Source organism: Nicotiana tabacum, chromosome 14 (assembly GCF_000715075.1).
Source record: "Nicotiana tabacum cultivar K326 chromosome 14, ASM71507v2, whole genome shotgun sequence".
NCBI lineage: Eukaryota > Viridiplantae > Streptophyta > Magnoliopsida > Solanales > Solanaceae > Nicotiana > Nicotiana tabacum.
In genome coordinates, this window is record NC_134093.1 from 7,690,584 (window position 1) to 7,762,672 (window position 72,089).

Here is a 72,089-nt window from a genome sequence, read left to right on the forward strand (position 1 = left end):
GCCCTTACATTTTTCTCAATCGAGACCTTATGTGCCATGAATTTGATATGGAGAAACTTACTTGTGCCGAACTTGATTTATTCGCTTGGTAGCCCCCCAGTATTCGAGGTTGATTATGAAGGAGCCTCGGATACTATTGATTTGTCCCCGGGTAGCACATAGTTGTTGCCTCGTTAAAAACCTTATCGGAAAAAACCAATTTGGGATAAAAGCCGAGCTTGAGGGGAAAAGAGTAAAACGCGTGCTTTGAAACCAGAGGTCTTGATGTTTTTTGTCGAATTCCTGCAATGAGTTAGTGTCGAATGTACGTATATAGACGATAGGGAAAAGAATCATACCTTAACAGTAATATCATTTAGAAGCGATATGTTCCAATTGTTTGGTAACGGTTTTCCATCAATTGCTCCAAGTTTATAAGACCCTTTTCCTAACTATATCGAGGACTTGATAGGGTCCTTCCCAATTTGGGTCGAGCTTTCCTTCATTAGGATCTCGAGTGTTAACGGTGACCTTCCTTAGGACCAAGTCCCCGACCTTGAAATGGCGGATGTTGGTTCTTCTGTTGTAATACCTTTCGATTCGTTGTTTTTGTGCAGCCATTCGAACCAGTGCTACCTCTCATTTTTCATCTAATAATTCGAGGCTAGTATTTATTACCTCGTAGTTTGATTCTTCCGATGTATGTCGGAACCTTGCGCTTGGTTCCCCGACTTCGACCAGAATTAAAGCTTCGGATCCATACACTAGGGAAAATGGGGTTGCTCATGTACTGGATTTAGATATTGTCCGATATGCCCAAAGGACTTCGGGCAAAATTTCTCTCCACTTTCCTTAAGCTTCGTTCAATATTTTCTTTATGTTTTGGATGATAATCTTGTTCGTTGATTCGGCATGTCCGTTCCCGCTAGGATGATATAGTGTAGACAGTATTCTTTTTATTTTATGGTCTTCGAGGAATTTCGTCACTTTACCGCCGATAAACTGTCTACCATTTTCGCATGTTATTTCCGTTGGTATCCCAAATCGACACACGATGTGGTCCCAGATGAAATATATAACCTCTTTTTCTCTTACCTTTTCGAACGCCTGTACTTCAACCCATTTAGAGAAATAGTCAGTCATAAACATAATGAATTTAGCTTTACCTGGGTCGATAGTAGAGGGCCGACGATATCCATTCTCCATTTCATGAATGGACATGGAGAAATAACCGAATGAAGTTGTTCTCCGGGTTGGTGGATCATCGGTGCAAACCTTTGACATTTATCATATTTTCAAACGAACTCCTTAGTGTCCTTCTCCATGCTATCCCAGTAGTACCCTACTTTGATGATTTTGCGAATTAATGGTTCGGCGCCGGAGTGGTTTCCACAAGTGCCTTCATGAACCTCTCGTAAAACATAATCGGTGTCTCATGGTCCCAAACATACCGCCAATGGTCCGTTGAACGTCCTTCTATATAATGTTCTATCTTCAACCTGCGTGAATCGAGCAGCCTTGGTTCGTAGAACCCTCGATTCTTTAGGGTTCGGTGGGAGTTTTCCGTTCTTTAAATATTCAATATACTTATTCTTCCAATCCCAAGTTAAGATCGTGGAACTTATTTCGGCATTTCCATCATCGATTACAGATCTCGAGAGTTTAACGACAGTCCCCGAGTCGATCTTATCTTCCTTAACCGACGACCCCAAATTTGCGAGTGCGTCGGCCTCATAGTTTTGTTCTCGAGGCACATGTTGTAGGGTCCATTCTTTGAAACGGTGTAGAGTTACCTGTAATTTGTCCAAATACCTTTGTATCATATCTTCTCGAATCTCAAAAGTTTTGTTTACTTGGTTCACCACTAGTAAAGAGTCACATTTGGCTTCAATGACTTTTGCTCCCAGGCTTTTAGCTAGCTCGAGACCTGCAATCATGGCTTCGTACTCGGCCTCATTGTTAGTTAATCTAGTGGTTTTGATGGATTGTCTAATAATGCCACATGTGGGAGGTTTCAGTACGATGCCAAGCCCAGACCCCTTCACATTTGAAGCACCATCTGTGTAGAGAGTCCAAACCCCCGACGGCGTACCCAATTTTAACAAAAGTTCTTTTTCAACTTCGGGTACGAGGGTCGGCGTAAAATCGGCCACGAAGTTCGCTAAAATTTGGGACTTGATGGTCGTGCGGGGTTGATTCGATATCGTACCCACTGAGTTCGACGGCCCATTTGGCTAGTCGACCCGATAGTTCGGGCTTGTGCAAAATATTGCGAAGTGGGTAAGTGGTCAAAACGCATATGGGGTGACATTGAAAGTATGGTCTTAACTTTCAAGAGGCGCTTATTAGTGCAAGTGTTAATTTCTCTAAGTGAGGGTATCTAGCCTCTGCTTCCCCTAAGGTCCGACTTACATAATAAACAGAAAATTGTGTACCTTGCTCTTCTCGAATTAGGACGCCACTTAGCGCGATTTCCGATACCGCCAAGTATGAGTAAAACTTCTCATCTGTCCTCGGAGTGTGAAGTAGTGGTGGGCTCGATAGGTACCGCTTCAATTGTTTTTATGCCTGTTGGCATTCCGGGGTCCAGGCAAAATCGTTCTTCCTTTTGAGTAGGGAGAAGAATTTGTGGCTTCGATCTGATAATGTCACGACCCAAAATACTAACCTGTCGTGATGGCGCCTATCTCAATACTAAGCAAGCCGACAACATCAATAACCTATGATTTCCTTTCAATTTCAAAACGTAACGTTTAATACAATATCAAAATCTAGCAAAATCTGATACAACACTCCCAAAACCTGGTGTCACTGAATACATGAGCATCTAATTATGAATACAAGTCTGGAAAATATAGTCTATAATAGTCTGAGACCAAATACAATGAACAAAGAGATAGAGAAGGATAGACAAGGTCTGCGGAACACGACAGCTACCTCAAAATCTCCAGAAAATCAGTTGTACGAAAGAATCAACACCCGCTATGTCCGGAAACACCTAGATCTGCACACGAAGTGCAGGGTGTAGTATGAGTACAACCAACTCAGCAAGTAACAATAACAAATAAGGAACTGAAGATAGTAACGAGCTACACAGTTATGGTTCATTTCCAGTAATTCCAGCAAAAGAATAGACATGCTATCAAATCTGGCAGTTTAATGTCAAATCAATTTTTATACAGTTCCTGTTCATGTAATCTGTATATCAACAATCTTTCAGAGATTTCACAACAATGACAGATAGCAACTAAGTGCAACAACTAATGAAAATCAAGTACAATTTCTTAGGACAACAATCACTCACTGGGCTCCCAACCCTCATCACTCACTGGGCTCCCAGCCCTCATCACTCACTCTCAATGGGTACCCCCGCTCACTGGGGGTGTACAGACTCATGAGGGGCTCATACAGCCCAAGAGCTATAAGCACAAACAACTCACGTGCTGCACGGACAACTCACGTTCCATAATATAAATATCTGGATCCACACAGCCAACTCACGTGCTATACGGCCAACTCACGTGCAATAATAATATAAGGATCCGCACGACCAACTCACGCGCTGCACGGCCAACTCTGTCATAAATCTTTCCAGTTTCTTGGGCTCTCAATAATCATGAAATTAGCCCAAACAACAATGATATGATGTATCAATAATAATAACAGAGACTGAGATAAAATGTGTAAGTAAAAACTGAGACTGAGTAAATATAGTATTCAGCAGGAAATTCAACAAGTACACGACCTCTGTGGGTCCCAACAGTACTATCACATAGCCTAAGCATGATTTCTAATATGATTTACAGTCAAATTTTATCAACACATAGAGGGCATATATCTAACAACAAATTATTCAACTTTACAGTTTTTCGGGACGGACCAAGTCACAATACTCTCGGTGCACGCCCACACGCTCGTCACCTAGCATGTGCGTCACCTCCAAAATAATCACATGATACCAAAATCTGGGGTTTAATACCCTCAGGACCAGATTTAAAAATGTTACTTACCTCATCCCCGTGTATTTATTTATTCCGATATGCCCTTGCCACGAGAATTGGTCTCTGAAAGCCTCGTATCTAGACACCATTAGTTTGAATCAGTCAATACAAATTATTGTAATTAATTCCATAAGGAAAATACTAATTTTCCCAATAAAATCTGAAATTAACTCAAATATCGGCCATAGGGCCCACGTCTCGGAACCCGACAAAAGTTACAAAATATGAACGCCCATCCAACCACGAGTCCAACCATATAAATTTCACCAAAATCCGACATCAACTCGACCCTCAAATCTTCAATTAAAGTCTATGAAGATTTCTACCATTTTCAACCCAATCCTTACCTATTTGAACTTAACAATCCTTCCACAACCTTATTGGTATGTATACTTAATACTCTTAAACCCAAGAATCGTACTATAAATCACTCATTTTTACTCTAAACCCAAAATTGAAGGATTGAGGAAATAAATTTTTATCTCTTTGAAGCCCTAGCAAGATCCTTATGAAATCTTCAAACCTTGAACAAGAATTGATGGATAAATGACTAAGTCTTCACTTTCTCTCTCTAAAATGCTCTCACCTCTCTCTAAAATATCATATTTTGGCACAAAAATATGATAACCCAAAAGGTCATCTTATGTTTTAGAACTCGAATCCGCGCTCCTAAGCCTTAAAAATCTCATTTTACCATCCTCGATTTATGTGCACAGTCCGTACAGGTTTCCGGAAATCTTTTATGTTGAAAACTAATGAAAATAAGAAATTTTACCTTAAAAGTTGATTTTAGTTGACTTCGGTCAACATTTTTGGTAAACGGGCCCAGATCCATGCTTTGATGGTCACGGTAGGTCCGTATCGAATTATGGGACCTCGGCGTATGCCCGGATTCGAATTTGGAGGTCCCTAACTTGAGTTATGAATTTTTGATGAAAATTAAAAGTTTGAAAATTATTTGTTTTTGAGAATTGATTGATATTTGGCATTTTTAGTATCGGGTCCGTATTTTAGTTTCAGAGCCCGATACAGGTTCATTATGATATTTAAGACATGTCTGTGAATTTTTGTGAGAAATGGAGTTTATTTGACGTGATTCGGATGTCCAGTTGAGAAATTAGAAGTTTTAAAGTGTTCTTGAGAATTTCATTTGAATTGGTGCTAAATTTAGAGTTCTAGGTGTTATTTGGCGATTTGATCGCGCGAGCAAGTTCGTATGATTTTTTAGACTTGTGTGCATGTTTGGTTTGGAGCCCCGAGGGCTCGGGTGAGTTTCGGATAGGCCACAGGATGTTTTGGACTTTGAAAATCTGGTTTTCCTGCAGAATATGTGTTTTGGCATGTCCTTCTTCGTGTTCGCAAAGGTACTCTCGCGAATGCGAAGAGTAAAATGGGCAGCTAAGGATTTCTTCTTCGCGAACGCGAAGCGATGTGGGCGTTACCCTCCGCGAACGCGTAGCGTTAGGCACTAGGGAGGGGGAGTTAGCATTTTCTTCATCGCGAACGCGAGCAATGTCTCGCGAACGCGAAGACCTGGGAATGGTAGCCTACGTGAACGCGAGCACTGCCTCGCGAACGCGATGAACACTATCGCCCGGCACTTAACAGAATTCAAAATGAGATTTTTGCCAAAAAACTCATTTTTCTCAAAAAACCAAACGGCGATGGGCGATTTTTCAAGAGTCATTCCTTCCCCAAATTGTTGGTAAGTGATTCTAAACTATTTTCATTCAATTACCCATTACATTTCTTGAATTTGCAATCTAAAATCTAGAGTTTTCATGGTAGAATTAGGGGTTAGGGTAGAAAATAGGGATTTCGGGAATTTGGGGATTTAGACCTCAATTTGAGGTCGGATTCCAAAACTAATTACATATTCGGGCTCGGGGGTGCAATATAATTGATTCCTTTAGCAATATTTAATATTATTGAGTCAAATTTGAATAGATATGAGTGGTTTGGAGGTGTATTTTAAAGAAAAAGTTGTGATTGAGAATTAAGTGGCCTTCAGAGCGAGGTAAGTGTTGTGTCTAACCCTGCCTTGAGGGAATTAGGAACCTTAGATTATTTGCTAAGTGAAATTAATGTGAGCGGCATATATGTGAAGTGACGAGTACCTATGCGCCGCCAATTTACCTGTTTTTCCATGTTTCTCTGTTTTTCTGATATTGTCTCATTCCTATGCCAAATTGCTACGTGTTATACTAGTGTTGTTCAAATTATCATTCTTATCATTTTTACGGAATTTTCTGGTGATAATTGAGTTTTTATTTCAAAGTTAAGATTGATATTATGGAACCAAATGTTGAAGTAAGGTTTGTACTTGTTATTCTATCTCCCTGTTGTTATTTATGCATTGCATTATGGTAAGGGAGAGTGTTAATGCACGAAAGGTGATGCCGTGCCATATTGTGAGTGTTAATGAACGAAGGGTGATGTCGTGCCATTTATATTAATTTTATGGTGAGATTGAGAGTAAAAGTATGAAGGGTGATGTCGTGCATTTTTCTTTACTGTATTCACTATTCATGTTGATTCATGGTATATTGACTGCTCCGGTGATCATTTTGTTGTAGTTCTTTATCTTGTATTCCCCTTAGTATGTCTTTACTCCTGACATTTCCTGTTTAGTTCTTCATTCTTGTTATTTGCGTATACATTGTTAAATTGTACATGTTGATTGTAGGTGCCTTGCGTTAGCCTCGTCACTACTTCGTCGAGGTTAGGCTCGACACTTACCAGTATATGGGGTTGGTTGTACTGATACCGCACTCTGCACTTTCTGTGCAAATTTTGATACCGGCTCAGGTTGATCGAGATTTGCTATTGGTCCCCTGTCCGGAGACTCAAGGTAGATCTGTCGGCGTTCACAGACCTTGAAGTCCCAGTCTATCTTTTATTTCCTACTGTTTTCTTTCATTCAGACAGTTGTATTTCTTTCAGACTATTACTTGTAGTAAATTCTAAAATGTTCGTGAATTGTGACTCCAGATCCGGGTGGTAGTAATTAATATCGTTTTATGATATTCCACACTTATTATATTTCAATTGAGTTAATTATTGATATTTACTAAATCTAAATAAGGAAATGGTTTAATGATTCTCTAACGTTGGCTTGCCTGCCAAGTGAAATGTTAGGCGCCATCACGATCCCGTCGGTGAGAAATTTTGGGTCATGACAGTTGGTATCAGAGCACTAGGTTTCCTATGTCTCACGATTCACGAGCAATGTTAGAAGAGTCTGGACGATCGGTACGGAGACGTCTGTGCTTATCTTCGAGTGGGTTTGAAGTTTAGGAATAAGTTTCACTTATATTCTTATATGTCGTGTGATTTTGCTTTCTCAATACTGATTGAACTCTTCTACTCTTATTCTCTCACAGATTGCGAGAACACGTACCGCTTCCTCAGTTGAGCAGCATCCAGAGCCTCCAGTGATAGCTCCTACGCGGGGCAGAGGTAGAGGCTATGCCAGAGGCCGAGGCAGGGGCAGGGCTCAACCTAGGGTCCGAGAAGCAGCCCCACAGTGGAGCCTCAGATAGAGATTGGTGAGGAGGTTCCAGCCTAGACTGTTCCTGTCGGACCAGCTCAGGTTTCGGAGGGGTTCATTGCTACCCAGTACTTCAGGACGCTTTGTTCCGTTTGGTGGGCCTTATGGAGAGTGTGGCCCAGACTTGCGCATTTCCCATGGCACCAGCAGTATCTCAGGCTGGAGGAGGAGCCCAGACTCCTACCACTCCCGCTCCGGAGCAGATAGCTCCCCAGTATCAGGCTCTAGCAGCTCAGCCAATCGGATTAGATCAACCGGTTATTGCGGCACAGGTCGGAGATGGGCCAGCTCTGTCTTCTGAGGCTTTATGGAGATTGGACAGGTTTACGAAGCTATTTCTTGTTCACTTCAGTGGTGCTCCTTCAGAGGACCCCCAGGAGTACCATGAGAGCTGCCACGGGGTTCTACTGAACATGGGTATAGTGGAGACCAATGTGGTCTATTTTGCTGCATTTCAGATGACTGGTTCCGCCAAAAAATGATGGAGAGATTACTTGTTGACCAGACCAGCTGGGTCGCCTGCTTTTACTTGGGACCAGTTCTCTCAGCTCTTCATAGAGAAGTTTCTGCTTATCACATTTAGAGAGGAGCATCACCGTCAGTTTGAGCGTCTCCAGTAGGGCAGTATGACTGTTACTCATTATGAGACCCGTTTTGTGGATTTGGCCCGTCATGCCATTCTTCTGCTTCCCACCGAGAGAGAGAGAGAGAGAGAGAGAGAGAGAGAGAGAGAGAGAGAGAGAGAGAGAGAGAGAGAGAGAGAGAGAGAGAGAGAGAGAGAGAGAGAGGTTTATTGATGGACTTGCTCAGCCTATCAAATTATAGATGGCTAAGGAGACTGGGAGTGCGATTTCTTTTCATGCGACTGCTAATGTCGCCAGACGAGTCGAGATGGTTCTTACTCAGGGAGGTCAGGGGTCTGACAAGAGTCATTTTGGTAAACGGGCCCGGATCCATGCTTTGATGGTCCCGATAGGTCCGTATCGAATTATGGCACCTAGGCGTATGTCCGGAATCGAATTTAAAGGTCCCTAGCTTGAGTTATGAATTATTGATGAAAATTAAAAGTTTGGAAATTATTTATTTTTTAGAATTGATTGATATTTGGCATTGTTAGTATCGCATACCGGCCGCATAATTTGGCCTCCAATGCTGGGCGTTACTGACCCGGTCTGCGGTCATTATGCGGTCCGCATACTTGTTCTGCGGTCGCATAATGCACCACAAAACAAGTTTGCGGTCGCATAGTGCACCGCAGATTTTTCTCAAATCTTGCCCCTCACCTCATCCACTTTGCGACCATTATGCGGTCCGCATAGTAATTCTGCGACCGCATAGTGATCGCAGAAATGACTCTTTTCCGACAAAATAGTGATCTACCTCGGCACCACCAAACCTTAATTTCCTTAGCAAAATTTCTCCGGGTCACTACACATACGTCAACATCTGGTCAACCTTTTCAACTAAATTTTCAACATGTAAATTCATTCTTCCAAGCTAACTCCGAATTACCTTAAAAATTAAAAGCGATAATTCACCCAAGTCATAATACCTCGTAGGAAGCTATTCAAGACTTAAATAGTTGAAAGGAGCGTGAATGCTCAAAACGACCGGTCGAGTCGTTACAATATCCCCCACTTAAACATACGTTCGTCCTCGAACGTTCCAAGAGTTGTTCCTAGGCCTTTAAATCACTATTCCATCTTACCACGCTCGTACCTGGGGGTGATCCCATGTCGCCCTATTCCACATAGGCCTGCCAACACAATACAACTGAAAATTTCTTTTCAAGACACTAATCTTATATTTACACACTGTATGAGTCTGAACAAGCTACATCGAGCTATAACTATAATCACAGATATAATCACCCAGCATATTACACAACTTGCCACCTCATAGCACCATTCCTGATCACAGTAACTACTCCAAAGTAACCCGGTAATAGTATTAAACCCCATGTCAAACAAAATCTCGTTCTAAAACTTCCGTACAATGCTGATAATGAAAGAAACACGCATAAATCTCAAGACCCCTTATCAGATCAAAAAGTAGTGGAGCTCTCGCGCCCCAACCATAACCATAATCACTTTCTAAGCCGAATTTCAATATTATCCTCCCGAAAATACCGTTTCAAACCTGATAGTGCTCATTCTAGGTTTAATGACCTTATATTATTAAATGCAACTATCCCACAGACACGCCACATCAATATAACTCCCTCCACCACTGCGCAATCCGTGTATCCAAATATGGGAGATGTCTCCAGGAAGAGAACCATATTGCAAGTTCAACAAGCACCACCACAACCACAATGTTACAACTAACTCCTCAAATTTCATGAAGAGGATAACCATAGGTGTATGTACATAATTCCTCAAATACGCTGCTCATGTAATTTTTTTATATCGTAGAGGAAGGAAAGCAATGAAATCCAATAAATTATAAAAGAAATAAAATTCCCACACACGGCACGGACAACTCACGTGCCAGTAATATGAATCGCCCGACATGGTCACATGCCTATAGTCCCAGCATATCATACATGAGCAATTAAACAAGTACACTTGTATATGATAATGAAATAAGATTCTCATGCTCCTGGACTAGTATAAATAGCATGCATAGTGTAAGCATGTGCAAAGTCTGCTATCACACTCCAAATCGGCAAGTTAACGCGGAAATAGTAACTACCCCGTTTATTTAGGGATTCATCTTCTTTGTAACCTCAAATATAGCCCAGATAGTTTTTTACAAAGGTACGAATACGGGAAACGTTATAACTTTACACTTAGCAGCCCACTCTAGGCATATTATAGCCTAAGCATTCTTCTGAGTATGAATACTTACTCTAATGCCCGCACATTGGCTCAAACCTCACATATATGTGCACTCATAGCGCATAGCTATCACAAATAGTTAACGCAACTAGCGCCTCCACTGAGTTAAAATAAAATACTCACCTCAAACAGGCCGCAACCCAAAACAATATACTTCTGAGAACTCCCAGTTTCCAAATTCATCAAACACATGAAACACCGTAATTGATCCCAATTTCAACACTAGAATGACTAACACATCTTCCATTCACGATCTTCTCATAAGGAATACTTTCATAATTCTTCCGTGCCACATAGCTATAATTGGATATCAGCAGTCTATCAACCATGTGAGTACTGCAATACCAATGAACATCTGTAAGTCAAAACACAATGTGCCTTTTGAAATGCGCACCCTTCTCAGGGATTACCGAGCAATTATAACATTCATCTAATTATTTGAAATTGACCATTCTGTCCAAAATTTGTGATCTTCCTTTCAAGAATGAATTGCTACCTTGAACATGTAAATCTTAGTACCGTGGCACACACCACATCTATCCTGCCATCATATGACAAGCACGAGAATCTCATTATCAACTTTGGGTAACCAACAAATACATACCCCGGTCATTCCGTAGCCTTCATCTTGCTTCCTTCCAGGAGGAGTTCATAATACACAACAGATTTCCCACACCAATAGAAAATATCCGGTTCAAACCATGGTAGAAATAATCACGAACACTTTGAAATCTGTTTGCACATAACCAATCTATCAAGACTGAATTTCTCTAACTCGACCAAGCCACGTGGGTTACCAAACCCAAAAATATTGCTACCAAAACATCTGTAGAGTCTCACTACATCATAATTACCCCAAAAGAGCCGGACATGCCATTACCATACTGGTCTCGCCTATTACCCAACGGTCCTGTTTACTTGAGTTTCTTTTGAATTATCCTCAAGTTGATATTTCTCCTTATCAGAACTCCACGATCCTTACCCAAAGCTCACTACCATACGTCCTAACATAAAATTGCTTTGCCCTAATGCCCATAAGTTCTTATATTCTTCTTAAGCACCTCCATAAATACCCCAACCGTAACATTCACTCTGAAAATACCTTATGCGAATTTAAAATTGTTCCTCTTTCATTTCTTATACTGAAATATAGAATCCATAGTCAAACAGAATTACCGCACGTCCTAATACCATCCAACGTAAGTAACTGATTCTAGTGATATACAAATTCGAAAAAAATTCAATTTCCACATATACATTTTGAATCCATTAGAGCCCTCTCGAGAGTCATCCTCGATCTCCATTTCTGCAAGTCATCACTGATCCACAAGTATGACTCCGACCAAAACTAAAATTTAACACATAATCCTGAAATAAAAGTGTCAACAGCAGGCTCCCCCACTTAGCTTTAAGCTGCAATTATATAAACTTAAAACCAGCAAGGATTCCTCCTTCTCAATTACCATGATCTCGCACCGTTAACCCGCCAGACTTCTCGAAGTCTTTTGTTAAGCTTTTCATGAACGTTCTGAATCACCAGCCACGGTCACACACTCAACCTCTTACCGGATAGTAAGTAATATTCCTCGCAGAAGCTTCATCAACATCACGCCACCACTAACTGCTCACGAGAAATAACCCACCTGTGGAATTCCTTACCAACATATTCCAACGACACTGCACTGGGTGCAACGACCACGTAATCGGTAAATTTTCCTAAGCTTATGCTCTCCCACCATTTGTATAAGTCCGCACTTTCCCATTTGACATCAACTGAAAGTTCAACAATACCTTCTGAACTCAAGTCATATTGTGCCTGAAACAAAAATCAGATCTTCGTATCCATCTTCATTTCAAAACAAACTCCTTTCTGCCATATTCAATCTTTCGTAGTATAGTAACCATCACTCCAAATAAAGCCCGTAGGCCAAATCACATTCTATCATGATTCCAAACCATTCTACATTTTCTCAAGACACGCGACTACCATACCACAGAATCCATAAACTAATCTACCACTCTTACTTCGGTTAAACTATCTCCTTTAAGCAACTTCTCAACCTCTACTTCTCCTACTTGACCTGCTAGTACTTCAGCCACCGCGAAACACTTTCCATCATGTCTTCCCTCATACTTTGTTGCCCAACTGTTGCATCAAATCGAAATGCATCTCTGCCATACCTGAACCAATAAAATGTTACCGACTCTAAGCCTCTTCGAAGATCATCTTTCTCGAACCATCAACATTAAAAATACCCATTCACAACCAATTACTACAAAATCATTTACTCTTCTTGAGTCCAAACTCATTTACAAGTCATGAGAATTTAATTTGTCCCAAAATTTAGCAACACGAAAGATCCTTCAAAACATTCACACTCGAGATCGTACGTCGCATCCAAAATGAAAATCAAGCACTCAATGGCCTTCCCCTACATTTTAAGGAAACACTTCTCGTCGCATTCAAATCATCTTAACACGTCCCGCAGTTACATCATACTCCTCACAAAGCCATTCCACCGTTCATCGAGACACAAAATTCTACTCGTAGGGACATTACCGGACATATGAGTCCAAATGTACAGGTTACAACTGAAGCTACCGAGCCTAAGCTGCGGTCTAAACCTGGTCACAAGTCCTCTAGACTGGCCCATCACCAAAACACGGAATACACATCTCAAACATCATTCATGGAATCACAAGCCGGCGATGCACAACCGATACCGAGCGCTCATATGCGTATACGAATGTGTGAAAAGAATTCAAAGAGTTATGTTTCAAGCTGAATCAATTCCGCACGATAGAATACAAGAAAGTGAAATTTTCCTAAGGTTTCAATAGACTCTCAAAGATAAGTACAAACGTCTCCGTACCGATCCGCAAGACTCTACTAAACCTGCTCATGACTCATGAGACCAATGTAACCTAGGGCTCTGATACCAGCTTGTCACGACCCAAAATCCTAACATGTCGTGATGGCGCCTATCTCAGTACTAGGCAAGCCGACAACATCAATAACCCACGATTTCCTTTCAATTTAAAAACGTAACGTTTAACACAATACCAAAATCTAGCAAAATCCGATACAACACTCCCAAAACCTGTTGTCACTGAATACATGAGCATCTAATTATAAATACAAGTCTGGAAAATATAGTCTATAATAGTCTGAGACCAAATACAATGAACAAAGAGATAGAGAAGGATAGACAAGGTCTGCGGTACACGATAACTACCTCAAAATCTCCTGAAAATCAACCGCATGAAAGGATCAACACCCGTTATGTCCGGGAACACCTAGATCTGCACACAAAGTGCAGGGTGTAGTATAAGTACAACCAACTCAGCAAGTAACAATAACAAATAAGGAACTAAAGATAGTAACGAGCTACACAATTATGGTTCATTTCCAGTTATTTTTAGCAAAAGAATAGACATGCTATCAAATCTGGCAGTTTAATATCAAATCAATTTTTATACAGTTCATGTTCATATAATCCGTATATCAACAATCTTTCAGAGATTCCACAACAATGACAGATAGCAACTAAGTGCAACAACAAATAAAAATCAAGTAAAACCTCTTAGGACAACAATCACTCACTGGGCTCCCAACCCTCATCACTCACTGGGCTCTCAGCCCTTATCACTCACTCTCAATGGGTACCCCCGCTCACTGGGGGTATACAGACTCATGAGGGGCTCCTACAACCCAAGCGCTATAAGCATATGAGGGTGTACCTCATGAGGGTGTACAACTCACATGCTGCACGGACAACTCACGTGCTGCACGGACAACTCACGTGCCATAATATAAATTTCTGGATCCACACGACCAACTCACGTGTTGCACGGCCAACTCACGTGCTGCACAGCCAACTCACGTGATGCACGTCTAACTCATGTGCAATGATAATATAAGGATCCGCACAGCCAACTCACGTGCTGCACGTCCAACTCACGTGCTGCATGACCAACTCACGTACAATAATAAGCCAATAAGGCCTGCTGTAGACGGGCAACCCCGATCCATAAAATATCCTCACAATCAGGCCCTCGACCTCCTTCAGTCATATATTTTTCTAGGCTCTTGGGCTCTCAATAATCATGAAATTAGCCCAAACAACAATGATATGATGTATCAATAATAATAACAGAGACTGAGATAAAATGTGTAAGTAAAAACTGAGATTGAGTAAATATAGCATTCAGCAGGAAATTCAACAAGTACACGACCTCTGTGGGTCCCAACAGTACTATCACATAGCCTAAGCATGATTTCTAACATGATTTACAGTCAAATTTTATCAACACATAGAGGGCATATAGCTAACAATAAATTATTCAACTTTACAGTTTTCCGGGACAGACCAAGTCACAATCCCCTTGGTGCACGCCCACACGCTCGTCACCTAGCATGTGCGTCACCTCCAAAATAATCATATGATACCAAAATCCGAGGTTTAATACCCTCAGGACCAGATTTAAAACTGTTACTTACCTCAACCCGTATATTTATTTATTCCGCTATACCCTTGTCATAAGAATTGGTCTCTGAAAGCCTTGTATCTAGCCACAATTAATTCGAAACAGTCAATACAAATTATTGTAATTAATTTCATAAGGAAAATACTAATTTTCCCAATAAAATCCGAAATTAACTCAAAAATTACCCGTAGGGACCACGTCTCGGAACCCGACAAAAGATACAAAATATGAACACTCATCCAACCATGAGTCCAACCATATAAATTTCACCAAAATCCGAGATCAACTCGACCCTCAAATCTTCAATTAAAATTTATGAAGATTTCTACAATTTTCAACCCAATCCTTACCCATTTGAACTTAACAATCCTTCCACAACCTTATTGGTATGTATACTTAATACTCTTACACCCAAGAATCATACAATAAATCACCCATTTTTACTCTAAACTCGAAATTGAAGGATTGAGGAAAGAAATTCTTACCTCTTTGAAGCCCTAGCAAGATTCTTGTGAAATATTCAAACCTTGAACAAGAATTGATGGATAAATGACTAAGTCTTCACTTTTTCTCTCTAAAATGCTCTCACCTCTCTCTAAAATATCAGATTTTGGCTAAAAAATGAGCTTTAAGGGCTATAAATCGAAGTTGGGTCGGGTCAAAAATTAGAAAGAATGGAAGCTCTGACGCAGTTATGCGATCGCATAATAGGTATGTGGTCCGCATAATTTGACCTCCAAAGTTGGGCGTTACTGACCCGGTCTGTGGTCATTATGCGGTCTACATATTTATTCTGCGGTCGCATAATGCACCCAAAACAGGTTTGCGGTCGCATAGTGCACCGTAAATTTTCCTCAAATCTTTGCCCTCACCTAATCCACTTTGCGACCATTATGCGGTCCGCATAGTGATTATGCGACCGCATAGTGGTCGCAGAAATTACCCTTTTTCGACAAAATTTTCCTTTACAGATCGGTGCAAGCTCGTCGCGAGAAATTTCTATAATCTTTGTGCTAATTGATCTACCTTTAGCAAAATTTCTCCGGGTCACTACACATACGTCAACATCCGGTCAACCTTTTTAACTAAATTTCCAACATGAAAATTCATTCTTCCAAGCTAACTCTAAATTACCTTAAAAATTAAAACCGACAATTCACCCAAGTCATAATACCTCGTAGGAAATTATTCAAGACTTAAATAGTTGAAAAGAGCGTGAATGCTCAAAACGACCGGTCGGGTCGTTACAGATGACCTCGAAATGAATCGGGCTAAGGCAACTATCCGCCCGGTCAACCTTTGTACTGCTTTTACACTATCCACGACGGTGATGTCTTCGATGGCCTTAATTTTGTCGGGGTTGATATCGATTCCCTGATTCAATACCATGAAACCAAGGAATTTGCCCGATCCAACCCCGAAAGCACTTTTCTCGGGGTTGAGCTTCATGTTATATTTCCTTAAGATCTTGGACGTTTCCTGCAAATGAGTCAAATGGTCCTCTAAGCGCAGGGACCTAACTAGCATGTCATCAATGTAAACTTCCATCGACTTACCTATTTGTTCTTCGAATATTTTATTCACTAGGCGCTGGTAAATAACTCTTGCATTTTTTTTAGCCCGAATGGCATTACATTATAGCAATAGGTTCCGTACTTGGTGATAAATGAAGTCTTTTCCTGGTCCTACAGGTTCATTCGAATTTGATTGTACCCGGAGTAGGCATCGAGAAAAGTAAGGATCTCGTGGCTGGATGTGGCATCGATCATGCGATCAATGCTAGGCAGTGGAAAAGAATCTTTGGGGCATGCTTTTTTTAGATCTTTATAATCTATGCACATTATAAGTTTGTTCCCATTTTTAGGGACTACAACTACGTTGACTAACCACTCGGGATATTTTACCTCCCGAATTGATCCTATTTTGAGAAGTTTAGTTACCTCATCCTTTACAAATGCGTGTTTTACCTCATACTGAGGTCTTCTTTTTTGCTTCACCGGTTTGAACCTAGGGTCCAAGCTCAGTTGGTGCATTTTTATTAATGGTGGGATCTATGCCATGTCTAAATGGGACCAAGCAAAACAGTCTATATTATCAATAAGAAATTGAATAAGTTTTTCCCTGAGTTCGGGGGTCAATCCCGTTCCCAAGTATACCTTTTTCTCGGGTAGATATTTGATTAATATAACCTGCTCCAGTTCTTCGATCGTATATTTGGTGGCGTCGGAGTCGTCGGGGATGATGAAAGCTCGAGGTATCACAAACTCTTCCTCGTCATCCTTTATTTCATATTCCACCGGTTCGGTCGAGACTTGTGGTTATGATTGCTATTTGGTTTCTCGTCTATCTTTAGTGCTTGATCTTTCCGAGACCTATAGCATTGGCATCAGGATTACCTCATCGACAACAAATATTTCCTTCACAGCATGTTGCTCCCCGTGTACTGTTTTTATGCCATCCGATGTAGGAAGTTGCATTACTTGGTGGAGGGTCGAAGGCACCGCCTTCATATTGTGGATCCAAGGTCTTCCGAGTAGGGCATTGTACCTCATATTCCCTTCGATTACGTGGAATTTGGTATTTTGGATGGTTCAAGCTACATTCACTAGTAGAGTAATCTCCCCTTTAGTCATTTCACTGGCCATATAGAAACCGTTCAAGACCCGAGCTGCGGGCACGACTTGATTCTGCAAACCGAGCTGCTCCACTACCCAAGATTGGATGATATTCGCAGAGCTACCTGGATCCACTAAAACACGCTTAACTTGAGCTTTATTTAATAGGATAGAAATTACCAGAGCATCGTTGTGAGGTTGAGAGATGCCCTCGGCTTCTTCACTTCCGAATGATAAAGTGCCCTCGGGTACATAACTTCGAGTTCGTTTTTCCCCTGTGGCCGGTATCTTGCCGTACTTGAGCACGGGCCCCTGCGGAGTATCGACTCCACCGATGATCATATGAATGATATGCAGAGGTTCCTCTTATTTATCCTTTTTGCTGGCGTCCCTTTCTCTGAAGTGATTCCTGGCTCGGTCGCTGAGGAACTCTCGAAGGTGGCCCTCATCTAATAGGCGGGCTACCTCTCTCTTAATTGTCTGCAATCCTCGGTCATGTGGCCATGCGTGCCATGATACTTGCACATCGAATTCGGGTTTCTTTGGGAAGGGTTGGTTTGCATGGGTCTGGGCCACCTAGTATCTTTGATTCTTCCGATTGCCGATACAATGCCCTATGCGTCGACACTGAAATTGTACTCTGATAGCCGAGGTGCCTCTATAGGATCGCCATATTTATCGAAGCCACTCTTGCTCATAAGCCCTCGAGAATTTTGTCCTCGATCACTCATTCGATTGTTCCGAGCGGAATTGTGCGTTGAGCCATTGTTCAATCGATCTGCGATGTACGGTTGATATCGGTCTTTGTTCGACCTTTGTTATCTTTCGATATCCCTCTGGTTTTTAATAGCTGCCCTGTTCTGGTGCATGGATCCGGAAGGAGCTCTTAACTGGTCGTCTTCGACCCTGATTTTTGACTGATATCAGTTATGTACATCCGCCAAAGTCATTGCTGGATACTCGATCAAATTTTGCTTCAGCCGACATGATGTTATTGAACTTTGCTCGTTCAACCCTTGGGTGAAAGATTGGACGGCCCAGTCGTCTGTGACCGGTGGCAATTCCGTGCGTTATATTTGAAATCGGGACACGAACTCCCTCAACATTTCATTACCTATTTGCTTTACTTTGAAAAGGTACGATTTCCTTGTTGCAACCTTTATGGCACCAGTATGTGCCTTTACAAACGAATCTGCTAACATGGCAAAAGAATCGATGGAATTTGGGGGTAAATTATGATTCCAAATCATCGCTCCCTTCGAGAGGGTATCTCCGAATTTCTCCAGTAACATGGATTCGATCTCGTCGTCTTCCAAATCGTTACCCTTGATGGCACACGTGTAATAGGTGACGTGTTAGTTGGGATCGATCGTACCGTTATATTTGGGAATTTCGGGCATACAGATTTTTTTGGGGATTGGTTTTGGGGCTGCACTCGAGGGAAAAGGCTTTTGGATGAATTTCTTCGAATCCAGCCCTTTTATCATTGGTGGAGCTCCCGGGATCTGATCGACCCTGGAATTATATGTTTCTACTTTTTTATCGTTGGCTTCGACTCGTTTTGTGAGTTCCTCAAGTAATTTGGTAAATTCGGGAGTAGTCCCGGATTCTTGCTCGTTTGACTTCACTATGGCTGGCTCCGTTCTGTGGGTGATTTTCCGAAGCGAATCAGGATCCGGTCTGCTTTGTACCTGAGTTTGGCTCTGCAACTGAGCTATCGCTATTTGCTGGGCTTGTAACATCTCGAAGATCATCCGTAAGCTGACTCTGATCTCCTCAATGTTATGGGCATCTCGAGATACGTATCGAGTACCACCCTAAATGCTCTTTTCCGGTTCGGAACATTGGTTCGCCTCAAGAGCCACTTGTGAATTGACATCTAATAGTACTCCGACTCGAATTTCAGGTACTCCGACTCGAGCTTCAGTGACATCGTTTAGTGGCCTTCCGACCCTGGGTATCAAGTTGTTAGTTTCATCCTGAATGCCGGCTTCGTGGTCGATAGGTAAAGCCATGAATCGAGGGTTTGCCATTGCTGATTCAGAGTTGTAAACTGGTGCGTATTGCAGATTTGTATCAAACAACCATTGTTATCCTTAGTCCCACGGTGGGTACCAAACTATTTACCCGAAAAATCGGATATACTTGAATTTATATGTAGTTATAAGGATATGTGATATAGCCTGACATAAATCGTACGTAGAAGTGGAAATGTTTGGATTCTTGGCTATAGAAATGAGATATAAATTATTGAACTAGAAGAATGAGTATGTTGAGTAAAACAAGTTTAAGAGATTTATTCTTCAATAAATAGAACTACTCTTTTCTTACAATGTGTCCCCCCTTGTGCTTACAAGGATTCCCATTTATAGTAGATGAATCTTACTTTATTTATAATAAAATATATATAGTGGAAAACCCATGATGAATTGTCTCTTCCTCGATTCCTGCCAAGATTCTCTCCCCTAGTGCGGTTGCAACGACTCCTGTCTGCGAGCTCGATACGGGCTCGAGCTCTATATTGGATCGAGCCCTCGGCCTTGAGTTCGAGTTCAACATTCGAGGAGGGGGGGGGTGTCAATCGGTTTGTGCATCTCCGACAACCTTCTCTTTGCCCTGCGATTCAATTTAGTCATGGGCTTGATAATGAACTCGAGCCGATTCCTCGTTCGATCTTGGAGCTCGAGGCTTGTATGTACTATCCTCGGAACTCGTTTCGAGCTCTCACTTCGATCGCTTACTATTCGAAAACGTACGGAGGCCGAAATCTATTTCGACCGTATACAGATAGTTCTTGTATATTTATGAAATAAATAAAAATACATGGCATAATATTCATTATATATTTATGAACAATGAAAGAGCCATTATGGTCCAGTTGAAAAAGTTAAAGATGTAAGATGAGAGGGGTGAGAGAGAATGGAGTGGTCTGTATGAAGGTAAGAGAGAGAAAGGGAGAGAGAGATATTAGGTTTTGAGGGGGATAAATTAATGAGAATAAATTAGTAATACACCCTTAATTAGTGATTCCTTAATTAATGAATCTTTTAAAACATAAATGCAAATAAACATATGAGTTTTTTAAAACATGCCATAATTGTAAATCATTTTGCTGTTTTTGAAATAAAGAAAAAGTAATACCATTTATATTATTAAATCTTTAAAAAAGATCTATCACATAAAAATCTCTATTTATTAAAACCCAACAAAATCGACCGAATCGTACCGCACCGAACCGATTTTTAGGTTTCTTTTAATAAAACCGTAGGTTTTTATATAAATCTACAATCGTACCGTAATTAGGGTATATTTTTTTATTTTATGTAAATAAACCAAAAAAATACCTAATCGTACCAAATAAATTTACATATGGAAAATATATTTATATATTAAGTTAAAAATAATAAATTACTAAATTTTTCCTTGGGTCTTGAAATTATGAAAATAGTTACAAGCCAATAAGTAATTAAGATCAAAATCCTAATTCCCAAACCTATTATGCTACTCCTACTGAAACTAAGTTATTTCCAGCATATTCACTAGCAAGACACAAAGTATTCTAACGATTATGAGTAACAAACTGCAATGTATTGAATATCTTTCCTTTCTTATGATTTAGATTTTTTTTTTGAATATTTAATCTTCTATAGACTTTATATTCTTGAATCCTAACCTGGTTAATATCTTTCTACTTGTGTGATTTATCTTTTTTTTTTTTTTAATTTTTTTTGTCTTTGCGTAGTTTCTTTTACGCAACGGTAGATCAGTTGATGGATCTATACTCTGGCTATCTTTCATGTTTTCATAACTCATCACCATTTAAACAGTAAAATCGAGAACCTAAACAAAAATGCAGAAGTGAGTGTACCCTAAGGCTCTCCTCTCTCCCCATTATTTAGCCAACACCATTAACCCCATTTTTCACTGGGTCAAAGCTTAAGATATGATGAATAGAAGGAAAAGAGATCAGAAAAATACTGTCTAGAGAGTTTTGCTAAGTTCTATAAAAGTATGTACGTTATTGCATTCTACTTTTACTAATGATTTTTACATGACATTTAAAAAATACCGAAAATTAACCGAACTGTACCGATATCGCAGATAAACCGACATGATTGAGACAGTTTTAAAAAGTATAATTTTGGTTATATATAATAGAATAACCGAAAATTTGGTATGATACAAATTTTATAAAATAACCGGCCGAACCAAACCATGGACATACATACAAATTATGAAATATTTCAAATATTTATTGGACTTTAAAGAGGAAATCTAGCCGAAACCAACTACGTACGTTAGGATTATTAGGAGTATTAATAGGAACTAAACTCTAGAGGATTACTACGTATATATCTACTATGTATAAAAACAAGAGGAATATATATATAAAGGATACGTACATCACTTGTAAGACGAGCATATGACCTTACAATATTATCTATTCAATAGATTTTCATTAAATAATCAAACCAAAACTACAACTTATCATGGGGTCAATTTTCATTTTTATATCTTTTAAAATTGTTAAGTACTTTTCTCGATCGTTTTATCTACCGTTGTTTGATGATAAACGTAATTTTAAAATAAACAATTTGTGTTTGCTTATTATATATATTATTTCCAGTGAAAGAATCCGTACTCCTTTGTATATATTCCTCTTATTTTAAATACAAGAGTCCTAATCTACATGATTTAGCATATACGAGTCCTAATAATCCTAAAGTAGTTGGTTTTGGACTTTTGGCTATATTTTTTAGCGCTATAGTCCTATAAAATTATTGTTTTATCAATTTATATCATCAAGAATTTCAGTTTGTGAAGGGTAACAAACACATCAACTAAGAAGAATTTAATAGAATCGAATATTTTTGTCTTCAACAGGTAAATCTTTTTCTTTTTTCGTTCTAGTCATTATGTAATTAGGGTTTTATGCCTATATGATACTAAATAGAACTTTAAAAGAAGAACAAAAATATGTAATATTTTCCAGCAATATTTAAAAAAGGAAAGAACTCTACTTGTATAGTTCTTGCCTAATAAATTCTTGCTAAATTTCATTAAATGCATGTTGATGTAAGTATCTTTTGCTTTGGTGTGCCTTGTTATTTTGTTTATGTTATGGTCTATTGCTACTGCTTCTTTTTACATCTTTCCTTGTGCCGGGGTATATCAGAAACAATCTCTTTATCTTCTCAAGGTAGGGGTAAAGTCTGCGTACACACTACCCTTCTCAGACCTCACTCGTAAGATTACACTTAATTTGTTGTTATTGTTGTTGCATGCTGATGTAAGAAAATATTTTTGACAGTAATGGAAGAAAAAAATGTGGATGCAATAGTGGATTACATATCCAAATTGCCAGAGCCAATTTTGGAAAAGACTATGTCTTTCCTTCTTGTTAAAGATGCTGCACAACTGAGTACACTGTCAAATACTTTGTATGGTGCTTGGAGCTCCCTCTCCTACTTAAATTTTGGTGATGAGTTTTTCTATTACAAAGATTTTAGCATAAACATACCAAAGATTGCAAAAATTGTAGATCAAACTCTAGCAAATCGGCAGAAGCAGAAGGTTTATTCAAAATTTCTGGCTAAAATTACCATCTCGTCGTCTAATTTGGAGCTCTTATATTCATAATTGGATTATGACACTCGTAGCATGTAATATCAAAGAGTTGATTTTAAGTGTAGGGTCACTTGGTGATCGTAATTACAATACTTTGCCCGAAGAAATCTTTGTTGCCAAAGAACTAAATGTTCTTGAGTTACGTGGATTTAAGTACATCATTGTTGTGTACTTGTTTTTAGTCTTCTTTTTTTCAACTAATTTTACGTTTTGAATAAATTTGCTAAACCTATGTTATTTATGTATGATGGCTAGTTGAGTGGTCTTTGATTTTACGAACTAAACCAAATTAATTATACGTAATCTTACCATCATTCTCATTTTAATAGTCGAGCTAAACTAATTTGAAATTTAGGCGTCGTTGATTGATTGAACGAAATTTTTGGTACAAGCATTTAAAAAAATCTCTTTGACATACCAGGACTAATTAAATGGCTTATTTCAGACCAAGAACTATTATTCTCCTGAATTTTCAGTTGGTATAATTCCATAATGGGACCCGTCCAAGATAAAAATTGTATATATAATTAATATAAACTACATTAATTACTAGTTTTTTTCCCAGTAAAGACAAACACAAAATTAATAATCAGATACCACTGTTCTAAACAAATGTTAATGACCTAGTATATCATTTTTGGCTACTTTGAATTGGATCTATATTGGGTGGAGTTTCCAAAAATATTGTCGCATACCCTCCAAAAATTAAATACGTTACCTTTGGAGAATCCGACACGAATAAAAGTGCCCTGGTCTTTCTTTTCCTAGTTATAACAAATTTGTGACTTTTGGATATTTTTCACTCTGTCTTACTACTTGTTATACATTTTCTTAATGTCATAATAATTTTATGAGTTGATTTACGATGAGTATTAGATTGAATTTCTCTTAAAAATATCATAACTCGTGTCTAATCGAACTCTTTCTTGAATCATCAAATAAGCAAGAATCTATCTATATAGAATAGGAGAAGCAAATCCATATTATTATGCCAAGTGTCAAAACAACAATTGAATATGTGTTAAATTTTAGGACAAACCTCCAACTAATTTGGAGGTTCAAAAATAATTTAAAATAGAAAATAAGTTCACAGAATTTAAAAATTCTAATTCAGCTTATATCAACATTTGAGTCCCACGTTTTTGGGCTGTTTTTTTTATTTGTTAAAACAAATTCAAAAAATTTAAAACTTCCAATTTAGTTTACATTAATATTGAGTCCCACGTTTGTTGGACTGTTTTTTTTTAATACATGTTAAACCTGAAAAATCAAAGTAAAAGAAATTACTTTGATCCACGTTAGAAATTGACTCCCACTTTTGGAATTTGATTCACAAAGAAACAGGAAGAAATAATTAAAAAACATAAGAAAATCCACGATCATCTTTCCAAATGTGGGTATCCTAACCTAACTCCATAACTTATCCACTTTCTCAATAACTACAAATAATGTTTTATGCGGCTCCTCATTTTAATTTCTTTTTTCTGTGCTCAGAAAATAGAACTTTGCAAATATGGCTACAACATTAGACAAATTTCAAGTAACTCGATGCAATGGAATTTGAAAGTTGGAGTGGTTCAAGTGTGAGAAATCCCCGATGGCTTCAAGTTTGAAATACCGTATTGTATAGAGTTGATTTTACAGGTTGCAAAGGTAACATATTCATAATTGATTTTTTTATACTTCCTCTTCTCTGCTGTTATAGTTCATAAATTTTCGACAATTTTCAATTCAATGAAACTTTTCATGTAAAACTACTTGTGTAGTACCCTTAGTTCTCTTTCTATTTCTAACGTTACTTTCACAATTGTGTATGAATTTCCAGAAGTTCTCAAATACATGAAACTATCTACATGAAACGATTATGTGGAGTATCAATATAATACATCCTAATAATGAATCCAATAAACAAAATATCATGTTCCTCCTATATGTTTCTGCTGCAAATTCTGAAAAATATCTGCTGCAAAAATCATATATCTTTGTAGACACGTTGAAACCACGATCCGCTTGTGCCGTTGGAAAGACGACTTCTGGAGCTATAATATCACAAAATTTAGGTTCAGGTTCTTTGTAAATTTATACAGATATTCTTTTGAACTTAATTATAAATTTTTGTGATTTTGCTTTTCACAGCTTTGCACGGCCTGACTAAAAATATATTATCTCTCTATAGGCACATCGAAATCACGATCCGCTTGTGCCGTTGGAGAGAGGACTTCTGGAACTACAATATATACAAATATCAAGTTTAGATTCTTTGTAAATGTATACAGATATTCATTTTAACTCAGTTCTAAATTTCTATCATTTATGGTTCTATTTCTTTTCCTCTTATGAGTAGTTAAGAAACTACTATAATTGGCCGCACTATGACCTGTTGAATTTACTGTTGATGATTCCACAATAGCATAAATAATTATATCTTCTTTTGAATTTACTACTTTTGTTGTTGAGGTTGATGAACCAACTAAGAAAATAATTGGTGAGATGATTCCTGAAATGTTTGTAGTGTCAGTTCCCATACAGGAAGAGATGGATATATAGCAACAAATCTGCTATGTTGATTAATAAATACATCGAGCGGATGCGAATACTAAATTTATAATGCTTAAAAGAATCATATTTAATTATACTATATTGCTATATTACAAGTTCATGTTACTGTGGAATTTACTAATGAAGTTTTGGAATAATGCAACACTATCCTTCAGAGTAATCATTCCCTTATCCCTCATGTATACACTAGGAATTTGATATATCTGAAAGTGAAATTTCGTAAGTTTATTTATTTCTTCTGTTTAAGTTGTTGGTGATACTGTATTGCCAAAATATTAGATAAATGTCTTAATTAGGTTAGGCAGTTGGGAAAGTTTTTTCTATAAAATGTGCCATTATGTTAGAACAATGCTATCTTATTATCATAACATGTTCACTCCGAAAAGTTCACATGTAAAAAAATTTCTACCTTTCTTATATATGGTTTTCATTGTGTGTAAGATTCAATACAAAATCATTGTTGCATGTGCGTACATGCAGGATTTAATCTTACTGGAGGAAGGTCTAAGGTTAGTTCTGGTTTGTTCCTTTTACTTTGTTGCTTTTTCATAATAAGTAGATCTTTCTCTATATAATATGAAGGTTAATTTGTTTCGTAATAGAATTCTCTCCTGTGAGTGAAGACAAAAAGTTAGCATGGTTAGTGTTCTATTATTTGTTGTGTGCTAAGTCTTCTCATCTAGGGGTGATTATTCTAATATATATCTCTTTATCTATCATTGTATGGAACTATGTAAGTTATTGTATCTATACTTCTTCTATTGCATACATGTATTGATGATGCAATGATGATTAAATACAGTCTTTGTAGTATAATGTGCTTATTTCTTTCAATTTTCGGCTAACAAATTAAACAGGAGGCTCACCCGAAGGGCAGAGGCTTTGGCAGAGATTGTAACGGCTGCGGGTTTCCCCTCTTACCAAAAAAAATAAAAAAAATTAAACAGGAGGCATGCATGTGAGTGTTTATGCTAAAAATTGTAAAGAAATTGTTGATGAAGCTGCGAGATTGCATCAGCGCGCAGTCGGTAAAGTTAACATTAGCTATTCATACTGATAAGGCGGATGACCTTTCTTACATCTTGATTTACTAAAACATAGCACAATTTGGTTATGCTCCTAAAACTGTAACGGACATTAGAAAGTTTATTTGATTTTACTGCTATATATGTTGACCTATGACCTTTACAGGACAAATTTAGAGAGACAATGGAGAATGCTATATATCTTGGATAGTGTCATGGAATTATGATAAAGGATTAACCTTGATACAACCGAGTTATTGATCTAATGAGAGAAGCAACAGATTAACTTTTGTAGCTTGGTTCCTCAGAGCTATAAACAAGAGATTAATGAATAGATAGAGACATTTTCTCTAGGTTTCTGGTCATTAAGTTCATATCTCTGATTATTTCACCGTATGATATGAGCAAGCATTTTTATCTGTCTATTAATCCGACATTAGTCACTATGCAAAAACTTTCCTCTACTGCTCTTATGGCCCATAAAATGGTTATGCAAATTCAGGTTTGTTTTCGTGACGACTTCATTCTCCCAAGCTTATATAATCCATTAGAATTAATTGGTTGACATTCCCAAAATGATAAGTTTTTGATGTCCTGAATCCTTAAAAAAATATGCCAATTCTTTATGCATGTCTAATTTTAAATGCTACGCTTCTATTAAATTACTTTTTCTTAATATTTTTATCTTCTATTCTTGATATGTAATTGGCGTGCAATAAGGTTTATATGTCGGGCTGCCTTTGCACTGTGTATGCTGAAGTATTTGTCAGAAGTAATATCGAGTTTACTTTGTTTCACCTATACTTATTACTTACAGTGTTGCAAACATCTTCCTTACATTGTTCTTTGCTTAATTTACTTCATTGTCTCTCTTTTTTTGGTTGTATATAGAGTCTATTTTCAAGGCCATTTTGTTGGTTCACATTAGGTTTTGGTTACTGATGTCCTTCAATTTATCTATGCAGATTACACCTTCATTTAGAGAAATGGGTCTTTTAATTAATTTCATCCACACTTTTTGACCATCCTTGCGAAAAGTTTCAACTTTCTTGGTAGAGTTCATCACACCAATTATGAAGGTGAACTTTTTACCCCCTTGAATCTATTACAATGACTAGAGATCTATTGGCTACGTTATTGTAAAGGATTCAAATGTCAGTTGATATTTTTATCTGTAGGAGCTCAATGTGATGACTTTAGTTTAGAGCATCAGAGTGTATTTGGAGTGTTATTTTGCTTCAAAAAATCAAAAAATAACTAGTCTTTTTTTTCTTTCTTGACGAGTATAAATTCGTGTCTGGAAAAATGCTCACTAATGAAAGTTTGTCTATGGTTTATTATTGCCATTATATTAATTAGCAACCTAAACTTTGTACTTTTTATGTGTTTCTCAGCCAAATATTGATGTCAAATTCGTGAAGGGCAAACACATTGAGAACATCTTTGGCACCAATTCTTAAAATGGATCTGAAACCAGCGTGGACAATACATGTGATGGCAGTACATAAAATTTATCTCAGAGCAACGCCTTCTTCATCGTCGCGTTCAAAGCAGCCCACCAAGAGGAGGTGCAATGACAACACTTTAGTCGATATGACGAGTGTTATTGCTGCAAATATAGGGAGGATTGCAGATGCTTTGATAGATAAGAGTGGGTTGTTCTAGTGGTGAGCACCCTCCACTTCCAACCAAGAGCTTATGAGTTCGAATCACTCCAAGAGCAAGGTGGAGAGTTCTTGGAGGGAGGGAGCCGGGGGTCTATCGGAAACCGCCTCTCTACCCTAGGGTAGGGGCAAGGTCTGCGTACACACTACCCTCATCAGACCCACTATTGGGATTATACTAGGTTGTTGTTGCTGATGCTTTGATAGAGAGCAGCCAACGCATGTGCTTGGACGAGGTGTTTGGCATGATAAAAAATTGTCGAAGCCTTGGGTAAAAATAGCGAAAAGATTCCCGGGGGTACTACAGCTTGCGTGGAAGGCTAGGGTGGTTTTTAGAAAGCGCGAAGACAGAAGACGTCGTAGGGAACCAATTTCTATCGCTTTCCCCCTCTAGTGGTCATTCATTCTTTTGATGACTCGCAGTCGAAAGTCGCCGCGGAGCAACAGCCGCATCCGGATCTGATCTATTTACTCGGTAATTCATCCGGTGAACTCCTTCAGAAAAACAAACTTATTCAAGTTCTTTTTTCCAAAGAAGTCCCGCTCCGACCACCCGACGAGTCATCTACTTAAAAGGACCCTCCCCGCAGTTCGCCCTTCCTTGAATTATTCGGTCATGCAATACTTATTGAATACAAAGAACAAAATTCATTTCGACCCCGTCGTAGTTCTCAATCATTTCGTGACTCATGTCGAACGCGGGGCAAGAGGGGCTACCGCAGGTTCCCGGGAATCCACCCATGGAAGGAACTTCGGTGGTCGAAGGCGAAGTCTCACAGAATGAGATTTGGGCAGCTTTGAAAAAAAAGAGTAAAAAGATCTTATTTCGTCTAAGGAGTGGAGGTCTATAGAAAAACACTATTCGATGATGATTTAGTGATCTGAGGCCTGTGAGGTCCTTTCTCTCGACGAGAAAAGAGCAAGATATATATTCCTCAAATTGGATGAGATATTAAGAAGACTTTGGTTATTTAAACGTTTACGTAGCACTGGTCATTTAATATTTAGACTACTATACTCTTATTGATTGACAATATAGGCTTTAGGTAAAATGTGAGTTGTCATGAAAAGTAAATGTATTCGTTTTGGAAAAAAAGTAAATAGCCAAAATTAAATAAAATTATAATCCAACTTATCTCTTTAGTATTGGTATTTTTATTTTTGCGTTAAACCATGTATTAGAGCTGCAATTTTTTTGTTGATTATTACTTGATTTCTTAAGAAAATTGTAGTGTCCTATTCTAGACTTGAGTATATCTCGAGTGATGATTTTTCCAGGCCATTTTTTAGCCATCATATTTGCTATTGCACTGGTTCTATTTGATGTTCGTTGGACTTAAAATAGAACTTTGTGCAAGTTGGTGCACCCAGATTAACCTTCGTTTGGGACTGGAACTGGAATAAGATTCGAACCAAATGTGATCGTCCTTTATGTTTGTACTTGAGTAAAAAATTTAAGCATTTTCAGGTGGACTAATCATTTTAAAGCAAAGTATTGATGTATCATTTTTCAAGTATATTGTAATAGTTCTTGGGGATTGGTGGTCCCTAGCAACAAATCTATAGAGACATCCCAAGAGAATTCACCTATTTGTCTTTTGGTTTAATTTCTTTTTAATGTGGTCGATAAATTTAGTCAGCAAGATACACCTGTTTCTAATATCTCTCTGCTCTTTTTTGTTTGAAACGATTCGCGCGGTAAGTATACTAGTATCATTTAACGCGACGTTATATTGAGATACTTGAATAGAACATTAGTTCATTTTCGAGTTCCTGAATTTAAATATAGTGAAACGATAAACTTATTTCTTTAGAGCGCTCCGAGTATTAAAATTGAAGGTGGCAAAAAAAATACATACAGAAAAGGCGGGGAATTATGGGAGAAAAAATAAGTGGCTAACGTAATTTGAAGCGAATTGTTTTTTCTAAATTACTAAGTGTAACGGACTTTGTTTCTCTCTAAACCAAAAAAACCACCAAAATATTCATTTCCTCCTTTCTCTCTTCCCTCTCTTTCTCTTCTCATTTCTGCAACTTTCTGCAGAGATTTTCTGCAGAGAGAGGGAGAGAGAAAGAGAGAAACAAAAAAAAAAAGGGAAAAAAGAAAGAAAAAACCAAGCTGGTCAGAGAAAGATTGAAAAATATTGAAAATCACTAAAAACAAATCGACGTTTTATCTTAAATTAACCAACATATATATATTTTTTGGATAAATATTGGTGGTTTGGGTATTTATCAACGTTTTTTCTCATGCAAACAAAAGCCAAGAAAAAGGTTCGAGTTTTTTTATATATTTTGCTATGAAATTATTTTTCTTGTACGTAATTGATAATTTAGTTGTATTTGGTTTTGTGTTTAATGCAGGGTTTTCAATTGCGTTAAAGAATTGGCTTTTGAATATCAAGAGTTCTTTTTATGTGATTATTCCTCTCCATTCTTTTTAAAAAAATGGAAGGAATATCTGATAATGTGCATGGAGTTATATTAGCTATATCATCCAGTATTTTTATTGGGTCTAGCTTTGTTATTAAGAAGCAAGGTCTAAAGAAGGCTGGTGCAAATGGAAAACGAGCAGGTTTACTCTCTTTTTTTCATTATTTCATTACGTTTTTTTTTTTTTTGCATCATTTAATCTCTATATTTTGAGTTTCTGTTAAATTTATTGGTTTCATTACAATAGGGTAGTTTTTTTTTTCTTTTTGGTAACCGAGAAATCCCAAGGGCTAATTTGGTCCGAAATTCAATGGATAATTGGCATGAACTCGTGACATGTGCCTAATCCAATGAGGTGGTTTATTTATTTCAATTATTATGGGAATATGGTTAGCCCTTGTGGAGATTTGTTATTTTCGTCGTACTCCCTCTGTTCACTTTTACTTGTCCACTATGGACTTTGCACACCCCTTAAGAAATAATAAATGAAATGCATAATTTACCATAATACACATATTAATTGATGCATATTTTTAATAGATTTGAGAAAATGATTTGAAATGAGTAGTTAATAATGTGGGTATAGCAGTAAAAAAAAACGTTTTCTCTTGATATACTAAGAGTGACAAGTAAAGTAAAAATCTATTTTTATAATACTGGACATGTAAAAGTGAACGGAGAAAGTATGTCTTACTCATCCAGTTATGAAAACAACCTCTTGCAAAAATATAAGGTACTCAATATAGTCCAATTGTTCCACGGCCCCCCTCTCCCTCTGCGCAATATAGTCCAACCGTTCCACGGCCCCCCTCTCCCTCAACATAGCTAGGAGCTTCGCGCACCGAGCTAGCCTTTTTACGCCTCTTATCATCCTTCATGCTAAGGCTCAAGGGTAGATTAGCATGAGTTTCAGTGTTGTGACAAGTTTAGCATACTTCAAGAGATTTTGAATGTTAACACACTCAAGAGGTTTGAATGTTAACACACACACATATATACACACACCTGCTAAAAGTTGATGAACTAAAATTCCTGTTATTGCTTCTAAAGGAGATTTTGCCTGTGCATAAAACCATATATTCTTGTAAAGCAAATGTATTGATTTCAATTGATGCTAGGCAAATTGATCCTGTTATATAATTACCAATTATGCTGAATTTTGAATAGGTTCAGGAGGCCACTCCTACTTGTTGGAACCTTGTTGGTGGGCTGGAATGTCATCTAGTAAGAGACCTAACTCATCCCAAAAGTTTTGTTATTTTATACAGTTCTTGAGCATATAGCCGATCCCAACTTTCTTGGGATTGAGGCGTAGTTATTGTTGTATGAGTCCTTGAGCATATGATATTCTGCGTCTGAGAAAACCTACATATATTGTAGAACACAAAGTCCTTTGAGCAAGCACCTAAAACAGTTTTTTAATTTCAATAACTATATAGGTGGTCATATATTTGCAATGCAGGTCAATATCTAACTTAAGAAATTAACATTTCTAATGTGCTAACACTACCAGAACTTTTGATACCCTAGGGCAGTGAACATTCTTGTTCTTTTGACCTCAATGAATGCTGTAGAATTTATGTTGCGCGGACTTTCCAAAATGCTGCCGCACCCATGTCGGATCCTCGAAAAATGCACTACTTTTGGAGGACCCGACATGCACCCGGCAATATTTTCGGAGAGTCCGAGCAACATAGCTGTAGGGTTCTTGATTGATTGCCCACTCAATAGCTAAGACAATTGATATCTGATGTTAGAATGAGATTCAACATTTATGTTATCGGCAAAATCAGGTCCGCGCCAGGCATTCATCTGCATTTCATAGCTAATTCCGTACTTTAAGATTTATGACAGTATCTCGATATAACAACAACAACAACCCAATATAATCCCACTAGTGGGGTCTGGAGAGGGTAGTGTGTACGCAGACCTTACCCCTACCCTAGAGTAGAGAGGCTGTTTCCGATAGACTCTTCCCCCCCAAGAACTCCCAACCTTGCTCTTGGAGTGATTCGAACTCAAGAGCAAGGTGGGGAGTTCTTGGAGGGAGGGGGCCGAGGGTCTATCGGAAACAACCTCTCTACTCCAGGGTAGGGGTAAGGTCTGCGTACACACTACCCTGCCCAGACCCCATTAGTGGGATTATACTGGGTTGTTATTGTTGTTGTTGTTGTTGTTATATAGAGATACTGTCATAAATCTTAAGTACGGAACTGATGTTTATATTATGTCTATATAACATCTCTATATAATAACCATTCACTATAAAAGCCAAGTTTTTCTCAGAACTGATGTTTATGTTATGTTATAATATATGTCCTCTATAACAGCACTTCACTATAAAAGGCTGTTATGCTATAAAAGCCAAGTTTTTCTCAGAACTGATGTTTATATTATGTTATAATATATGTCCTCTATAACAACACTTCACTATAAAAGGCTGTTAAGCCCTTTTATAACAACACTTCACTATAGTAGCCCAAAAATATCGGAACAAACAAGATTGTTATAAAGAGGTACTATATATTATCATAGAATGAGAAAGATGATAGACATTTGTCAAATATAATAAGTAACTTATGGACAGGGTGAAAGTATCGATGACATTAACCTCTACGAAGACCTTGACTTAGAGAACATGCATGAAGATGATGGAATGCAGCAATTCCTAATTTGAAAGAAGTGATCAGCGCAATAATATCTAGTTCTAAAACATTTCAGGAACAGTCAGTTTTTTAGTTATATTTAACGCTAATCTTCTGATTTCTTATAGTGATTATTGGAGAGGGAGCTAACTTTGCTGCTTATGCATACGCCCCGGCTATACTTGTGACACCTCTAGGGGCTTTAAGTATGATTGTAAGGTATTTGATTATGTAGCATAATTGGGGTTAAAATTGTTAATCAAAGAAGTTCTTTTTAGTTCAATACTGATATAACTTTCATGAGCAGTGCAGTGTTAGCCCATTTTATTTTGAAGGAGAGGTTGCATATCTTTGGTATGGTTGGTTGTCTCCTCTGTTTGGTTGGCTCTGTCACTATTGTCTTACACGCGCCGCTAGAAAAGAGTATTCAATCTGTTAAGGATGTCTGGTACCTAGCAACAGAGCCAGGTATACTAAAGTTGCAGTTCCAGTTACATTCTTCCATTATCCTTAAATTTGTGTTTACAACAAGAAGAATAATTACGCTTCAATCCCAACCAAGTCAGAGTCGGCTATATGAATCCTCAGTATCCATGTCGCTGTATTTAGGCTCTAGATAAAAAGAGAGAAGTTTCTCTAGTACTATAAATTCTCTATATTTTCTACTAGCATATAAATGTCTGAAAAGACTAAAAGACTTTAAGAAAACACATTGAACCTGAAGTAAACATACTAACATGGCTAAATATTTACTGTAGTATATGTGAAGTAACAGTTGGATTCACAAATTACAAGAAGATACTTGCTATCTTCCCTTGAAAACATGCTTTGTTTATTGGAACTAACCAAAAGGCTTTTGCTAAGGACAGGGTTCCTCGCCTACGCTTTCACAGTTATGATTCTAGTACTTATCCTTATCGTGCGGTTTGTGCCTCGTTATGGGCAGTCGCATTTGGTTGTCTACATTGGAATCTGTTCTCTAGCGGGTTCTCTCACGGTATGTTGTTCTCTTTTATGCTGTATACTATAGTCCACTGTTCACAGTGTGCATTCAGTGTTGTCAAAGGCGAAAAGTGCAAAAAAGCTCTAAGGTCTGTTAGAGGTTTAAGCGCGAAGCGCAAATAAAACTCGGCCTTTAATGAAGAAAGACACAAATGGAGAAAAATTACAAATATGTATGTGTAATCCAAGACTAATATCTATTAGCATGAATACCAAATATATGGACAAAGAAATTGAAAAGAATTTACAATATAATGAAATATCAATTGTTAGTGTCGCCTCTTTAGGATTATGCTCATTGGCAAGGAAAAATATGTTTTTAGAGTCTTGATGACAACACTGAAGCGCCCGTTAAGCGAGGCGAAGCGCTCAACATGTTTTGAGCCTCGCTTCAGGGCTTAAGCGCGCCTTTGATAACACTGTGCGCATTAATTTCTTATATCTTTATCTGTTGGTTGTTTCTTATGGTTATTCAGGTTATGGGTGTCAAAGCAATTGGAATTGCTATGAAGCTCACATTTGGAGGACAAAATCAATTCAAGTATTTTGAGACATGGTTTTTCATAATATTTGTCCTCATCTTTTGCCTTTTGCAGCTGAACTATTTGAACAAGGTATCTGTTCCATTCCCCTATAATTTTATAGAGTCCCAAGTGATATTGGTTATCTTTGTTTTCTGATATATTCATTTGGTTTGATAGTTTAGTCATAATTCTCATCTTTCATTTCACCCTAAACTAGTAGCCATTTTGACCTACTATCCCTAAAACAATATCAATCGTCTCAATCTCAACTTATGTTGTCTCATATTACTAACTACTTGAAAGAGGAGCCTTGACGTAACTGGTAAAGTTATTGCCATGTAACTAGGAGGTCACATGTTCGAGCCATGGAAATAGCCTCTTGCAAAAATGTAGGGTAAGGCTGCGTGCAATAGACCCTTGTGGTTAGGCTTTTCCCCAGACCCCGCGCATAGCGGGAGCTTAGTGTACCGGGCTGCCCTTTTATATTACTAACTACTTGTTTTTTGGAAGATATAAATGTTGACATGACTACTGTATTCTGCAGGCACTTGACACATTTAATACTGCCGTGGTTTCTCCTATATACTACGTCATGTTTACAACACTGACCATTGTTGCAAGTATGATAATGTTTAAGGTAATTCAAAATTCAGTTTTGTGGTTATGGCTATTCAGCACTCTTAGATTTAATCAATTTCCATTTCTTTGAGATATCATGAATGGGTTATTATATTGCTGGAAACGAAACGATTGTAGTTGGAAGAATTAAAATAATGCAGATAGCTGGATAAATATGTTTATCAAATTGACTGTTCTATAAGGGCAAGAAATGATGTTTTGAGAGAAAGGAAAGTTTGCTTGCTTTTCAAGAAGCACAACAAAGGATTCTAATCGAAATTCGAAATGTTGGTAACATAAACTTCTGGAAGAAAAAAAGAATATGATAGTTGAATTGTTGGCATATCTATTTCTGAAGAGTATATACTGAGTTTTTTTCCGAGTTTTTTCATTCGATCGGAAAGTTGTATTTTGAAACTTACTGTAATTCTGGTGTTACTTCTTGGGATTCAGGACTATGTTCATCAAAATGCAACACAGATAATTACAGAGTTATGTGGTTTTGTAACTATCCTATGTGGTACTTTTCTTCTTCACAAAACCAAAGACATGGGAAGCAATCCATCCAAACCAATACCTGTCCTCCTCCCAAAAACAGACACGGATTGTAAGCCAACAAGCGAAACAACAAAAATCCCAGCTGAGGTTTGAAGGCAAAACGACTAGGAGATTGTTCTTTAATTGCATCATCAAGAGAGCATAGGGGAAAGGGAGAGGTGCATAAAGAAGAAGATAGAAGCATTTGTTATTGGATAAAACTTAAGGAGACAAGCTTAGCATTGGAAAGAGGTGATGTTTTTTGACAGGTTGAAGCCAATGCTATACTAGGAAGGTATTTCGTTATGATTCTTTTTTGTTATTTTGGCTTTAGAAAGATTTTACAGTGTGGATACTGATATCGAAATTGACATGCTTCTTGGAATTATATACACAACGAGCTGCACTTTTGTTGTTTCAGGCCAGTACTTCTTTTGTGTATATAGGATATTGTCTGTATTGAGACTCTCTTGTTACTTTGTCTAGTGGGTTTTCAATGTCTTTCACTCTTTTTCTTTTTGGATTAAATTCTTGTTGTATCTGTAATAGATAGGGAACGTGATGTTTTCATATTGCATTGATCATTTTAATACATTACGGTTGTTACTTTATGAAGCATCTTGAGGACATCAAATTGATAATTCGGCAAGAATTGTGGCTGAAAGCATAAGAGAGTAGTGTTTCTTGAGTAGGAACTACGGATTGTCTTAGCTTGAGAATATCAAACCGATATCCATTGGTAAGTTTTTTATAGTAACCGAAGATAACAGAATAAACTCATAATATAACAGAAGTCGAGATTAAATTATTCCAGTCTCGATCACCAGTATATCTTGGTCCAAGACCAGACTTTGTTCTCCCACTATGTCAGCAAAGGTTTTTTGTACTACGTCATATGGTAATTAAGGATTATCTCAAAATAGTTGTTAGTGTTTCCAAATGAAAAGATAAAAGAAATAAATGAATGTAAACAGAACTCTAACCAGTCATCAATAATCACTTTTTTAGATTTCTAGAACATCATGAGAGGGTAAGAGGGGAAATGACACTTCAATCAAATTGTATCTCGTCTCGAATTTTTTCGTCCGTCATGATCAAAGTACTCAAAATTGTTTGACCAGATCCGGTACGGATCCCATACCCACACCACCCATACTAGTGTCCTGTCGACACGGGTGTGGCACCTAAAATGCTGTGACGGAGCAACTTAGTTGACTATAGTTTTCATATTTTGACATCATTTTGTCCTAAGGGGCATTTGGTGATAACTAAGGAGTACATTCAGAGATTTCATACAAGATGTGGTAAATAAGGAGTCCTTGTACGAGATGACATATGTTCCAATGATCAGAACTAGAGGTGGATTCAGGATTAGAACTTTATGGGTTTGGATTCGATTCGATATTACTACCACATCCTATCAAATTTACTGGGTTTGAAATCTATTATTTGTACTTATTTAGTGGTTTTTTAACACACATTATAGGGTCTAATCCAAAGTTACTGGATTCAAATGAAGCCATATCTTATTCACTAGATCCGCACCAATCATCAGAAGAAGATAAAGCTACCATCTAGACAGCTATGTTTCGCACTTTTGGACCCCAAGGTTAATGCTGGAATGAACAGTAGAATTCTACTAGAGAATCAGTCATAGTCATATTTGGTAAAATGCATAAAGCTGTCTTAGTGGAAATTTCAAATAGCATCGGTATCGGATGTAACCATTTAACCTGAGCTACAATTCATGATTCCAGAGGGACTGAGGAATTGGATGTCAGATTTTCATGACCAAAAAGGGGACAATTTTGCCTCTTCCACTTGAAAAAAATGGAAAAGAATCAAAGGAGGAACGAAGTATCTTCTACACCAGATATATTGATCTCGACAGCAGAGAAGTATAGTTGCTATATTGTAAGGTCTTGCTACTACGAATTGTTGAAAACTGGTTTAATGGTTCACAACCTTGGAGAATAAGAAATTAAAAAAAGGGCAGCCCGGTGCACTAAGCTCGCGCTATGCGCGGGGTCCGAGGAAGGACCGGACCATAAGGGTCTATTGTACGTAGCCTTGGAGAATATTGTGAAACAATAAAAGTCTTTGAAAAGTTAAATGCTTTGGATGGACTACTATGCTTGTAGCATGTCTAACTATGGATACCATTGAGTTAGAAGAAATGCAAAAGCTGAGGAGACATCTTGGAGACAAAAATCAAAATGTTTTTGGGTAAAACAGAGTGATAAGAACACAAAAAATTTCCGTAAGATGGCCAATGTTCATAAGAGACATAACAACCTTGACAGGATAGAGATTAATGCCAAGTTGGTTGAAGATCAAGAAGCTACTTGCAATAACAGCAGTAGTGATATCATATGATACAAAAGTACACCAACCTTATTGTTGATAGGATATAAGATATCTTTCTTAACCGCAAGTAAACCACGAAGCTAAGAAGGTCTAGTGTACATGGAACTGATTGAGAAACACACCATTACTGGTGGTGGTATTACTATTGTTTGTTGCTTTTATTTTCATTGTTCCTTGAGTCGAGGGTCAATGGGAAATAGCCTCTCTACCTTTATAAGGTAGGGGTAAGGCTTGCGTACACGCTACCCTCCCCAGACCCCATCTATGAGATTACACTGGGTTTATTGTTGTTTTTGTCATTGTACCATTACTAGTGATAGAAAAAATTTCCCTTTGTTATTTAGTGAACTTGACCCTAGATGACCAAATGGTGTTTTACGGTAGCTAAATAACTGGGGCAATGGAACACAGTGATACAAAATGGTCAAACCTGTGTATGTCCAGGAAGAAATAAATGTTTCCTTAAAACAACATTCATAATAGTAGACATTCAGTTATCACTCGGAGATGAGTCTTTGTTCTAACAATTTCATAATTCACTTGATAGTACTATGTTCATCTAGTTCTACTAAAATAATGTTCCAATCAAAAAGCAAATCCAGATATCCAATCCCACAAATTTTAAAGGTGTGCCCTTAAAATGCATTTTTACAAAACCTAAACATCAATGACCCCTATGACCAACAGCCCAATATCGACTAATGTTCTACGAAGTAACTCAGCGAATTGGAAGTCAAAATGAAAGTGGTACTACAAACACTCAAGGTTTAAGAGTGTGCCTTTAACCAGCAATTTTAGAAAACTTAAACAATTGATGATAGCTAAACTTGACCAATAGCTTATTATGGACTAACATTCTTTAATATAAACTTAAAGGACTAAGGTCAAACTGGAAGTAGTATTACGATCTCTGTAAGTGGCCTAAGGTGTGGCAAAGATAACAATTACTCAAATGTATTAGGATGGCATAATAATTGAACTGGTAGCACATTCACTGGACAAGAATGTTATAAAAGTGCAACATTGAGTCATCTGATTCTTATGAAGAGAGAATTACGTAATTGTGTCGTCCTGAACCTCAAAAGCATAAATCTTCTAGATTAGCAACATTTGGTACATGGTCGAGTTGTTGAGAAGTACAGATCTGTTTGTAGATTTGAGCTGGCTTTTGTTGCTCATGTTAGTTATGTTATCATTCATAAAGATTATAAGAACACTGGGTTATGAAACAAGAAAGAGCGGATATGAACAGTTTTTTAGATTTTCTTTTTTTGGGGTTTGGGGGTGGGGGAGGGGGCGCATTTTTCGCTTGTTTTTGTGTTAGTTAGAACCTTGATGGAAGAATAAAAAGAGGTAAAAAATCACTGTAAAAATTATGGTATTATATAGATGTTTATTGAACAATGACGACATAAAAACTTAAAAGGCTGAGAACTCTACATTCTATATTGGCTACGCCAAAAAGGCGATATAGGAAACATTATTCAAATACATAGGCTCTGAACAGAAACCTAATATCAAATAATACAAATTACAAGTCACTGACCTTTACACTTGTTCATGTCTTGCAAGGCTAACTGCACCTTCCTCTTCAGGTGGTCGATAAAAATAATTAAAGAGCATCCTTCTATTCATCCATCCACAATAAATTGGTCTTCTTGGGTATCTCCTTCAACTCTTGCATCGCCGTGAACCATACCATTGACATGGTGCAAGTTTTGTATCATTTGTGAAAGATAATGGTTAGCCCCTGTGTGATCAGAAAGCCCCGTTGAATGACCAGTCCACTGAGAAAAAATTCCGAGCAGCTGACTAGTAAGATTTTGTTGTTCGTGAAGCATTCGAGTCTGGATCTGGCTCATTTCAGCGCGATGCTGAACTAACGTCTCGTCAATCCTCTTCTTCCAGCCTGATCTCCTCTTGTTCATTCTTTCTTCGTGTTCTCTTTCAAATATAAGTTGTTCCTCTCTTCTCCTCCTCTCTCTCTCCTCACTTTCCTTCTCCATTATTTCCCATTCTTGAATTCTCTGTCTTTGCAACTTCTCCATCGTTTTCTCCCTTTCTTCCCTCTCTCTTTCTCTTTCCTCCCATTTTCTCTCACGTTCTTGTTCAAGTTCCGTTCTAAGATGTTCTCTCCTCTGCCTCTCCCGCTCTCTCTCAGCATCACGTTGCTCGAACCGAGCTTCCATTTCCTTTAACTGTGCCAACTGTGTTGCAAGAAAACCCCATGCCCTCTTCTCTACCCCTTTCAACATCTTCTTCTTCTTTCTCGTATCGGATCCAATTGCCTCGATATCTTCGTAAACAAATCCATCATCCGCATCTTCCTTCATATGACTATTCCTCGTAATATTACCATTGAAATTCCCCTCTCCTTCTTCCCCATCATAATCAAATTCCATCCCGGTAACACCATGATCAACCCCATTAATACCTCCGGCAAAATCACCGTCGCCAGCATGACCTAGATGCCCGAATCGATCAATCCCGATACCATTACCACTCCCATCAAATCCCACACCATTTTCAATCCCATCTCCTACAACCGCCATGGAGTCACCACAATTGAAAACAAGTGTATTCACATCCCCAAACACTTCCTTATACCTCAAAAAGTTCGACCAATGAGTTAACCCCTCCATCCAATCAAACTCGTCCCCAGCAGCCGACTCCTCCTCCCCCGAGTTTGGCTTCTTAATCTTTTGCTTCACTAATGTATATTGGTGCCTCATGTTCTGCACTTTAGTGGACACATCCTTCCAAGTCCATTGCCATGGATACGTGATCGGATCACGAACATGGTGCATAGAATTTACATGTAAAGCAATAGGTCTATACTTCTTTTCCCTAGTTTTCATCTTAGCTAAAGTCCCATCACATAACATCTCACCATACTTATCAATTAAAGTTCTTTCTTCTGCCTCAGTCCACTTCTTTCTTCTTGGTTGTGGCATCATCAAATAAAACTAACTCCACTACTCAATTCAAAAAACTTTAAGAGGCTCAAAAAATCACATAGACAATTACTTAAATACCCCACAACCCCAAATTTTAGCTCTTTACCACAAATCCATAACACTCAAATTGGTCAAGAATTTGCTCAAGAAAAGCTAAAGGGTATACCCAAAATCACAAATATTTAGAAAATACCCAAAATCACAACTTTTTGAGCAAATACCGAAAATTACAACTTTTAAGTAAATACCAAAAATTACAACTTTTTAGCAAATACCCATATTAAATAAGGAAGAAAAATGGCATATATGTATAAATAAAACCAAAAAGAGTGATAAAAACTGACCTTTAAACCAATAATAGGTTTCTTGAATTGGGGAAGAAACACAGTGGGATAAAGTGGGAAATTTTTTTGATGGAGAAAGTTAAGAGGATTTAAAGGGGACAAAAATGGAATAATTGGGATTTTCAGGTTTGATTGGAGTTGGGGGGGGGGGGGGGGGGGGTTGTGCAGTTGATACTTTAGTAGTTCAGCTGTGTCAAAGGCATTTCTTTTACTACTGGTCGAAACCCGAAAGAGCAGAGAGATTCGCAGGAGCTGGCTGAGCAGGATTCATGTGATGACATTACCTCGTTGCCCCTATATTTTTCTTATTATTGTGTTAATTAATATTTTTTGTTGATTCTTTTTCAGTTACTTTTTGCTGGCTGGGATAATTTTGTTATGTACTTATAGTAGTTAGAGGTGTACGAATAAAACCGACAAATTGTACTAATGCGATAATCCGAGAAAAAAAATCTGACTATGATTTGGTTTGATTTGGTGTTAAAAAAAAATCCGACCATATTTGGTTTGATTTGGTTTAAACTAAAAAAAGTCAAACCGAAATCAAATCAACCCGACATTATATGTATATAAATTTTAAATATATTTAATACATAAAAATATTTATGGTAGTATAGTTTATAAATATTTTTTAAACTTTTTTTTAGTTTTATCTTTTAACGTATTATTTCAAATTTGGGCTTATAATTTTTGGATGCTCCAATCAGTTTTATAGTCCATAAATGTTAGTAACTCAAATAAATCCTAAACCAAAATTAAATCAATACTAATGCTAATAAAAGATATTTAATTCAATTATACTATGAATGAAAATAGTGTTGGATATCTATTTTTTTAGTTTTTCCATGGTTTAGATAAAATGTATAATTTATTTTTCTTGTAGTGGTTAGTCATGTAAATAATAGTACTTATTAGTCATAATTTTAAATTATGTTTGTTTTCATTATGGCTTATTAATAATATATTTATTTTATGTGATTTTATTATCTTTATTGTTGAATATTTTAGTACAATGACATGACTCATCTCATATTTATATTATTTTATTGAAAAATACCTTATATAGTTATGTCTTACTAGGATTAAAGAAATATTTGGAGCACTAATTTTACGTTTTGTGCTATGAAGACTTTATGAAAAAAAAACCGAAAAAACCCGAAAATCCGAAAAACCCAAGAAAAACCTAGATTAAAAAGCCCAACTTTTATTGTTTGGTTTGATATTTAGATTTAATAACCCGATACAAATGCTGAAAAATTGTATGAGATTTAGAGTCACGCATTCTACCCCCCCTTATTAGAAGTACATACTTGAGCTCCTTTTCTCTAAAAATCTTAGGTTACTGAACAACTTTATGCAGTTAATAAGCCACAGTTTATAGACGTGATGATAGTTGAAAGCGAGACTTTATGGAGTTGAGATTACATATTCAGGGACATTATCCAAAAATTAATGGAAGTTTACGTAGAATTTGGTGAAAGTAGTGTCAGTTTGTTATCTTAATTTATTTTGAAAGAATGTGGGATTTTGGACTGGATGGTTTTAAGATTTTACTTTCGGTTCCAAATTAATACTACCTTTTATTTATTGTTTTCTTGAAGGAGAAAGCAGAAGTTTAAATTTGTGATTAGAAGTTTTTAGTTCTTAAACTTCAGAGAAGGATAATGCTTTTAGGAAAATGGTCCAAAACGAGACAAAAAATTTGGATAAAATATTGTAGAACATGAATGAAATGAAATAAATAGAGTTGGGTGTACCTCTCAGATGGAGGAATTGAGTAAAGGTGATTGATTCCTAATAGTTGGGAACATAATTCTATTTCCAAGACCTAAAACTAAAAAGCAGCAAATCCAAAACTAAAACACGAAAACAAAAATTATTGACTTATCAAATTAATATCTATCTAGCTGTAAAGGTTCAACTAAAGAAAATACCAATTAAATATTCAGTTTACATCAAGCAATACGTGACTAGCTCCTCATATAACATTAAAAGTAAAATTTATAGGTTCAACTCATCAAGTTGGAATTAACAGGCCATCTTTTAATTTGCAAAAAGAAAATATGGATATAAAGTTATAAATAAATCACACTAACACAAACATACAAATTGCGACTATATCTTGTGTAGCAATCAAAACACGTATTGAGTTTAAACATTTAGGAACATATATAGTTCAAATTTCATGAACCTGAAAAGCAGCAAATCAACTAAAACCCGGAAAAATATAACTAACTTATCAAATTATCTATCGAATCGTGAAAAAGACTCAACTAAAGATAGAAACAAATTCATTATCCATTTTACGTCAAACAATACGCGACTAACTCCCGATACAACAGTAAAGCAAAACATGTAGGTGGATCGACTCATCAAGTTCACGTACAAAATTAACGCATCCCGGGCATAACGCCACTCGGCATCATCCTAACATTGGGCATTCCTCCTTTACCATTGGCATTAGCTGGTGAATTAGCAAAATGCTTAGCAATCTCAGGATTTTCTTCCATAATTTTCTTAACCATATCTTGATTTTGAATCTCATCACTAGTTGGTTTACCCATTGTCTTTTGTTTTTGATCAAACATCATTTTTTCCACTGCTGATCTTGTCTCCAAATCCAATTCAGATAGCCTACTTGGCTCAGGCTCAGCTTTTTGTGTGTCAATTTCAGGGCTACCTTTGAATAAACTCTTCCACCAATCAGATTGATTTCTTTTTGTCATAAGAATTGTCACTTGTTTCTGATCTTCTAAACTCCAAAAACATTCATCAGCTTTTACAGGCTCCAGAAGTTCACCTTATAGTTAGAAAATTAGAATAACAAAAAGTAAGAAGAAAGAAAATATGGTGGGAACTCTCAATAACAACATCTTAATATAACAACTAGTATTATAAAAGTTAAGTTTCTTTCGAAACCAATTTTAATGCTATGTTATAACATATATTTTTTACAACAACACTTCGCTATAATAACCAAAAAAATCTGGAACAAACAAGATTGTTATAGAGAGATTGACCGTATATTGAAAAATCACTAAAATATAGAAAAAGAATATTAACTCATATTTTCAAAAGTGTAATAATATTAGTGGAAAAAAGTTAAATGTTGAACTAATCAAATTTAACTTCTGGATCCGCGTTTTACTTATCCACTTTTCAAATAGACATGTTCATTTAAATTTAAAACTAAAATTTATATTTATTTTTTTCCATTGTATTTGAATGTATAGAGCCTTCAAACTCAATTTTACCTTTCTAAGTGGGACAATTATACTTCATGTATATTCAGTGGAGATTTACCTTAAAAGCTACGATTTCAGTTGAATCTAACATTTTTGACACGTAACTTAGATATTTATAAAAAATTACATACTAAATTTCAACAGATATTAAATTCTGCATCTGCTTACGTATATATTAACAAACTATCTAATTACAGACCTTCAAGGATTGGCGGTTGATTCTTGAGACCAACTTTGATGAAATTGTTCTTGATATCCACAGCTAAGAATCTTGATTTTGTACCAGGTGGTACAAAAACATTAATAGTAACATCTTGAAGTGTTTGTCCCCATGTATAATTTTCCATATCAAGTCCATTAAATTTATTTGGCTTTAATTTCTTGTTTTCTTCTTCTTTTGAAGCTAAAGAAGAAGAAGAAGAAGAAGTGTCTAATTCTTTGTGGGGTTGTTCTTGATTTTCATCTTCTTTTTCTTGTTGGTTTTCTACAGGCTTTAATTGTTGTGCTTGATTATCTCCTTCTGTGTAGTCTGAAAGAATTGCCATTATTTTTTGGTGTTGATATGAATGAGTAAAAAAGAGGAGAATTAGAGAAAGGTATGTGAATTGGTGTGAGAATTTGGTAATTAAGAGTGTATTATATAGTAAATCATCAGAGAAAGAAAAGGAAAACTCAGTCTTAATAACAGCATGCCGTGAGATTCGTATTGAATTAGCCTCAAAACAACAAATTGAAATGTCTAGTAAAATAAATAGTTCTATATTAATTTTGTAGATTACACTTATATATTGACAATGTAAATTGTTTTTACACGGTTAGTATAGTCATGAGGTGTATATCATTGTCACTAAATTATCAATTGATGATGATTATAGCGTAGAAATTTATTTGTAATTTTAAGTGATCCTTATTGTATTCATATCGTTTACGTCGTCAATGCATAGAACTTAAACTCTAACTTTATTTTTAAAAAGAAAGGAGAAAATTAGTCCAAACGAAAAAACCCACAAGATTTGAGTTAGTTAGAACATTTAACTGTTTGCTTGAAATACGCTTAGATCACTTGAAGAATTTGACCAAAGCATAAACATTAATAGGACAATCACTCGTAAATTCCACATGATTTTCTTCTAAAATTATTTTGTACGTACTAGTATATTAGAAGTAGCAATATTTACAGTTGGAAATGAAATTGGTTCCGCCAAATTTTATCAACCGTTTAATGTCTAAGTATTTAATATTGAAAAATCAATTGTATTAAGAAGATAAAAAATTTAACCGCACCAAAATATGACACATATCATGTATTTGCATGTTCTCTAATCATTGTTAACTAATATATATTTTTACCTCATTTAAATTATGACTTAACAGTAATAAATTTATATGATTTGATGTAAATATTAAGTGTCAATGGATCATGTTACAGGATCCAAACTAAGTGTTCTACCTACACGTTTGACTTGCATAATTATGATGATATTTAATCTTAATTTAACAAGTGTGAATTAATATATTTAAAATCGAACAACGTATAAAAAAGAATAATAAATTACACTAATACTTAATTGTTTATTTACGATTATCAAAGTTCTAAGCATACCCACATCCATGCACGTGCATATATCTTATTATATTTTTTTTGTCTTATTTATAATTTCCTTATGTTTATAGCTAAAAATTAGCCATTATTTGATGGTTAAGTTATTACTATTAAGTTGTAAAAACATACTACTGCTATGTGTTATGGACAACTCGCTTTTCAAGTGTAGTTGAGAAAGCAAAACTTGGCGATCAAGTTTGACTTAAAGTAGGGATCAAGTACTAAAATGACCACAATTTTTGTTTTAAATTTTTACATTTTATCCTTTTTTACCTCTTGTTTCATTATAATTATCAGTTGTATGTTATTTTCAGTACATTGATTAATCGTTCTGAGTTGATCAATTTTAGGAACAACAATGGGATTGGGCTGGTTAAGTCTTAACCCGCAAACTTTTCAACCCGTCCACCCTGCTTCGCATAAATCCAAACTTGCCCTACTCTGCTCTGTCCTATTTTTATTCCTAGTTGATTTGTGGTATTTAGGTGTTTTCCAACTCCACTTTGGATTATAATCTCTCTCTCTCTCTCTCTCTCTCTCTCTCTTTCTATATATATATATATATATATATATATATATAGACACCCATTCTTCTTCCTAATTCTCACATCTATTCACATAATCTCCTCATTCTTCTCCTATTCTACCTCTAAAATAATCTTTTTGTCTTTTTTCAACGATGGGACTTTTCTCATACTACAAAGAAGAAGCACAAGAACCACTCATAAAAACTATAGAGAAAGAACAAGATAATCCTTCTTCTTTTTCTTCTTCAGCCCCAAAAGAAGAAGTAAAAAAGAAGTTGCTAAAACCAAACAAAGGCAATGGTCTTGACATGGAAAATTATTCATGGGTTCAATCACTTGAAGAAGTTACCATAAATATCCAATTACCACGTGGTGAAAGTGAAAACTATTTTACTGTAACAATTGAGAATAGTAATTCCCTCAAAGTTGGACGACATCTTCAACCATTTATAATAGATGGTCAACTTTTCAAGGAAATTAAAGCTGATAAATGGAGTTGGTGTTTTTCTAGTAAAGAAGAAATTTGCTTTATTCTTCCTAAGAAAAATAAGAATTGGTGGAAAAGTTTGTTGAAAGATGGTCCAGAAATTGACACACATAATTTTGAGAATAAATGGAGGATTTTGACACAAAGAGTATTGCAGCCGTGGAAAAGATGTATTTTTGGCTAGTTATGTCATTCACTTGTTTTAGGTAGTAATAATTTTTATCTATTTTTGGTGGGGAATGTAATGGTTTTTTATTTGAGTTGAAGGAAATTGGATTTGAGTCAAGATTATTCTTTAATTTGATCGGGGTTCTAAATTATTTTTTTATTCGTATTATATTTCACACAACTTATTTGAGAGTGAGGCATAATTGTTGTATTTGTACCATATTTCACACAAAAGATATCGTACTATTTTTTTTATTCACAACTTATTTAAGTTCCAATATATAATAATTGTTACTTTAAGATTATCAAAGTTCTAACCATACCACGCCATGCACGTTTGTGCATCTTATTTATCATTAATTTTAGATGCAATTGTCTTTACATCAAATATGAAAACTGCAGCTTTTCCATATGTTTATAGTTAATTGAATATTAGTTATTAAATCTAAAACATACCTTTTCTTAATAATTAATTATGTGTAATGGATAATTCTCGTTTCAAGTGTGATTAACCAGAGGCCGCCTCAAAATTTGGTGGAAAAATCAGAAATAGCCAGATTTACAATTTGATTGAAAAATAATCATAGTTTTAAAAGTAGTCAAAATTTAGCAATTTTTTATATAAAAATTAAATCTGAACAAAAATACCCTTAAAAGTCCGGAAAAATTCCAGCATAAAATGTTGGAGTACTTTGAATTTTTTATATATGAGATTCCAGTATAATGTGCTGGAATTTCATAATATGTTGGAGTTCCAACATAATATGCTGGAAGTTTATACACATGAGCTCCATAATCCAACATTTTATACTGGAATTTTTCGTGTGTTTGAGTTCCAACATAATATGCTCGAAATTTATACACAGGAGCTCCATAATCAAGCATATTATGCTGAAACTTTTCGTGTTTCAGCAAAATAGTGACTATTTTTTAATGACTTTGCAAATGCTGGCTATTTTTTCATTATCAGAAAATAGGATGAAAGACAGACCTTCCAATAAACTTAGTCAATTTTATCGAATCTTATGCACCTCACTCTCCGTCTTGATTTCAAACGACTATTTCCATCCATACTCATCCCGATAGGATTTCATATGTCTAAAATATAACATTATGTAATGACCCGGCCGATCGTTTTGACTATTGCAATCCCATTCCCCCATTTACTACTCAAATTGTGAATTACAGTTGTTATTTGGCTTGCCGGGATAATTGATTTGGGTTCGGTGAGGCTTTGAAATGATTTAGAGCGCTTAGTTCCAAGGTTTAGAATTTAAGTTGAAAAGGGTGACCGGATGCTAACTTATGTGTAATGACCTTGGAGAAATTTTGCTAAGGAAATTAAGTTTTGGTGGTGCCGAGGTAGATCAATTTGGGTTGAACAATGCACCGAAGTGTAAAGAAAAATTTTGTCGGAAAATGGTCATTTCTGCGACCACTATGCAGTCGCAGAATCACTCTGCGGACCGCATAATGGTCGCAAAGTGGAACAGGAGGAGGGCAAGATTTGAGGAAAATCTTCGGTACACTATGCGGCCGCAAACCTATTTTGCGGTGCATTATGCGACCGCAGAACAAGTATGCAGACCGCATAATGACCGCAGAACAGGTCAGTAACGCCCAGCTTTGGAGGCCAAATTATGCGGCTGGTATGCGGACCGCATACCTGTTATGCGATCGCATAACTATGTCGGAGCTTCCATTCTTTCTAATTTTTGACCCGACCCAACTTGGATTTATAGCCCTTGAAGCTCATTTTTAGCCAAAATCTGATATTTTAGAGAGATGTGAGAGCATTTTAGAGAGAGAAAGTGAAGACTTAGTTATTTATCCATCAATTCTTGTTCAAGGTTTGAAGATTTCACAAGGATCTTGCTAGGGCTTCAAAGAGGTAAGAATTTCTTTCCCTAATTCTTCAATTTCGGGTTTGGAGTAAAGATGGGTTATTAATAGTATGATTCTTGGGTGTAGAGTATCATGTATACATACCAATAAGGTTGTGGAAAGATTGTTAGGTTCAAATGGGTAAGGATTGGGTTGAAAATGGTAGAAATCTTCATAGATTTTAATTGAAGATTTGAGGGTCGAGTTGGTGTCGGATTTTGGTAAAATTTATATGGTTGGACTCGTGGTTGGATGAGCGTTCTTATTCTGTAACTTTTGTCGGGTTCCGAGATGTGGGCCCTACGGGCGAGTTTTGAGTTAATTTCGGATTTTATTGGGAAAATTAGTATTTTCTTATAGAATTAATTACAATAATTTGTATTGACTGATTCGAATTAATTGTGGCTAGATACGAGGCTTTCGGAGATCAATTCTCGTGGCAAGGGCATAACGAAATAAATAATTACACGGGTTGAGGTAAATAACAGTTATAAATATAGTCCTGAGGGTATGAAACCCCGGATTTTATGTCATGTGATTATTTTGGAGGTGACACACATGCTAGGTGACAGGCGTGTGGGCGTGCACCGAGGGATTGTGACTTGGTCCGTCCTGTGAAATTGTAAAGTTGAATAACCTGTTGTTAGCTATAAGCTCTCTTTGTGTTGAAGAAATTTGACTGTAAATCATGATTAAAAATCATGCTTAGGCTATGTGATAGTACTGTTGTGACCCACAGAGGTCGCGTACTTGTTGAATTATTTGCTAATTGTTATCTTGTACTCAGTCATGATTTTCTTGCGTATTATACCTCAGTCTTTCTGGATATTTGTTGATATACTATGTTATCTTGGTTTGGGCTGATCTTGTGATTTCTGAGAGCCCGAGAGACTTGAGAGGTTGAGGACTTAGTAAGGCCGAGGGCCTGTCAGTGAGGTAAGGATATTATAGCACGTGAGTTGTCCGTACAACACGTGAGTTGTCCGTGCAGATTATGGCACTTGGGCTGTAGGAGCCCCTCCGAAGTCTGTACATACCCCCAGTGAGTGCGGGTACCCATTGAGTGTGAGTGCTGAGGGCTGAGAGCCGAGTGGTTGAGCTGTTGTGATGAGCTGAGTGACTGTTGCCTGAGAGGATGTACTTGCTTTGCATTTGTTGTTGCACTTGGTTGCTATCTGCCATTGTTGTGAAATCTCTAAAAGAATTTATATCCGGATTACTTGAAATTGAACTGTATAAAATTTATTTGACTTAAACTGCCGGATTCGAAAGCATGTCTATTCTTTGCTGGAATTACTGAAAGTGAACTATAACTGTGTAGCTCGTCATTATCTTCAGTTCCTTAGTTATTTTTGTTACTTGCTGAGTTGGTTGTACTCATACTACACCCTGCACTTCGTGTGCAGATCCAGGTATTCCTAAACATAGCGGGTGTTGATCATTTCGCGCAGTTGATTTTCAAGAGATTTTGAGGTAGCTGCCGTGTTCCGCAGACTTTGTCTCTCCTTCTCTATATCCTTGTATACTGTTTTTGGTCTCAAACTATTATAGACCATATTTTCCATACTTGTACTCATATTAGATGCTCATGTACTCAGTGACACCAGGTTTTGGGAGTGTTGTATCGAAAGTTGCTAGATTTTTGGTATTGTATTAAACGTTACGTTTTTAAATTTAAAGGAAATCGTGGGTTATTGATGTTGTCGGCTTGCCTAGTACTGAGATAGGCGCCATCACGACAGGTTAGGATTTTTGGGTTGTGACAAGTTGGTATCAGAGCCTAGGTTACATAGGTCTCACGAGTCATGAGCAGGTTTAGTAGAGTGTTGCGGATCGGTACAGAGACGTCTGTACTTATCTTCGAGAGGCTGCAGAAATCGTAGGAAAATTTTACTTTCTTGTATTCCGTCGTGCGAATTTGTTGATTCCGGAAACTAAATTTCTGTTAATCTATTCTCTCACAGATGGTGATGACACGTACTACCGGATCGGATGATCAACCACCAGTGCCCCCAGTTAGGGCCGTGAGAGGCCGGGGCCGTGGCAGAGGCCGGGGTCGAGGTAAAGGTCGAGGTCGAGGTGTAGCTCGTACCACAGTTGGACCAGCACATGTAGTACCACCAGTTGCTCCAGCTCAGGAGCAGATTCTAGATATAGTTGAGCCGACAGGATCAGCTCAGGCACCAGCTGTGCCCATTGAGATTCCAGGCCTTTAGGAGACTTTGGCCCAGATATTGGCAGCTTGCGCTGGTCTGGCTCAGGTGGTTTCGGCTCAGGCCAGGGGAGGTACTCATACCCCCGTTGCCCGTACTCCAGACCAGGTAGTATAGGGACTTCATATACCTGGGGCACTACCAGCCCAGCCAGTTGCAGCTGCTCAGGCCCCGGTAGTTCCTATTATGGCAGATGATGAGCAGGGGAGACTTTAGAGATTTGAGAGGCTTTGACCTCCATCTTTTAGCGGTGCTGGGTCAGAGGATGCCCAAGGTTTTCTGGATAAGTGTCAGTGGATGCTTTGGACAGCGGGTATTCTGGAGACTGGTGGGGTCTCATTTACTACTTTTCAGTTTTCTGGGACTGCCTTCAGATGGTGGGAGTGTTACGAGAGGTGTAGGTTGGTCGGTGCAGCACCCCTTACCTGACAGCAGTTCTCCGGTCTATTCCTGGAGAAGTTCGTACCTCAGTCCCGCAGAGAGGAGCTGCGCAAGCAGTTTGAGCAGCTTCATCAGGGTGATATATCCGTGACGCAGTATGAGATGAGATTTTCAGAATTGGCCCGTCATGCTATCTGATTGATTCCTACAGACAAGGAAAGGATCAGGAGGTTCATAGATGGCCTCATTTTTCAGCTGCGATTACTCATGACTAGAGAGAGAGAGAGTGTATGGTGCTACTTTTGATGAGGTTGTTGACATTTCTCGTCAGATTGAGATGGTTCGCAGCCAGGAACGAGTTGAAAGGGAGGTAAGAGGCCTCATGGTTCCGGTGATTTCAGCGGTGTTCCTTCAGGGGGTCAGTTTTACCATGGTAGGGGTCGTTCTTATAGATACGCTCAGGCGGGTTGTCCAGTTCATCGTGGTACATCAGCTAGCCACAGTTTTTACAGTGCTCATTCAGGCCAGTCTTCATTCAGTGCACTACCAGCACAGAGTTCTCATCAGGCCTCGTCCGCTCAGGCTTCTACAGGTAATTCTTCGGGTTATCAGGAGCAACAGTTCCGTCAGAGGATGGGTTGTTTCGAGTACGGAGAATTGGGTCATTACAAGAGGGATTGTCCTAGGCTATTGATTGGGGATCCACAACAGAGTTCTCGACCAACGGCACTAGCACCATCAGTTACACCACCTGCCCAACTAGCTCGGGTTGGGGGTCAGGCAACTAGGGGTCGCCCAAGAGGGGGATGCCGATCAGGTGGCGGTCAGGCCCGATTCTATGCTTTTCCTGCTAGGCCAGATGCTATAGCTTCAGATGTAGTGATCATATGTATTGTTTCAGTGTGCCACAGGGAGGCTTCTATATTATTTGACCCTGGTTCTACTTATTCATATGTATCATCGTATTTTGCTCATTATTTAGATATACCCTGTGAGTCCTTAGTTTCACATGTTAGTGTATCTATACCGGTGGGTGATATTATTATTGTGGACCGTGTGTATCGATCGTGTGTGGTAACTATAGGAGAACTGGAGACTAGGGTTGATATTTTATTACTCGGTATGGTCGATTTCTATGTAATCCTAGGTATGGATTGGTTGTCTCCATGTGATGCTATTCTGGACTATCACGCAAAAACCATGATGTTGACCATGCCGGGGTTTCCAAAGGTTGAGTGGAGAGGTTCTCTAGATTTTGTTCCTAGCAAGGTAATTTCTTATTTGAAAGCCCAAAGTATGGTTGGGAAGGGGTGTTTGTCATACTTGGCTTTTGTGAGAGATGTTGATGCAGATACTCCTACTATTGATTCAGTACCGGTAGTGAGATATTTTCCTGATGTATTTCCTACAGACCTGTCAGGTATGCCGCCCGATAGGGATATCGATTTTGGTATTGACTTGGTGCAGGGCACTCAACCCATTTCTATTCCTTCATATAGTATGGCACCAGCTGAGTTAAAAGAATTGAAAGAGCAACTTTTGGAACTCCTTAAAAAGGGGTTTATTAGGCTTAGTGTGTCACCTTGGGGTGCACCGGTTCTGTTTGTGAAAAAGAAAGATGGTACTATGCGGATGTGCATTGATTATAGGCAATTGAACAAAGTTACAATAAAAATAAATATCCTTTGCCACGTATTGATGATTTATTTGACCAGCTTCAGGGAGCGAGAGTGTTATCCAAAATTGATTTAAGGTCTGAGTGTCACCAGTTGAAGATTCGGGACTCGGATATTCTGAAGACGGCATTCAGAACTCGTTATGGTCACTATGAATTTCTTGTGATGTCTTTTGGGCTAACCAATGCCCCAGCAACATTTATGCATTTGATGAATAGTTTATTCCAGCCATATCTTGATTTATTTGTCGTGGTATTTATTGATGATATTCTGGTGTACTCACATAACCAGGAGGAGCATGCACGGCACTTGGGGTATTGTATTACAGAGGCTGAGAGATGAGAGACTTTATGCTAAATTCTCTAAGTGCGAGTTCTGGCTTAGTTCAGTGGCATTCTTGGGACATATAGTGTCCAGTGAAGGAATTAAGGTGGATCCAAAGAAAATAGAGGCAGTTCATAATTGGCCCAGGCCCTCTTCAGTTACTGAGATTCGGAGTTTTCTCGGCTTGGCCCGTTATTATCGTCGCTTCGTGGAAGGATTCTCGTCTATTGCATCGCCTATGACTAGATTGACCCAGAAAGGTATTCAATTCAGGTGGTCAGATGAATGTGAAAAAAGCTTTCAGAAGCTCAAGACAGCTTTGACTACAACTCCAGTATTGGTGTTTCCTAGAGGTTTAGAGTCTTATACTGTGTATTGTGACGCGTCGCGTATTGGTCTCGGCGCAGTGCTGATGGAAGACGGTAGGGTGATTGCCTATGCGTCCAGACAGTTAAAGGTACATGAGAAGAATTATCCAGTCCACGATCTTGAGTTAACAGCTATTGTTCATGCCTTGAAAATTTGGCGGCATTACTTGTACGGTGTCCAGTGTGAGGTGTATACCGATCATCGGAGTCTACAATATTTGTTTAAACAGAAAGATCTTAACTTGCGACAGCAAAGGTGGTTGGAGTTGCTAAAGGATTACGATATCATCATTCTCTATCATCCCGAAAATGCCAATGTGGTGGCCGATGCCTTGAGTCGTAAGGCGGAGAGTTTGGGCAGCTTAGCATACTTACCGGCAGCAGAGAAGCCTTTAGCCTTGGATGTTCAGATCTTGGCTAATCAGTTTGTTAGATTGGATGTTTTCGAGCCGAATCGAGTTTTGGCCTATATAGTTTCTCAGTCTTCTTTATATGATCGCATCAGAGAGCGCCATTATGATGATCCACATCTGCTTGTCCTTAAGGACACGGTTCAGCACGGCGATGCCAAGGAAGTCACTATTGGGGATGACGGTGTATTACAGATGCAGGGCAGGCTATGTGTGCCTAATGTAGATGGTTTGCGTGAGCTGATTCTCCAGGAAACTCACAGTTCGCGGTACTCTATTCATCTAGACGCCGCGAAGATATATCAGGATTTGAGACAACACTATTGGTGGAGGCGGATGAAGAAAGATATAGTTGGGTTTGTATCTCGGTGTTTAAATTGTCAACAGGTAAAGTACGAGCATCAGAGACCGGGAGGATTGCTACAGAGACTTGAAATTCTGGAGTGGAAATGGGAGCGTATTACCGTGGACTTTGTAATTGGGCTCCCACGGACCTTGAGAAAGTTTGATGTTGTTTGGGTGATTGTGGATTGGCTAACCAAATCTGTGCATTTTATTTTAGTTGTTACTAATTATTCTTCGGAGCGGTTGGCTGGGATTTATATTCGCGAGAGTGTTCGCCTACACGGCATGCCGATGTCCATTATTTCAGATCGGGGTACGCAGTTTACCTTACAGTTTTGGAGGGCAGTGCAGCGAGAATTGGACAAACAGATTCAGTTGAGTACAACATTTCACCCTCAGACAGACGGACAGTCCAAGCGCACTATTCAGATATTGGAGGATATGCTACGCGCCTGTGTCATTGATTTTGGGGGTTCTTGGGATCAATTTCTGCCACTCGCGGTGTTTGCTTACAGTAATAGCTACCAGTCAAGCATTCAGATGGCTCCGTATGAAGCTTTATATGGGAGACGGTGTCGGTCTCTGGTGGGTTGGTTTGAGCCGGGTGAGGTTAGACTATTAGGTACTGACTTGGTTCAGGATGCTTTGGAGAAGGTTAAAGTAATTCAGGAATGGCTTCGCACGACACAGTCTAGACAGAAGAGTTATGACTACAGGAAGGTTCGTGATATTGTTCACATGGTTGGGGAGAAGGTTCTGCTTAAGATTTCACCTATGAAGGGTGTGTTGAGGTTCGGGAAGAAGGGCAAGTTGAGCCCTCGGTATATTGGGCCTTTTGAGATACTTAAGAAAATTGGAGAAGTGGCTTATCAACTTGCCTTGCCACCCAGTCTATTAGGTGTTCATCCAGTGTTCCATGTATCTATGCTCCGAAAGTATGTCGGGGATCCCTCTCATATTCTGGATTTCAGTACAGTGCAGCTGGACAGTAATTTGACTTATGATGTGCAGTCGGTAACTATTTTAGATCGGCAGCTTCGAAAGTTGAGATCAAAGAACAAAGCTTTAGAGAAGGTGCAGTGGAGAGGCCATCCAGTCGGAGAAGCTACTTGGGAGATTGAGCAGGAGATGCGGAGCAAATATCCACATCTATTTGAGACTCCAGGTATGATTCTAAGCCTGTTCGAGGACGAACGTTTGTTTAAGAGGGGGAGAATATAACGACCCGGCCGGTCGTTTTGACTATTGCAATCCCGTTCCCCCATTTACTGCTCAAATTGTGAATTACAATTGTTATTTGGCTTGCCGGGGTAATTGGTTTGGGTTCGGTGAGGCTTTGAAATGATTTAGAGCGCTTAGTTCCAAGGTTTAGAATTTAAGTTGAAAAGAGTGACCGGATGCTAACTTATGTGTAATGACCTCAGAGAAATTTTTCTAAGGAAATTAAGTTTTGGTGGTGCCGAGGTAGATCAATTATTACAAAGATTATAGAAATTTCTCGCGGCGAGCTTGCGAGCCGAAACTCGGACTTTTTGGGTTGAACAATGCACCGAAGTGTAAAGGAAAATTTTGTCGGAAAATGGTCATTTCTGCGACCACTATGCGGTCGCAAAATCACTCTGCGAACCGCATAATGGTCGCAAAGTGGAACAGGAGGAGGGCAAGATTTGAGGAAAATCTTCGGTACACTATGCGGCCGCAAACCTATTTTGCGGTGCAGTATGCGACCGCAGAACAAGTATGCGGACCGCGTAATGACCGCATAATAGGTCAGTAACGCCCAGCTTTAGAGGCCAAATTATGCGGCCGGTATGCGGACCGTATACCTGTTATGCGATTGCATATGCGACCGCATAACTATGTCAGAGCTTCCATTCTTTCTAATTTTTGACCCGACCCAACTTGGATTTATAGCCCTTGAAGCTCATTTTTAGCCAAAATCTGATATTTTAGAGAGAGGTGAGAGCATTTTAGAGAGAGAAAGTGAAGACTTAGTTATTTATCCATCAATTCTTGTTCAAGGTTTGAAGATTTCACAAGGATCTTGCTAGGGCTTCAAAGAGGTAAGAATTTCTTTCCCTAATTCTTCAATTTCGGGTTTGGAGTAAAGATGGGTGATTAATAGTATGATTCTTGGGTGTAGAGTATCATGTATACATACCAATAAGGTTGTGTAAATATTGTTAGGTTCAAATGGGTAAGGATTGGGTTGAAAATAGTAGAAATCTTCATAGACTTTTATTGAAGAAATCTTCAATTTTAATTGTGGCTAGATACGAGGCTTTCGGACACCAATTCTCGTGGCAAGGGCATAACGGAATAAATAATTACACGGGTTGAGGTAAGTAACCGTTATAAATATGGTCCTGAGGGTATGAAACCCCGGATTTTATGTTATGTGATTATTTTGGAGGTGACGCACATGCTAGGTGACGGGCATGTGGGCGTGCACCAAAGAGATTGTGACTTGGTCCGTCCCGTGAAACTGTAAAGTTGAATAACCTGTTGTTAGCTATAAGCTCTCTTTGTGTTGAAGAAATTTGACTGTAAATCATGATTAAAAATTATGCTTAGGCTATGTGATAGTACTGTTGCGACCTATAGAGGTCGCGTACTTGTTGAATTATTTTCTAATTGTTGTCTTGTACTCAGTCATGATTTTCTTGCGTATTATACCTCAGTCTTTCTGGATATTTGTTGATATACTATGTTATTTTGGTTTGGGCTGATCTGTTGATTTCTGAGAGCCCGAGAGACTTGAGAGGTTGAGGACTGAGTAAGGCCAAGGGCATGTCGGTGAGGTAAGGATATTATGGCATGTGAGTTGTCCGTGCAGGATATTATAGCACGTGAGTTGTCCGTGCAGCACGTGAGTTGTCCATGCAGATTATGGCGCTTGGGCTGTAGGAGCCCCTGCGGAGTCTGTACAAACCCCCAGTGATTGCGGGTACCCATTGAGTGTGAGTGCTGAGGGCTGAGAGCAGAGTGGTTGAGCTGTTGTGATGAGCTGAGTGACTGTTGCTTGAGAGGCTGTACTTGCTTTGCATTTGTTATTGTACTTGGTTGCTATCTATCATTGTTGTGAAATCTCTAAAAGAATTTATATCCGGATTACTTGAAATTGAACTGTATAAAATTTATTTGACTTAAACTGCCAGATTCGAAAGCATGTCTATTCTTTGCTGGAATTACTGAAAGTGAACTATAACTGTGTAGCTCGTCATTATCTTCAGTTCCTTAGTTATTTTTGTTACTTGCTGAGTTGGTTGTACTCATACTACACCCTGCACTTCGTGTGCAGATCCAGGTATTTTCGGACATAGCGGGTGTTGATCATTTCGCGCAGTTGATTTTCAGGAGATTTTGAGGTAGCTGCCGTGTTCCGCAGACCTTGTCTCTTCTTCCCTATATCCTTGTATACTGTATTTGGTCTCAAACTATTATAGACCATATTTTCCAGACTTGTACTCATATTTGATGCTCATGTACTCAGTGACACCAGGTTTTGGGAGTGTTGTATCGAAAATTGCTAGATTTTTGGTATTGTATTAAACGTTATGTTTTTAAATTTAAAGGAAATCGTGGGTTATTGATGTTGTCGGCTTGCCTAGTACTAAGATAGGTGCCATCACGACAGGTTAGGATTTTTGGGTCATGACACATTAATACTCATTTAATATGTCCACACCTAGTCTGAATTTATGGAGTATTACATTATCTCCCTATTGGGATCATTCGTCCTCGAGTGATTGCCATGACTGTAACTACGACTAGCATTGGACCTTAAACACGTCTTGTGGAAACATGTGAACACTGAACTTTCATGAACACTTGCATACTAAACTGAATGAATATATGATTGCTGAACTTCTGAGATACTGAACTGAATGACTACTGCATTGATTGAATGTTAAGATGACTGAATACTGAAAGATGGAGATTATAATATAAGGTCTGAATGAAAAGGTTAGTTACCTTTAACATTTCTCCAAAACACCCTCCAACTATCATAGCATAACATAAGCCTCACATGGAATCATAATGCGCATAACATGAAATATATACGTGAATACTGGTCTGCCATAGATACGTGAATACTAAACTAACATGGATATATGAATATTGAGATGGCATGAATATTTGAGTACTGAACTGACATCAATATCTGAGTACTAAGCTGGCATGAATATCTGAGTATTGGACTGACATGATTATCTGAGTATTGAACTAACATGAGTATCTGAGTATTAAATTGACACGAGTATCTGAGTACTTGAATGTCATACTATGACACGTGAAGTACTGGATGTACAACCGCTAATTCTGGTGGAAACTCTAACTTATAAGCTATTTGTCTGATCTTTCGGAGGATTCTATATGGCCCAATATAGCGGGGACTAAGCTTCCCCTTCTTCCCAAATCTCATAACGCCTTTCATAGGAGAAACTTTCAAAAACACCCAATAATTAACTTGGAACTCTAAGTCTCTACGCCGCACGTCCGAATAGGACTTTTGGTAACTCTAAGCCGTTTTCAAATGCTCTTGAATCAACTTGACTTTCTCTATAGCCTGATGACCAAATCTGGTCCTAACAGCTCTGCTTCGCCAACTTTGAACCAACCAATTGGCGATCTACACCTTTACCCATACAGAGCTTCGTACTATGACATCTTGATACTAGAATGATAGCTGTTATTATTAGAAAACTCAATGAGAAGTATATGATCATCCCAATTACCTTTAACATCAAGGACATATCCTGAAGTGTCTGAATAACGCACTATGCCTTCCATCTTTCTGTGGATGAAAATCTATGCTGGGGTTTACTCTTATGCTTAATTTTTTCTGAAAGGACTTCTAAAAGTTCATTGTAATCTGAGCACCACAGTCCGAAGTGATGGACAATGGAGTCCCATGCAATCAAACGATTTCCTGAATGTACAACTTGGCATAATCTTCTGCTGAATCTTTGGTCTTTACTGGCAAGAAGTGCGTTGACTTGGTAAGTCGATCTATAATCACCTAATCAAATTGTGCTTTCAAAATGAGTGAGATAATCCTATTATAAATTCCATATTTGCCATCTCTACTCAAAATGAGTGAGATAACTGTTACTCTAGTCTATAAAGCCTCTAATGAAGTACTGAAAATACTGACGGTCTAAAAATACTGAAGACTGTAAGGTAATGATAATGCCCCGAAAGAACTAGGGATCACCAAATAGTTGGTACGAGAATTCTAGCACTTTGAATCGTCAACGTGTAAACCATTACCTGTATCGTGAGATGCAGGCTCCAGGCAAAAGGAACATCAGTACATTTTAATTGCACTGGTACGTAAAGCAACTAAAAGAAAGAACTGTAAATGCTGAAAATGAATCTAAACTAATAACTAAGAACTGATACTGAGAACTGATAACTAAAAACTGAACTAATAACTGATAATTGATAAATGAACTGAACAAAGGAAGTAAGGATATGAATACTCCCTCTTGTGAATGATGAACCACATGTTTATCTGAATAAATAGACTGCGGCCTCAAGCCCAATATATATATGCACTAACTGTGGTCTCAGGCCCAAGTATACGTATACATAACTACGACCTCAGGCCTAAAGATGCACAAAGCATTAATTGCAGCCTCAGACCCAAATATGCGTAAAGCATTAACTGCGACCTCATGACCAAATATGCATAAAGCATTAACTATAGCCTCAAGCCCAAATACAGGGGTTCAACATTCAGGGATTTAAAATCAGGAACTGAGAATCATACTGCAATACATGATACTGAAATACTGAATCATATTGAGTTACATGATACCAGAATGCTAAATAGAACTAGACTGAGACATGTATCATGAACTGATTATGAAAACTGAAACTTTATCTTTTATGACATGTTGAGTAATCTAGACTAAGACTCATGGGCATCAAACCCAAGTCTATATTGATTACGCATTTATTTTACAACGTTCATAATGAAAGTCATGAACGAGTTACGAAGCTAGAGAATAAAAGTTATGCAACTATTCAAGGAACTAGGCTTAACTATATTTCTGAGGCAATTAGTAACGTCGTTAAAGAAACGTAATGTAGGGAGAATCATTAACATTCCCTAACATAGAGAGTTAGTCTCACATACCTAAACTTTCTGCTCTTGGGCGTAATACAACATTCGCCAACCCTTTCAAATTTAATCTATATCAATACAAGTAAAAAGAATTCCATATTAGCAATAATACTCATGTTTTGGTCACTTAGGCATTTTATCAAACACTTGGTGGGTATAAAGCTTCATAGCCCTCATTAATGGTGTTTCTATACCCAACAACCTATTCTCTTACCCCTAAATAAATTCTAAAATCTCAAATTGTTATAATCAATATCATTGCTCATCACCCATATGATAAACAACACCCTTAATCAATAATCAACAACCAACAACCCAAATTTATAACCGTTCATGCTTTTCTATCAAATCCATCAACTCATATATCATGAACTTAGAGTCTATAATCATTTAGCCAATTCTATAATTAATCAGAGGGTGAAGATATTAGCTTATGACGTTCAATCCTCTTGAATTCGAGTTCTAGGGTTTCTTTTCTCAACCATGATGTTCCAATCGAATATCTAATGATTTGAAGGGTTTAATCATGTTAATAAGGTGTTGGGGAATTGAAATTAACTTAGAATCACCATTAGAACCTACCTTAGATGGTGGAGGGACCTTTGAGGATTTAGGTTCTTGAGAGCTTCCCTTTCTAGAGCAAGGTTTTGTGTTTTTGGGTGTGGGGGACGAGGTAGGGCTTATAAAATGACCTCCCAGGTACGCTCCCGCACACCTGGACGCGCAGCAGGGCATTATCACTGCCACAAGTACGTGACTGCACACGGGACCATCTGGGCGCGCATACTTTTTGCACATAACTTGTGTTATGCGTATTGTCTAGTAAAATGCACATAACGTTTTGCATAGAGATCTGTTCGGGATCCATAATATATCGTTGGAAAGCTATTTCAAAGTGATACAATTTTCATGTTTTGAGTTTTCTCCAATTTCTAACATAAATCCATGAAATCAGGATGAAAGACAGACCTTCCATAAATTTAGTCAATGTTATTGAATCTTAGGCACCTTACTCTCCGTCTTGATTCCAAACGACTATTTCCACCCATACTCATCCGGATAGGACTTCATATGTCTAAAATATAACATTAATACTCATTTAACATGTCCACACCTAGTGTTAATTTACGAAGTGTTACATTATCTCCCCCTTGGGATCATTCATCCTCGAATGATTATCCTGACTATAACTACGCTATCATTGGACCTTAAACGTGTCTGGTGGAAACATGTGAACACTAAACATTCATGAACACTTGCATACTAAACTGAATAAATACATGATTACTTGACTGCTGAGATACTGAACTGAATCATTACTGCATTGGCTGAATGTTAAACTGACTGAATACTGAAAGACACGGAGATTATAATATAAGGTCTGAATGAAAAGGTTAGTTATATTTAACATTTCTCCAAAACACCCTCCTGTTATCATATCATAACACAAGCCTTACATGGCATCATAATGCGCATAACATGAAATATATATGTGAATACTGGTTCGCCATAGATACGTGAATACTGAACTAACATGGATATATGAATATTGAACTAGCATGCATATTTGAGTACTGAACTGACATCAATATCTGAGTACTAAGCTGGCATGAATATATGAGTACTGGACTAACATGACTATCAGAGTATTGAACTGACATGAGTATCTGAGTACTGGAAACTTGAATGTCATAACATGACACGTGAAGTACTGGGTATACAACCGCTAATTCTGGTGGCAACTCCAACTCATAAGCTATTTGTCCGATCTTTCGCAAGATTCTATATGGACTAATATAGCAGGGACTAAGCTTCCCCTTATTCCCAAATCTCATAATGCCTTTCATAGGCGAAACTTTCAAAAACACCCAATCATTAACTTGGAACTCTAAGTCTCTACGCCGCACGTCCGAATAGGACTTTTGGCGACTCTGAGTCGTCTTCAAATGCTCTTGAATCAACTTGACTTTCTCTATAGCCTGATAGACCAAATCTGGTTCCAACAACTCTGCTTCGTCAACTTTGAACCAACCAATTGGCGATCTACACCTTTACCCATACAGAGCTTCGTACGATGCCATCTTGATACTAGAATGGTAGATGTTATAATTAGAAAACTCAATGAGAGGTATGTGATCATCCCAATTACCTTTAACATTAAGGACATATCCTCAAGTGTCTGAATAATGCACTCTGCCTGGCCATCTTTCTGAGTATGAAAATCTATGTTGGGGTTTACTCTTATGCCTAATATTTTCTGAAAGGTCTTCTAAAAGTTCATTGTAAATTGAGCACCACGGTCCAAAATGATGGACAACGGAATCCCATGCAATCGGATGATTTTCTAAATGTACAACTTGGCATAATCTTTTGCTGAATCTGTGGTCTTTATTGGAAAGTAGTGCACTGACTTGGTAAGTCGATCTACAATCACCTAATCAAATCATGCTTTCAAAATGAGTGAGGTAATCCTGTTATAAATTTCATATTTACTATCTCCACTCAAGAATATTTGTATTATGTGGTAAAACACTAGGCTTTCTGCAGCTCAACTTTCACTTGCTAACAATTCGGACTCTTGGCCACAAAGTCTGCGACGTTCATTTTTATGTTGTTCCACCAATAAATCTCCTTAAGACCATGATACATCTTTATGGACCTAAGTAAATAGAATACCTGAAATTTTGGGGTTCAGACATAATCCGCTCTCTAAGCCTATCTATGTACGGAATACACAATCCATCTTGGTACCTCAAAGTACCATCATCTCCCCTTGTACAAAAGTCATTATCTTATGCTTGTGAATCATATCTTTCACTTGCAACAAGTAGGGATTATCAAACTGTTTCTCCTTCACTTCGGCTACTAAGGAAGAACAAGTCTTGTTCTGGACAACAACTCCACCATCTTCGGTGTCCGAAAGTCGAAATCCTAGCTTGGCTAAGTGTTGAACTTCTTTCACCATAGTTGTCTTATCTTCCTCAATCATGAGCTATACTTCCCATACTTGATTATCTTTTTAAGGTACTTCATAAAAATACTTATAGCGCTATTGTGAGCTAAGTCTTTGACCAGTACTCCGAAGATTAGAGTCTCGTGCATTTGCACTACCCTCGTGATACATAACTGGGCATGATTTTATAGTTTTTTTTATATTCCATGCTAACTATGCGGGTTTCAAATCTCCAACTAGACTTACTAACCATTATCACATATCCCCTTTAGACCAAAGGTTAAGGTCTTGTACTTGCGGATCCTTATCTTTTGTTGGCATCCAAATAACCTTTCTTATCTTCTGCAATTCTTTGCACTTTACGTCAGTGACGACTTATCTTCCAACTTACTTTTGAGAAATCTTTCTTACTAGAAAAACTAAATTACTTACATAAACAGAAAGCTAATGTATTCACAACTATCATATACAATATTAATGATTTAACTCTGCTCACACTGTCAATCTTGGGGAAACCCCTTTTCGATAACTCTTAAATATTATTCTTCTGTAGTTTTCTCTCTTACTGCTAGCTGATATTTTTTTCTTTCCACTATCACTAAACTTTGGGTTTAACTTAAAAATTTTGGGTTCTAACATGCGTTCTGTATTTCAAATTGTCATCTACTCATTAGAGTTAACCTGGCTAAGTAAATCAAATCGTACCTCTACTAGCTCTGCTGAAATTGCTAATTCACTGTATCTACTCAAAACTTACTTGCTATTCCTTTACTTACCACATGCTAGCATCATATTTTCTTATTCCGCTTTGAATAACTAAAGTGAAGCGTAAGGTTATTTCTAATTTCCCTCACCATCCGACCCTATTCTACGGTCACATACTAACGTTTTTTAACTATGTACATGGATCACAGTTAGGAAAATTTCAACTATCTTACACGAAATTGGAATATTTTTACACTTAAGAAAAGTTCATCTGTCTTAAACAAAATTGGAATATCTAACCCCCAACTTTCTATACACTTCAAAATCATATCAGACTATAAACATCTGGGGTAAACACTTAGTCACATAACCTAAGGGGGAACTGTCATGTCTTTTATCTCACAATAATAGCTGCTTCTCATAGTAATTCACTAACGTGGTATTTTCTAATTCTGATTTGAATAAATCTGAACAACTTAAAATCATTCCCTGAAATTCAATATCGGCTGCTCTTGGTTCTCATTTCGTATATCATATCTTCTTAGTCATATGTATGAGTCGAACGAAAAACACACATTTCTGACTCCTGGGTATTTTTCCCTTAGGCTCTTTTCTGTCCAAAACTATAGTGATCAATTCTATGCCTGCTGCGGTTAAATTCTTAACATGTTACACCATGGGGTCTGACAATTGAACTATCATCATCCAACGCGTGGCTCCATTTACAAGAATTAAAAATGAAATTGTTTCATGAGGTTCACATATGGCTGCAGTACCATACACAAATTTGTCCTTCAGAGTATACCATCATCTGATAAATCACTCCATGCACCGTCCGGTGAGTCTTGGGTCTCAATCCGGACCTAAAATATGAGGAGATTTTGTTATTATCACTGTCACTTACATTTTCTTTTAGCACCCATAGGCATCACTGTATACTCACAAGTTACCAGAATTTGGATACACTGAAAATTAGAGATCTGGTAACTAAATACTAGCATACTAAATAACCATAAATCTGCTAACTGAAAGACTGCATAACTGGTAACTGAGGTAAACTGATAACCATAAAACATGATAACTGCTTTTGTAATTTCTAATAAAGTTATGCTCTAATCTGTACTACTATCCATTGCATCCAACTTTCAACATCCTCTCAAGTCTCATTTATTACCAACCAGTACTCTATAGTTATACCCCAATGGGCAAGCCATTCTTTCTAGAACCTTGGGTTTTTCTTGCCCGTCTCTTGGGCATTTGATACGTCTGAAATTCGATAGGAAGATAAGGTTACCTATTTCTCTAAGCTTCATGGCACAATCTAGAGTAGAAAGAAATGAGACAATCCTAAATGTGTTGGTAGTTAACTGTTTATATGAGTGCCCGACGCACAAATATAAAGGAAACTCAATTGGACACGGCTTCAGAGACTCCCTAGGACTCTTGAACCTAGTGCTCTAATACCAAGCTTTGTCATACCCCGAACCTGGGCCTGGACGTAACATGACACCCGATGACTGACTACATGTGACCGAGCGAACTAACTGGCTGTCAGAATCAACATGTGATATCATACCATACTGAATGCGGAAGATAAACTAGCACATACTGATATACTGAAAGTCTAAATGATATAAATCAAGTGCAGAAATACTAATACTAATCTGAAATATATCTTTAGCCAACAAGCTTAACATGAAAATCTGGTGAGTCTATCTAATTGTTACTCTAGTCTATGAAGCCTCTAATGAAGTACTGAAAATACTGAAGACTGTAAGGTAATGATAATGCCCCGAAAGAACTAGGGATTACCAAACAGTTGGTATGAGAATTCTAGCACTCTGAATCGTCAACCTGTAAACCATTACCTGCATCGTGAGATGCAGGCTCCGAGCAAAAGGGACGCCAGTACATTTGAATTGCAATGGTATGTATTGAAACTAAAAGAAAAAACTATAAATGCTGAAACTGAATCTAAACTGATAACTGGTACTGATACTGATTACTGAACTGATAATTGATAAATAAATTAAAAAAGGAAATAAGGATATGAATACTTCCTCTTCTGAATGATGAACCACCTATTTATCTGAATAATAAACTATGGCCTCAGAAAAATATTTTTTAATAAATAAATAAACTATGGCCTCAGGCACAATATATATGTGCACAAACTGCGGCTTCGGGCCCAAGTATACGTATACATAACTGCGGTCTCCGGCCCAAATATGCATAACGCATTAACTGTGGCCTCAGGCCCAAAGATGCATAACGCATTAACTGCGACTTTAGGCCCAAATATGCGTAAAACAATAACTGCGGCCTCAGGCCCAAATATGCATAAAGCAGTAACTATGGCCTCAGGCCCAAATATAAGGGTTCAACATTCAGGGATTTAAAATCAAAAACTGAGAATCATATTGCAATACATGATACTGAAATACTGAATCATATTGAGTTACATGATACCAGAATGCTGAATAGAACTAGACTAAGACATGTATTCATGAACTGATTATTAAAACTGAAACTTCAACTGTTTATGACATGCTGAGTAATCTAGACTGAGACTCATGGGCATCAAACCCAAGTCTATATTGATTACACATTGATTTCACAATGTTTAGAATGAAAGTCATGAACGAGTTACGAAGCTAGAGAATAGAAGTTTTGCAACTATTCAAGGAACTAGGCTTAACTATATTTCTGAGGCAATTAGTAACGTCGTAAAAGAAACGTAGTGTAGGGAGAATCATTAACATTCCCAAACATAGAGAGTTAGTCTCACATACCTTAACTTCCTGCTCTTAAGCGTAATACAATATTCGCCAACCCTTTCAACTTTAATCTATATCAGTACAAGTCAAATGGATTCCATATTAGCAATAATACTCATATTTTGGTCACTTAGGCATTTTATCAAATACTTGATGGGTATAAAGCTTAATATCCCTCATTAATGGTATTCCTACACCCAACAACCCATCCTCTTGTTCCTAAATAAATTCAAAAATGTCAAATTATTATAATCAATATCATTGTTCATCACCCATATGATAGACAACATCCTTAATCAACAACCAACAACCCAAATCTATAACCGTTCATACTTTTCTATCAAACCCATCAACTCATATCTAATGAACTTAGAGTCTATAATCATTTAGAAAATGCTATAATTAATTAGAGGGTGAAGATATTACCCTTTGACGTTCAATCCTCTTGAATTTGAGTTCTAGGGTTTCTTTTCTCAACCATGATATTCCAATCGAATATCTAATGATTTGAAGGGTTTACCCATGTTAATAAGTTGTTGGGGAATTGAAATTAACTTAGAATCATCATTATAACTTACCTTAGATGGTGGAGGGACCTTTGAGAAGTTAGGTTCTTGAGAGCTTCCCTTTATAGAGCAAGTTTTTGCATTTTGTGAGGGACGAGGTAGGGATTATAAAATGACCCCCCGGGTGCGCTCCCACGCACCTGAAGGCCCAACCGCACACCCGGATATGCAGCAGGGCAGTAGAACTACCACAAGTGCACGGCCGCGCACGGGACCATCTGGGCGCGCACTTGGGCGTGCATACTTTTTGCACATAACATATGTTATGTGCATTGTCCAGTAAAATGCACATAATGTTTTACACAGAGATCTGTTCTTGCTCTAATATATATCATTGGAAAGTTATTTCAAAGGGATACAACTTTCATGTTTTGAGTTTTCTCCAATTTCTAACACAAATCCATGTAATCAGTATGAAAGACAGACTTTCCATAAACTTAGTTAATTTTATCAAATCTTATGCACCTCACTCTCTGTCTTGATTCCAAATGTATATTTCCACCCATACGTATCCCGATAGGACTTCATATGTCTAAAATATAATATTAATACTCATTTAACATGTCCACACCTAGTCTGAATTTGCGGAGTGTTATATTATCTCCCTTTTGGGATCATTCATCCTCGAATGATTGCCCAGACTGTAACTACGACTAGCATTGGACCTTAAACGCGTCTGGTGGAAACATGTGAACACTGAACTTTCATGAACACTTGCATACTAAACTGAATGAATACATGATTATTGAACTACTGAGATACTGAACTGAATCACTACTGCATTGACTGAATATTGAGCTGACTGAATACTAAAAGGCATGGAGATTATAATATAAGCCGTCTTCAAATGCTCTTGAATCAACTTGACTTTCTCTATAGCCTGATAGACCAAATCTGGTCCCAACAACTCTGCTTCGCCAACTTTGAACCAACCAAATGGCGATCTACACCTTTACCCATACAGAGCTTCGTACGATGCCATCTTGATACTAGAATGGTAGATGTTATAATTAGAAAACTCAATGAGAGGTATGTGATCATCCCAATTACCTTTAACATCAAGGACATATCCTCAAGTGTCTGAATAATGCACTCTACCTGGCCATCTTTCTGAGGATGAAAATCTATGTTGGGGTTTACTCTTATGCCTAATCTTTTCTGAAAGGTCTTCTAAAAGTTCATTGTAAACTGAGCACCACGGTCCGAAATGATGGACAACGGAGTCCCATGCAATCAGATGATTTCCTGAATGTACAACTTGGCATACTCTTCTGCTGAATCTGTGGTCTTTACTGGCAAGGAGTGTGCTGACTTGGTAAGTCGATCTACAATCACCTAATCAAATCATGTTTTCAAAATGAGTGAGATAATCTTGTTATAAATTTCATATTTACCATCTCCAACCAAGAATATGTGTATTATGTGGTAAAACACTCGGCATTTTGCTGCTCGACTTTCCCTTGCTAACAATTTGGACACTTGGCCACAAAGTCTGCGACGTTCATTTTCATGTCGTTCTACATATAAATCTCCTTAAGACCATGATACATCTTTGTGGAACCTGAGTAAATAGAATACCTGGAATTTTGGGCTTCAGACATAATCCGCTTTCTGAGCCAATCTATGTCCGGAATACACAGTCCATCTTGATACCTCAAAGTACCATCATCTCCCCCTTGTACAAAACCCATTATCTTATGCTTGTGAATCATATCTTTAACCTGCAACAAGTAAGGATCATCAAACTGTTTCTCCTTCACTTCGGCTACTAAGGAGGAATAAATCTTGTACTGGACAACAATTCCACCATATTCGGTGTCCGAAAGTCGAAATCCTAGCTTGTCTAAGTGTTGAACTTCTTTCACCATGGTTCTCTTGTCTACCTCAATTATGAGCTATACTTCCCATACTTGATTATCTTTTTAAGGTAATTCCTAAACATACTTATAGCGCTATTGTGAGCTAAGTCTTTGATCAATACTCCGAAGATTAGAATCTCGTGCACTGGCACTACCCTCATGATACATAACTTGCAATATTTTATAGTTTTTTTATATTCCATGCTAACTATGCGGGTTTCCACTATCCAACTAGACTTACTAACCATTATCACATCTCCCCCTTAGACCAAATGTTAAGGTCTTGTACTTGCAGATCCTTCTCTTTTGTTGGGATCCAAATCACTTTCTTATCTTCTGCAATTATTTGTACTTTACGTCAGTGACGACTCATCTTCTAACTTACTTCTGAGCAATCTTTTTTACTAGAAAAACTAAATTACTTACATAAACAGAAAGCTAATGTATTCATATCTATCATATACAATCTTAACGATTTAACTCTGCTCACACTGTCAATCTTGGGGAAACCCCTTTTCGATAACTCTTAAAGGTTATTCTTCTGTAGTTTGCTCTCTTACTGCTAGCGGAATAAATCTATATATGAAAGTTTAAAACTAATAAAGCATTAAGTTTTTTTTTTTTTGGGTCTTGGCATTATGGAAATTAATGGCTACAAGTGACCAAATAATTAATATCCAACGTCCCAACTTTCATACCCATTCTACTACTCGTATCGAAACTAAATTAGTTCTAACATCTTGGGTAGCAAGCCACTAGGTATTCTGTTGATTTTCATTAGCAAGCCATAAGGTATTGGATATTTTTTCTCTGATATGATTTAGAGTTTTTCTAGTAAAGAAAAAATTTGCATTATTCTTTCTAAGAAAAATAAGAATTGGTGGAAAGGTTTGTTGAAAGCTAGTCCAGAAATTGATACACAAAATTTTGAGAATAAATGGAGGATTTTGACACAGAGAGTATGGCAACCGTGGAAAAGATGTATTTTTGGCTAATTATTGTGATGACCAAAAATGTCATCTTTAAATTTAATAATTAATTATATGTTCTAAGACCTCGAAAAAGTAGTCTTTATCATTCCTCGACTTGCGTGCGTAGTTCGTAAAATTTTTCGAGAAGTTTGTATGTGAAAAAATAGATTAAAATGTGAATTAAAGCTTTAAATCTCAACTAAGTTGACTTTGGCCAATATTTTGAGCAAACGGACTCGGATCTGTATTTTGACAGTTTCGATAGGTCCGTATCATGATTTGAGACTTGGGCGTATGCCTGAAATAAAATTCTGAGGTCCCTAGCCCGAGATATGGAATTTTGATGAAAAATTAAAAGTTTTAAAGGCTTAGGTTCAAATAGTGACCGGATGTTGAATTATTTGCAAACAACCCTGGAATAGAATTTTGATGATTCCAACAGCTCTGTATGGTGATTTTGGACTTAGGACTATGATCGAAATTTTAATTGGAAATCCGTAATAAAATTAAGCTTGAAATGGCTAAAATAGGAATTTAAGTTGGAAGTTTGACGAGGGAGTTGACTTTTTGATATCGGGGTCGGAATCTTGTTTCAAATTTTTTTATAGCTCTGTTATGTCATTTATGACTTGTATGCAAAATTTGAGGTCAATCAGACATGATTTGATAGGTTCCGGCGTCGTTTGTGGAAATTGAAAGTTTCAAAGTTCATTATGCT

At 37.6% G+C, this 72,089-nt stretch overlaps 4 protein-coding genes across 4 annotated transcripts; 2 read left to right on the top strand and 2 right to left on the bottom strand.

The window, feature by feature from the left end:
* Window positions 1–30,323: 30,323 nt before the first annotated feature.
* Window positions 30,324–36,496, top strand: LOC107772653 (putative magnesium transporter NIPA2). Its single transcript, XM_075229266.1, has 9 exons — window positions 30,324–30,623; window positions 30,714–30,924; window positions 31,950–32,006; window positions 33,556–33,646; window positions 33,735–33,895; window positions 34,297–34,424; window positions 34,906–35,043; window positions 35,498–35,590; window positions 36,025–36,496. Exons 2-9 carry the CDS (start codon window positions 30,798–30,800, stop codon window positions 36,220–36,222), a joined length of 993 nt encoding a protein of 330 aa, XP_075085367.1. The 5' UTR covers window positions 30,324–30,623; window positions 30,714–30,797; the 3' UTR covers window positions 36,223–36,496.
* LOC142168674 (uncharacterized) lies at window positions 32,005–41,931 on the bottom strand. The gene is made up of 2 exons (XM_075229265.1): window positions 40,022–41,931; window positions 32,005–32,147 (listed from the first exon to the last, which is right to left on the bottom strand). Exon 1 carries the CDS (start codon window positions 41,430–41,432, stop codon window positions 40,107–40,109), a length of 1,326 nt encoding a protein of 441 aa, XP_075085366.1. The 5' UTR covers window positions 41,433–41,931; the 3' UTR covers window positions 32,005–32,147; window positions 40,022–40,106.
* A 2,023-nt stretch (window positions 41,932–43,954) lies between these two features.
* Window positions 43,955–45,616, bottom strand: LOC142169125 (protein BOBBER 1-like). The gene is made up of 2 exons (XM_075230359.1): window positions 45,221–45,616; window positions 43,955–44,576 (listed from the first exon to the last, which is right to left on the bottom strand). The coding sequence occupies exons 1-2, from the start codon at window positions 45,564–45,566 to the stop codon at window positions 44,167–44,169; spliced, it is 756 nt and encodes a 251-aa protein (XP_075086460.1). The 5' UTR covers window positions 45,567–45,616; the 3' UTR covers window positions 43,955–44,166.
* Window positions 45,617–47,303: 1,687 nt separating this feature from the next.
* On the top strand, window positions 47,304–47,822 carry LOC107769666 (protein BOBBER 1-like). The gene has a single exon (XM_016588903.2). The coding sequence runs from the start codon at window positions 47,304–47,306 to the stop codon at window positions 47,820–47,822; it is 519 nt and encodes a 172-aa protein (XP_016444389.2).
* The last annotated feature ends 24,267 nt before the right edge of the window (window positions 47,823–72,089 follow it).

Excerpts from the sequence above, each read along its gene's own strand:
- LOC107772653 (XM_075229266.1), top strand. The coding sequence starts at position 30,798 with ATGGAAGGAATATCTGATAATGTGCATGGAGTTATATTAGCTATATCA. Across the intron at positions 32,007-33,555 it reads GTGGGCTGGAATGTCATCTA|TGATTATTGGAGAGGGAGCT; the intron begins GTAAGAGACCTA and ends GATTTCTTATAG. Across the intron at positions 33,896-34,296 it reads GTACCTAGCAACAGAGCCAG|GGTTCCTCGCCTACGCTTTC; the intron begins GTATACTAAAGT and ends TGCTAAGGACAG.
- LOC107769666 (XM_016588903.2), top strand. The coding sequence starts at position 47,304 with ATGGGACTTTTCTCATACTACAAAGAAGAAGCACAAGAACCACTCATA.
- LOC142168674 (XM_075229265.1), bottom strand. The coding sequence starts at position 41,432 with ATGATGCCACAACCAAGAAGAAAGAAGTGGACTGAGGCAGAAGAAAGA.
- LOC142169125 (XM_075230359.1), bottom strand. The coding sequence starts at position 45,566 with ATGGCAATTCTTTCAGACTACACAGAAGGAGATAATCAAGCACAACAA. Across the intron at positions 44,577-45,220 it reads TCAACCGCCAATCCTTGAAG|GTGAACTTCTGGAGCCTGTA; the intron begins GTCTGTAATTAG and ends TCTAACTATAAG.